The sequence below is a fragment of the Diceros bicornis genome, chromosome 14, assembly GCF_020826845.1.
Source record: "Diceros bicornis minor isolate mBicDic1 chromosome 14, mDicBic1.mat.cur, whole genome shotgun sequence".
NCBI classification, from domain to species: domain Eukaryota; kingdom Metazoa; phylum Chordata; class Mammalia; order Perissodactyla; family Rhinocerotidae; genus Diceros; species Diceros bicornis.
The window spans coordinates 58032255-58104343 of record NC_080753.1 but is presented as its reverse complement, the minus strand read 5'-3'; the positions used below and the strand labels follow the sequence as shown (position 1 = coordinate 58104343).

General features: G+C 37.6%; 1 protein-coding gene across 8 annotated transcripts; it reads right to left on the bottom strand.

Moving 5' to 3' along the window:
• Nucleotides 1-31208: 31208 nt before the first annotated feature.
• On the bottom strand, nt 31209-58678 carry SLC35B3 (solute carrier family 35 member B3). Of its 8 annotated transcripts, none has more exons than XM_058555290.1 (10): nt 58589-58678; nt 51962-52255; nt 49403-49524; nt 45818-45972; nt 43891-43998; nt 40015-40112; nt 37742-37834; nt 37228-37339; nt 34041-34110; nt 31210-32945 (listed from the first exon to the last, which is right to left on the bottom strand). In XM_058555290.1, exons 1-10 carry the CDS (start codon nt 58661-58663, stop codon nt 32795-32797), a joined length of 1278 nt encoding a protein of 425 aa, XP_058411273.1. In that variant the 5' UTR covers nt 58664-58678; the 3' UTR covers nt 31210-32794. The 8 variants fall into 8 exon arrangements, with proteins under 8 accessions (XP_058411274.1, XP_058411273.1, XP_058411275.1 ...); XM_058555292.1 differs by having other exon boundaries at nt 58380-58659; XM_058555294.1 differs by having other exon boundaries at nt 58392-58659.
• Between the last annotated feature and the right edge of the window lie 13411 nt (nt 58679-72089).

Sequence of the window (72089 nt, the reverse complement as noted above, 5' to 3'; positions counted from 1 at the left end):
ACTTACAGAATGTACCACACCACTAAAACTTGGTTATTGTCCTCTTATTTTGTTCTCAAGTTCTCAAAATATTCTGTATTTGGTCTCCTCAATGGATTGTTATATCATTTTTTTTCCTGGGAGTTACAGGCACAATAAAAAGGTATAGTTTTATGTCTGCAAGTTTCAGTCGTAGTTCTACATGACTTCACAGACAGCCCTGTTGTCTGTCTACAAGTTTAGTCTCATCCCTGCCACTCCTCCAAGTGCATCACCGTAGTCATTTTGAATTACTTGCAGTTTACTGGAAGCAATTTATTTTCTCATGTCTCCCCCCGGCTCCTCGCCTCTCTCCCTCCCTCTCTTTGGAGCATCAATAGTATATATTAAGAATCTGCTTAGTGCCAAGCACTGTGCTAAGCACTGGGAATTCAACAATGAAGAAAATTCACACAGTGGGGAATTGAGAAAGCAAAGAGTCTACTGCAAAACTGTGTGCGGAGTGTTATGATAGAAATATGGGTACCAAGGAAGCCCCAGGAGGGCCCCTAACTAAAACTGGGGAATCATGGGTAACTTCATGATGGAAGTGAGGTCTATGCTGAGACCAGAAGGGTAAATAAGAGCTACGCAGGTTGGAGTGGGGATGGGCTAGAGAGAATGTAAATGTTCCGGGCCCAGAGAAGAGTTTCCACATGGCTTGTAAGCAAGAGAGCCCCTGGAGTCAAGGAACTGAACAGAATTCAGTAGGGCTGGCTCACAGGGCCGCAGCTGGAGGGGGAAACATGAGCCTGGTCACCCAAACCTTGTGGACCATGTGAAAGTGTTAAGAGTCTATGTAATGCCGCAGAAAGCTTTTTTCCCCCTCCCCATTATGGAAAATGACTTGGAGGCAGGAACAGTCAAGAACAGATTCAGGGAGATTCACTATGAGCAGTTTCAATAATCTAGGTGAAATTTAGTGATGGCCTTTAGGATTAGGAAAATGGATGAATTTGAAAATGTCTAGCAAGTAGAATTTATAGAAATTGATGACGGATTTGGTGTTGGAGGAGAGACAGAGTTAAGAATGACTTCCAGTTTCTGGCTTGGGCAGCTGGGTGGATACTGGTTTCATTCAGTGAGGAAGGTACACAGGAGGAGGGGAGACTGGTTGGGGGAAAGAACTCTGTGTGTTCAATTTTGCTGAAGTTAATCTTGAGGTGCCTATGGCACATACAGATGGACATGTCCAATGGGCAGTTGAGTATGCAGGTGAGGCTCAAGAGACAGACTTGGGCTGGACTTAGACAGTATAACACAGCATGTGTGTGTGTGCGAGTGTGATTTCTTTCCCCCTATTTGCCCTCCCTTTCCCAGCCAATCATTTGAACTCCAGTTGTTCTTTGAGACTTAGGTTAGGTGTTACTTCCTTGACTGAGGCATTACCTCTCTATTCTCTTCTTTACTCCAATGACATCGTGTAAAACCTACAGCATAGCACTTAGGAGGTTGCTTTGTGACTATTCACTTGTCCCTCACTTTGGACTCTAATCTACATGAAGGAAAGAATTTTCTTTTTTTCGTCTTCATACCACGCATAATGCCTGGCAGATGTTGTTTAATGAATGGTTTTGAATGTGTTACAGATAAAAGGCTAGCTATGGTCAAAATGAGGAAACGACAGTGTTGACTTGAGCTCCTCTCATTTTCCTCCGTGTTACCCAGGACCTCTTACTTACAAACCCAACTAGATTTTCTCAAGAAAGTACCTGCTCCAAACTGTTTACCTCACTCCCTTGTCAAACATTCCAGTCCTGACACCAAACAATGCCAAGACACAGTGCTTAGGTGCTGTGAAGAAAACAGAAATGAATAAACACATTCTCTGTCTTGAAGGAGAAACACATTAGCGGAATGCAGAATGAAATAAAGCTAACTGCAGGTGCGGTCACATCTGTAGGCAAGAAGAAAGACGGCCCACGTGGCAGAGATGATCCTTTCCAGGTACAGATGTTGGTTTTAATAGCGGCCTCTGATGCTGGCACTGTCACTCACACGGTGGAGATGCCCAGTCCTGTGGAGGAAAGGTGGGGGGCATCCTGCCCTGCCCCTTGCGTACATCTCATAGATGCAGCCACCCGGGACTAGATTTGGGGTCTGTCCTCAACCTGTGAGGATTACTCTCCAGACCTCTGCTGTTCAGATGGTCCCTGTCCCCAGGCTACTATAGATTTCCAGTTTCCCCTTGCTAACACATGAAAAAGAGAACATTAGAAGTCCATTCCAGAAACCTACTGGAACTTCAAATTTTACAAATGGCATTTCAGGGAACTTTCCTGAGTGTCTTAAATGATCAATATCGAGTAGCCTCTACATAAGTTTTACCTGCTATAAAATGGATCAGTTGTCAAAATTGTGGCAAAGATAGGCAATAAAGTGAAATGCATTGGACTATCTACTTACGGTGCAACAAGGTAGACAACCTTAACAACGGCTCTCATTAAAGGGTCTTGCTGTTTTAAAGATCTTAAAGCACTTTTCTTAGTTTCCAGCTAAGACATGGATATTTCAGACACACTTTGTGAATGTGTGTATGAGTGTGAGTGAACAGGTGACAGTCATGGGTTAACATAACAGACTGTGTCTCTTTAGAACCTTTGTTCCTTAGTCTTACAGGAAGGGTGTCTCATGTTTCCCCATGTCAGCAGGAGCAGAAACCCGGGTACTGCCTCCCGACCCTTCCAGGGCGAGTTAGCAGGAGCCTGTCACAGCACGCCAAAGGGCTTCTCAGAGGCAGTTTTGAAAAGGTAGGAGGGTGGCTTAACAGACTGACATCCGTGAAAAATAGACCTCAGGTCTTCAGTCTCAGGCTGCGGAGAGGTTGTAAAAAGCCTCAAACAAGAATGCTTTTACTTTTGAAATTCATAAAGGTAAATTTCCCAAGGACTGTAAAATGACTCTTGTCTCCTATATTGATACTTTTCTCTGAAAAATAAATGTCTTTTTGCATTATTTAAATAGCACATAATTAAGTACTATGGGTTCTCTGTTACTTGTACCCAAAGCACAGCCAGTGAGGTATGGAGGCCTGGAGGGTGTGGAGAAGCATCGTCTCTCCGAGCAAGAGAGGAAAAACAATAGAAGGAGAGACAGACAGAGACCGGGGCGGAGGAAGAGAAGGAAAGTGTTTAACATTCAGAATTTGTCCACAGCCGATAATTTATTGGAACTCATCTGTAACAAGGCCTGGCACTGATTTATAAGTTGATTTGAAAAATAAATAAAAGTGATAGAAACCTGCATTTGGTTTTAATGATAGACTGTTGCAGCGTGAAAAGTAAGGATATGAAACATTGCAAGGAAATTAGATAGTATGCCCCGAAGACAACTGCAGCTACCAGCCCATTAATTGTTAGATATTTATTATTAAAAATTTCTTTTCATGAGTGACTGCAGCATATTTGTGCTACTCAAGCTGTTGAGTTCTGACATGAATGAAGTGTGGGGAGCTCATTTGTTTCTTTGTGTGTGTGTCCCTGTGTGTGTGTGGTTGTATATGGGTAACTGACAAGGCAACTGACCAAACTCGATGATAAATCTTTGCTGCAAAAACACAAGCATAGAGGGGCTGCCTCTTAAACAACTCAGAACAGAGCAATGAATGCTAGAGCAGTCGTCGTTTCTGAAGCCATCATCCTCACCATCCTCAACATCACCATCATTATTACTATTACTGTTTTTAACCCAGGTGTAAACCCAGGTGTAAACACAAGTTAGGTCTTTCTACCTCAGAAAATACAATTCTAAAGTCACTATCAATAGCACCCCAGAGGGATTAACCTATGAATATGAAAAGCAATTTGTTATCTCACCAGCATTTAATTTATAATGTTTGTTTTTGGTCTGGGACGATCCAGAAGGATTGCCACTCGAACATATACAGTTTAGATTATTATACACACTGGGTATACCAGAAACAGGGGCACTCTGCCTCCAAGTTATAGTGTGTCTAAAACTGCTTCCTAAAAACTAGGTAATATATTTGTTTTCTCATTGAGAAAAAAAAAGAGAATGGGTCTTTGATTAACTGGAAATTACTCATCATTACAGACTAACATTGTAAATATATTTCATTCATATTTAAAACTTTATATTTGTGGTTCTCTTATTTGCCAGATATTTTTAGGAAAAGGACGTATTTGGACAGATTTCTATTTATTTTAAATATGTGATTAACTTGTTCAGATACATTTTATTTTGATATCAGAAGGCACTTTACGGCCAGTCTTAATTCATGATTCATTCTTAGGGCTACTTTCAGTTTAACTTTTCTACTGTGCAATGAGGAAGCACACAGAGAAATAATTTTCAGTGGAAAGGGTTGGCATAGCAAAGATAGGATTGTTTATGCAAATAGTCTGTTTTAAAAATAGCTGTGATGTGTTGCAACACATATTAATAAATTTAACTGGCCATTATTTAATATCTAATAAAATTGCAGTCTAAAAAATACAGTCTAAGTGGTCCATGTGCCACGATGTCCAGTTTTGCCATCCGTGATTTACAAATGCAATTCCTTCCTTCTCTGTTTTGCTGACGGCTTTTATCTCTAGTGCACTGAATTCTATGGTGAGCCATCGATGACCTGAGCAAACGCTTGGGCTCAGATTTTAACTAGATTGTAAGCTTCCTGAGAGTGGAGACTGTGCATGTTTCTATCTTTGTAGCTTTAGAGTCCAGCCTGGTGCCTAACACTTTGTGAATGATGGATTGATTTGTTTACTCTACCTGAAGGCTTCATTTTCATGAATTTGTGAAAATCAATCAACAAGCCTTTGTTGCTTCTCACTCCTCCTCTTTCCCCTGTGAGGAAGGTCTTTCAGATATTGATATACAAATGTTGCCCAGTTGGTTGAGAACCAGGCTTGCGTCTTGGAATGGATAACCTATAATATACAAGGTGGTGCATAAGTTCCCTGCCAGCTCTGGGGCTGTTCCTCTTCATTCACTTTGAGTTCCAAGGAGAACTGTCATCCTTTCCCCTCTCTACAAATCACCTTACCTGTCATTTCTTTGAGATTGTGTGGATAGTCTTAACTCCAAACCTCTCCATCTCTAGTTTTGCTTATATTTCCTGTCCTTTTTTCTCTTCCTCCTGTCTCACAGGATGGAGTATCTGCTTTCTAAAATTAACCCCACCACCATTCCTGTTGATCTTGTTCCCACTTTCCCTGAGCCTTCGTTCCATCATTTGTCTCATCTCTCTTGCTTCTTCAAGTTCCTTCTTTCCATAAACAATTTCCCTTTAGACTTCAGGCAAACTCAGGTCTCCCCACAACTGAATATTTGTTTTTTTCTTTCAACTCAGTTTCTCCTTCAAGCTATCATCATTATTTGTCCACTTCTTGAAAAAATAGTCCATTGTTGCTGACTCTCCATCATTCTTCAGTTCTCTTGAAATGTGGTTTACATCACAAAAAACCTAATTGCCAAATCTGATGGATTTTCTCATCCTCCCTTCAAACACTTCTCACACACTAACCAGAGGCACCTGGTTTTCTTTGTATCCTTTTGTTTCTTCATTCTCAAACTCCCTATATATCTGTATGACTCAAAGCTTTGCCCTCAGATCTCACCGTCTCACATTTCTTCAACTATCACCTCTGTGTGGGTGGTTCCAGAATTTTGTTTCTAGCGCCAGCAGCAAAATCTTGTCATAACCCAGACCAAAGTTGTCACACTGTTCCTGAACCGAGGCATCTTGCTCACTTTTCTGCTAATGGGTTTATCATACTTCTCCAAACACCTGAGCTAGAAATCTTAGCGCTATCCCAGTAGTGGGCTGGTAACTACCCCATGCAAAAGCCCTGATTTGCTTTATTTTTCTATAAAGGCCAGATAGTAAATATTACAGGCTTCCAGGCCATATGGTCTCTGTTGCAACTACTTAACGGCTGCTGTAGGTGAAAGCAGTCACAGACAATACACAAATGAATGAGCACGTCTGTGTTCCTATAAAATTTTGCCTGTAGACACTGAAATTTGAATTTCATATAATTTTGTCATATAATGTCATTATCTTCTAATACTATTTTCTAATTTTTTTCCACTACCATCCTTACCTCACAGCCATACAAACCCAGGCAGGCAGTAGTTTGTAGTAGTCCCACCGTGGTTATTTCAAGATACTAATGATTATAGCTTGCAAAACTGGTGAAAATTTAATTATCAGTTCTTGCTAGCTGGTAAAATCTGGCTCCAACAGGATGCTCATAGGTGTTAATTTATTTTATGAAAATGGTTCCACTGTCAAACACATTTGTAAAGACAAATCAAGTAAAAAGAGTTTGCGTACAGTGGAACTTCTCAGAACCTGGACTCCTGTGTGTCGTAACTCTCCAAGAGGAGGTCTGGAGCACAGTGTTTCCCAACGGACTTGACTGACAGCTAGAATCCTCTTTCTGAGGAGCATTTCTCAGGAACACAATTTAGAGGCTGTTGTCTTGATGTCATTTTAGACTCCCTACTTTTCCTTGCTCCCATGCACAATCACATGCCAAGCCTGTCACATATACCCCTACATTTGCCATTGTCATTTTCACAATCTTAAGTCCGGTTTCAACCTCTCTTGTCTAAATGAGCCAATCCTCCCAACTGGTCTCATTCTTCACATGTCATTCTCACATGTTGCTGCTAAACCAATCTTCTTAGAGTAAATCTTTCATTTCTTATGTGGATAACTGCACTGCCTTCCTTCCTGGGTCTCTGCTTCCACTCTGGCCTGTCCACTTGCCACACATAGTCGCAGTGATCCTTTTAAACCATAAGTCAGGGCACATCACTCCTTTCAGTGACACACTGTCACACTCAGAAGGTGACAGCATGTAAGGCAGGGATTTTTTATTTGGACGTGAATGAAGTAAAGGCACTAGTATGTAGACATCTGAGGGACACAAGTGCAAGGACCCTGAGAAAAGCTTGTTTGGTGTGTGGTGCAGTGGTGAGGGGAGAGGCAGCAGGGGACCAGATCACCAGACAGGTGTCCTAGCCTGCTTGGACCATTCTCTACTCTCTGCCCTCTCCTGGGGTCTCTGCAAATGGAGAGTCTGACTCATTTCTTCCCCCTAACCTAGATTGACCAGCTTATGCCTATTTTCCTGGGGTAATCATCAGGAAAGGTACCCCCTTTCACTTTCAGACGTGTCTAGGTTTGGATGATGTTATATGATTACCTTACCCTCACCCTCTTCCAATATCCATTTGTCAAAACCTTCCCATTCAGATGTCACCTGCTTATGACGCCTTTTCTAATCCTCGTGACTGGCTATGACCTATCCCTTTCCAACACCACATCATCTTTCTTCTTTCCTCTGTCTCCTGGTTATATTTATTTACAGTCTTCTCTTGTTCCTTCTAGAGTTGTTGAACACAAAGGCTGTGCTTTAGTGGATGCCACCAAAGTGCCGAGGACAGTGCTTGCAGGGAAGTGAATACTCAATACATATGTGTTGAATGATTGACGACTGACTGACCCACTGGAAGATCATCAGAAGATCCATTACCAGCACGAGAGTTGGAGACCCATGAGTTAGGATCTCACTCTTAATAAAAATGTTACAAAATGGTGAATTTTGCTCCCAAGTCATTAAGTGGAGGAATTATATGAGAGTTTACAAACTACAAAGAACAAAAGTATTTGTTTAGCTAGTTAATTTAGAACAGTGTTTTCTGAGATATGTTCCTTAAAACACTAGTTGAGCCTGATGTTAGCGGAGTGTTTATCAAAAAAAGAATTATGTGGTCAATTAAGGAAATGTTGTGTTAGAGTTCAACAGGGCTTTCTGTGTATTTGTTTGTTAACAGTGGGATTAGAACTTTTCATAAATGAATGTGCATTGCAAATCTCTAATGAGGGGCTACAGTATCTAACATTCTCCAAATTTAATTGATCATGGATGCCTCTTCTGAATCCTTCTGGCTCATTTTTCTATGGAGCCTATCTCAGAAAAATAGTGATTTAGAAAGCCGTTTCACAATTACTTGTAAAGATATTTTCACTATATTCATTTCCCAGGTTAATTCTAACCATGAATTGTTAATATACCTTAAAATCTTACGAAGCAATTTTCCCTGGCGTCAGTTTCTTAATTGAGGTCTCTTGATAAGCATGACCATTCCATTCATGCCTTGGAAACACAAGGCCTGTAATACTGTCAGACTGAGCTCAGGCCCCCAGTCTGGACAATTCAGCCTCCATCTTTTGCTTTTCATTACCACTGTTGCTCTGAGCTTCATAACTTCATGCAGAATTCATTTGCTTTCAACCTCTTTTCCTCCTCTCACCCATTCTGCATAAGCTCCCGTATTCAGCCTCCCCAAACACTGCTTCCGTCAAACACGCCCTGGTCAATAACCCTCAGTGGTCCTCTTTTTCCTACAGAGTCATTTCCAGCTTATACACTTGGGCGTCCAGGTGCTGTCTGAAGAGCACCACAGAGTAATGATTTATTTAATTTCATTAAACAGACTAAGAATAATATTTGTAGGAGAAAGATTTCCTATTGCATATAACATAAAAATAACAGACATGAGCACATCTCTCTTAAAAATATGCTGCCAAATAAGCATGACTAGCTATTTCCAATTTTTTTCCCTGGAAATTTCTTGCTGCTTTTATTTTCATTTCAGTTAGCTGTTAAATATTTAAAGAAAATTTTACGGGAGAAAATTTTAATTGAGAAAACCTCACCTAATTTATTTGTCTAAATTGAAAAACTATCTCTACTGTTTGACTTTTCCAACTCATGATCAGCAGTTTCAATACCACAGAGTCAAGTCTGAGCTTGTAGCCTGTTCCCATCATATTCTTTTAAAATATAACTTTCTACTATGCTCTATCTCCTGCACCCTTGCTGCTCAGAGTGTGGTCACAGATGAGTAGCCTCAACATCACTAAGAGCTTGTTAGAAATGCTGATTCTCAGGCTCTAAACCTAGTGAATAAGAATCTGCTCTTTGACAAGATCTGCAAGCACACTAAGTTTCAGAAGTGAAGTGAGAAACGAGCCACTTAAATCTCAGTTCTCTAATTTGTAAAGAATAATCTTCTCTCTCTTAGGACTGTTGTGAAGATGAAATAGAACAATGCATTCTGGTGATGTAAAGCATATTATTAATTTGAATTACATGATGCTCATTTACTTACTGTCCCTGCACACCCGGGCACCTCTCTGCATCTGAACATTCCTTCTGCCTCGAATGCCCTCCCTCCTTTCCCTCTAAGTATCTGAACTATACTTGCTATGGGCTGAATTGTGTTCCCCCAAAATTAATATGTTGAAGTCCTAACCCCCAGAACCTCAGAAAGTGGATGTATTTGGAGACAGGGCCTTTAAAGAGGTGATTAAGGTAAAAAGAGGTCATGAGAGTGAGTCCTAATCCTATATGACTGGTGTCCTTATAAAAAGAGGAGATTAGGACACAGATAAACAGAAAGAAGACCACATGAGGACACAGGGAGAAGATGACTTCTACAAGCCAAGGAGAGAGGCCTCAGAAGAGACCAACCCTGCTGAGACTTTGATCTTGGACTTCTGGGCTCCAGAATTGTGAGAAAATACTTTTCTGTTGTTTATGCCACCCAGTCTGTGGTCCTTGTTAGGGCAGCCCTAGCTGACTAACACACTGTCTTTCCTGGTGTCTTCTCAAGTGCTTTTTCCTCCAGCCTCCTGATCCCCGCTGCCCCCCACCTCCTACCCCCCACAACTATGTTGGGTGAATTTTTAATTAACTTGACACACATAATGCCCTATGTCTTCAAATATGTGTTATAATTCTGGATGCTGAGAGAACTCCATAGAGCGCCTACCCTACTTGCCTGTGAATACCAGTTACTCAATATATATTTGTTGATTCATTGGTTGAAAGAAGAGTACAGTTCAGGACTTCATATTCCCAGTCAAGTGCGCCAGTGAATCCAAGAACTCTTCTGCTTCTAGAAAAGCCGAGCAGATTTTACTTTAAGCCCGCATTAAGATATATTAGTGCTAGGTTCCTGACGTAACATAGGTGTTTGTAAATTCAGTTTGGGGGCAGCCCAAACTGTGAGAACAAGGGAATCTTAATGCCTTGACCTTGAATTTGCTTTGAAAATTTCTAACTCTTTACTTTATTTGACCTCCAGCCCCACTCAACCCTACGACAGTGTGGGGCGAGCAAAGAAGATGCTATTGAAAGACAGGAAAGCTGAGGTTCAGGAAAGTCAAGAAGCTTAGCCAAGGCCCCTAAGTGGCTAGCAGCCTAGACGGGCAAGTGGGAGGCTCCTGGTGCTTTGACAACATACAGGTCCTGGGATGAAGTTGCCAATGAGTGGTCTTCACAGCAGAAAAAGAAAGGGCTCTCTTACCCCCCTCCCCATCACTAAAACAACCCCAAAACAAAACAGAACAAAAAAACAGAACTTGCATGTGAACAAACCAGAAACCTTATTTTCCAACTCTCCATGCTACAACTTCTTAGATTTAAAACCAAAATTGAAAGCAATCTCCGGAGAAGTTCTCTGGGGAGAAACGACCTACTTCAGCTTATATTCCTCCCAGTAGTTGCTCTGAGCCTTGGGAATTACCTTGTCCATGTATTTTCATTTAGAACGAATGCTTTAACATATTTCTTTAAGCATCTGTTGCATCAGAGAATTCTGTTTCATGCATATTAAAGACTTGAGCATATAACAGACCACTATTCTGATTAATAAAAGCACTCAAAGCATGTCACTAGTCTTATTGCTTTTCTTGGCTTCAGGATAGATGTGTTTTATTTAGCAAATAATAGTAATAGTAATAATAATAATAATAATAATAGTGCTTACAATAAACAAAGGGAATTATTTTATTTTAAAAGGAGGCCACGGCCGTGTACAGACCACTATTCTTTTTAACGAATTGAACCTCTACCCTACCCTAGAGTGTTTTATTCCCCATTCAGGCAAATCAATGAGTATTAGGAACCTTCATTGTGCCCAGTATCAGGCTGTGCAGAAGTAATAAAGATGCAACCTTTACCTAGAAGTTCTTCTAGTCTGATCTGGGTCTATGAGACTTTCACAAAATACATAGTTAAATATGCAAACCACATGCTCTAGGAAAACAGAGAAGGGAAGGGGCTTCATAGAGAGATGGGGCTTAAGTGGGATTTGGGGAGAAGAGAAAGACTGAGATGGGTGGACCAAAGGAAGGAGGGGATTTGGGGTAAGGGGGAAGAATGTGAACAAAAGCACAATGTTGAGTATTCATTCAATAAACATCTACTGTTCCAGTCCTTGTTCTAGGTGAGGGGGCCACAAAGAAAAAAAGATATGGTTCCTGTTCTGAGTTAAAAGTAGAACAGGCTCTAACAGATTGTTGTACAGAGTGATAAGTGCCATGCTAGAGCTAAGCATGGTCTGCTCATTGACCTCAGAGGAGGGCTACATGACACAGCTGGGGGAGAAACAAGAGGACAAAGAAAAGTTTCCCAGAGTTGTTCATGTCTAAGAGGAATCTTGAGACAAGAAGGAATTAGCCAGAGGAAGAAGGAGAGGAAGAACATTCTAGGCAGATGGAGTCATTTGGTGAGGGCAAGAAGGAAAGAGAGAAGAGAGAACTCGTCACATGTCTGGGTTTTGCTGGAGTGAGATGCACGTGCCCAAGATAGTAAGTTGAGGCTGGAGACACAGGCAGGGCCAGGCTAAGGAGAACTGGGCAGATCATACTAAAGAATTCTGACTTTACCCTGAAAGCAGCAGGAAACAAAGACCACGCTCACAGAAGAGCAAGAAGGAAGAAGGCATGGTTAGAGCAAAGCCCTCTGTGGAGGTTAAAAAAATGAGGGAGGAGAGTTTGGAAAGGAAAGGTAAGGTAAGTGGTAATGACTTGTCTTTCAAGAAGTTTGGATTCAAGCTGGAAGGAAATATGGTCACCGCAGGTTCATGTTCTTATCCTGGCATGTATTTTTGTGAGACTTCATTTGATGTGAGTTTCACGCACACAACAATATGCAGTCAAAATAATCAAACCAGATCTTGTGAGCAGGGGCAACCAAAGTCGCACTCTCTGATTTAGCTAACATCACTTAATGATGACAAGTAGAAAATTAATGTTATGCCCTTAATGATCTCAACTAGTGCCTGTCCTTCTCAAATGATGCTTTGTCCCAATTTCTGATGCATTTAAATTCTTTGTATAAAATAACATGTGCTAAGTGAATCTGAACAACATAACTGGTCCTTTTATTTTGTATTTTTAATCCCTATTTATAGATTCAAAAGTCTTTAGGAGCGGGTTTACCTAGCACTCTATTAGAACTATGAAAAGTCAGTGGACACTCTTCCTTCCTTGATCTCAGTAGATCAAGAATATTTGGATGGTCTTTAACAATAAGGTAATGGAAAGTGGAAATGTTCAAGAGAGACTAAGACTGGAATATTTCACTGTGATCCTTCAGCATGATTCTGGAAATAAACTCACAGGATCTTGCCATTCAGTTTACCAGCCTGTAAAATGTCCTTAAAGCTTTCCCACACAAATGCCCGAGGGATGGATAATGCAACTAATGGCAACTTTCTATATGACTTCAGGATTTATTGGTGAAAATGGAATGTCCTGTTATTAGAGATTTTATATCTTCCAGGAGTAAGTAAATACATATTGTCAGTATGGATCCTCCTACAACTTAAGAGTGGGGTCTGGATGTGATGAAAGATGAGATAAGTAGTATCTCTTTAATCTAACAGGCATATGCAACAGACGAAAGAGCTTATTTTCAGGGACTCTTAAAGGATAAAGATAAAATGAAAATTAATCTAAACTGCCTAAAAACTTTATATAATATAAAATTTATATAATTGAAAAAAATAAAATTTTTTAAAACCTAGTACTTAAGAGTTCAGGAAAAGTAGATTAAAGGTCATAATATTTGATGAAATCCCCAAAGAAACTGTTGGAAAAAATAATATGAAAGGCAATCCAATGGAAAAATGTTACTAAACAAAACAGTACATCTGAAATAAACATAAAATAAAAAATATAAAACATGTTCAAAATGTTTTAGGTCACATAAAAAAATTCAGCAAAACGTCTCATGGTAGAAATAAGCACACACAAATATATTACATTCTAATAATGTTTAAAAGTTCTGACATTGGAAAATGAAAATAAACTTTGAAAAATATATACTATAAGAAGTTCTGGATATACGTTCTCTCTTTCATTAGAGGTGCCTTGCACAGAGTTCAGAAAACATTTTACCATTCACAACACAGTCTACAGCCTTGCTCATTGTGTCAGTCAGCTCAGGCTGCCATAACAAAATACTTCAGACTCATGGCTTAATTAACAGACATTTACTTTCTCACAGTTCTGAAGGCTGGAAGCAATGATCAAGTGCCAGCGTTGGTTTCTGGTGAGTCCTCTCTTCCTGGCTTGCAGGTGGCCACCTTCTCACTTGTCCTCGCGTGGCCGTTCCTCTGTGCATGTGCAGGGAGAGAGAGAGATCACTGGTGTCTCTTCCTCTTCTTATAAGGACACTGTCTTATTGGATTAGGGCCCCACCTTTATGGCCTTATTTAACCTTAATTACCTCCTTAAAGGCCCTATCTCCAAATATAGTCACATGGGGGTTAAGGCTTCAATATATGAATTTTGTTGGGGGGCACAATTCAGTCCATAACACTCATCAATATCAACTCTGAGAAGAGCTAAACCACAACTGAAATGCTTAAAACTCTTAACCCAAGACGCTTTCTTCTTCTACTGTCTTATATATTTATATACAAATATTTTTAGTCACATAAGTCTTTATACCATCTATCTTTTGTAAACTCTAGAATCATTTATAAGAATATCAGCAACATTTAAATATTTCTTTGGAGATTAAAGTAGCATTCTAATAAAAGCAGTGGATAAGAAGTCTAGGCTGGGATGCCCAAATAGCGGAGGAGAGGTTTAACAGAGGTGAGAGTATGACTAGATAGATGTGGGAATCAGCGACAGAGTGAGAGCTGAAGAAACCCTGTTCAGGCTTGTTTTTCAGGGAGAATAAGAAGGTTGGCTTTTAAAAGCTTACTTTTGTTATTTTTCTCTTGCCCAGAGCTTTTAAATGGAAAAACACGGTTTCACAGACGGTAGCTCTGCTGGAGTCAGAAACCTATATTCTACTCAACCAGTCCTGCCAATAACTCAGAATAAGACATTAGACAATTTTCATAATCCCTGGAGCCCTTGATTTCCTCTTCTATAAAGTGAGGTGTAGATCGCTACAAGGCCCTGTTCCACTCTTAATGGTCTGGTTTCTATGACTCTAAGGCTTACATCTGGAGAATGTATATGCTGGGTCCAAGCTTCTAGAACACTTGCTATGTAACATACAAAAACCTTCCTTCTCCTCTTAGATGTAAGTAGCCCTGCAATGCCAAGCCTTATGCCCAACTTGATTGAACTCTGAGGTATAATCTGGAAACTATTGTAAGCTGAGAAGTAGTGAAAAAAAAGAAGAAGAAAAAAATAGTATAAAATCCAAGTAAATGGCCTTATTTCCACTGCCCTCTTATGTAGTTAGCTTGCTTATTTAAACGTAATTTAGTTTTAATTATCCCAATACAGTTTCTGTAATGCTCATGTTAGAAAGGATAGACTAAATTCATGCTTGTGCATTGAGAATAGAATGATTTCTTTACAAGTATCAGAGTTTTATTTAGCAAATGCTGTTCTTCGTTTATTAGAAAATTTAAAATATGTACACTTACATGGAACATGTGTCATCATCACAGAGTGACATGCTAAAACACTTCATATCTCTAAATGACCATCACTCATACTTTTTAGGAGTTTCCATATATGGCATCTATGTATGGCAGATGTTAATCAAATGGCATGCCTTGCTCAAGCTCTTTCTCAGAGGATCATTTCCCATAGCCTCCATCAGTCAAGGATGTGTGGTCTCATAGTCTAATTTAGGCCAATCTCATAATCTGAACTGAGAACTTCTTAGTTGGACATTGATGTGACTTCTAGGGTCATGTAGATGTGGGGAGTGGGAACTCCTTGAGGGATATTCTTGATTGAAATGGAGCTGAGAAAGCTGACCTGCAGGAAGAAAATGAGAGAAACAGCAATGCGGACAGAAGGAACATGAGGAACTGCCTGGGATCCCGAGGTTTTCTTTGTCCTTCTTCCAGTCTCATGGGAGTCCAGTCTGCAATTCCTGCTCTTGAGTTTTCCAAGAGATACCCCAGTGCTCTGGTAATAGATCCACTCCCATCCTCTTGACAAAACTGCTTAATTTTGTAGAACTTGCGCTCAACAATCCCTTTATCACCATACTTTATCTTGGCAAACCGCTCTGGAATTGAACCACATTTTCACTGCTTTTTCAGCCAGTGTCCGCTTATTTGCATCCCCTTCAAAAGCAATCATATATAGTTCAGTCAAATAGTTAACAATATTCTGCTAATCTGGCCAAGCGTGGCCATAGCCTGAATTTTAATAAGCTTCTAACCCCAGTTAGTAATCTGACACAATTTCCAAGAAATGCACACCATTGGTTAAAAAGAAGCAGTTAGGTTTCAGAACCGACATATCACTGCAAATTTGTCACTGACAATTCAACTGACAACGCCCAATGAGTGTAGGGTAATAGTGTCAGTACGGAAAATGAATCATGTTCTTGTCATATCTCATCTATGAAATAATTCACATCCACAAATGCTTTACAGTGATTCCTAAACCTCCTAAACAGACCATGGGATAAAACCCTGTGGGAGATGAGGTGTGGGAATCCAGGTATTTAAGTTCCACAGGTGATTTTGAGGCTCAGCCAGGTTTGAGGACCACTGTTCTAGAATACATCTAATGTCCAGAGGGAAACTTGTAATTGAAAAGAAAATGTCAATCAATATAGAAAAATCAATTATATTTCTACATATCAGCAATGAACAATTGGAAATTGAAATTTAAAAAGTACAATTTATAATAGCACCAAAAACATGAAATACTAGGTATAAATCTAATAACATGTGTGAGATATATATGCTGAAAGCTACAAAATACTGATGAGAGAAATCAAAGACCTAAATAAATAGAGATAAATACAATATTCATGGATTGGAAAATTTAATATTGTTCAGATGTCAATTCCCTTAAATTTATCTATAGTTTCAGCTCAATCCCAATCAAAATCCTAGCAGCAGTTTTTTAAAAAGAAATTGACAAGTTAATTCTAAAATGTACATAAAAAGGGCCGGCCCCATGGCTTAGCAGTTAAGTGTGCGTGCTCCGCTGCTGGCGGCCCGGGTTCGGATCCCGGGTGTGCACCGACGCACCGCTTCTCTGGCCATGCTGAGGCCGCGTCCCACATACAGCAACTAGAAAGATGTGCAACTATGACATACAACTATCCACTGGGGCTTTGGGGGGAAAGTAAATAAATAAATAATAAAAAATTATAAAATGTACATAAAAAGACAAAGGAAATTGATTAGCCTAAACAATTTTGAAAAAGCAGAACAAAGTTGTAGAACTCACACTACATGATTTTAAGACTTATTTGAAAGTTACAGCAATCAAAACAGTGTAGTATTGGCAAAAAGATAGACACACAGATTGATGGAATAGAATAGGAAGCACAGAGTTAGACCCATGCATATATGTATGGTCAATTGATTTTTGAGAAAAAGTGCAAAGATAGTTTAGTGGAGAAGGGAACTTCTTTCCAATAAATGGTGCTGAACAACTGAATATCCATATGCAAACAATGAACTTTGACCCATATCTTTCATTATATGCAAACATTAACTCAAAAAAGATAACTAGACCTAAATGTAAAACCTAAAACGATAAAACTTCAAGAAGAAAACATAGAAGAAAATTTTTGTGATCTTGGGTAAGGCAAAGATTTATTGGAAATGATCAAAAGCATGATCTACAAAAGAAAAAAAAATGGTAAATTGGACTTCATCCAAATTAAAACCTTCTGCTCTTTGAAGAAAATTTTGAGACAACAAAGACAAGCCATGCACTGGGAGAAAATATTTGCAAAATTTCTATCTGATAAAGAATGTGTATCCAGAATATATAAAGAACTCCTAAAACTCAACAATAAGGAAACAACCGAATAAAAAATGGACAAGATTTGAACATACACTTTAACAAAGTAGGTATACAGATGGCAATAAATGCCCATGAAAAGATACTCAAAATTATAATCATTAGGGAAATGCATACTAAAATCACAATGAGATACATTTATACATCTATTAGAATGGCTAAAATGTAAAAACCTTACAATACCAGTGTCAGTGACGATGCAGAGCAGCCGTAACTCAATACACTGCTGATGGGAATGCCACTTTGGAAACTAGTTTGGGAGCTTCTTATAAACATGCACTTACCACATGGCACAAAGTTCCCACTCCTGGGTATTTATATACTCAAGAGAAATGAAACTCATGTTTACATAAAACCCCATACATAAATGTTTATAGTGGCTTTATTCATAATCAGCAAAATCAGAAACAAGCCAAATGTCCATCAACAAGTGAAATGATAAACTGTGGTACATCCATGTAACGAAATACTACTCAGCAATGAAAAGGGACAGAATGTTGATACACACCACAATAGGGATGAATTTAAATTGCATTAGGCTAAGTGAAAAAACCCAAACTCAAAAGACTGTACAGGCTCTTTGATTCCCTTTTAAATGACATTCTGGAAAAGATAAAACTACAGAGACAGAAAACGTATTGTTGGTTGCCAAAAGCTGGTGGGGAAGAGAGGTTGACTACAAAGAGCGTGAGGGAATTTTTGGGATGGGAGATTTTTTGGGTAGTGTAACTATATGTTACACTACTCTATGTGTTTGTCAACAATCATAGAACTATATATGAAAAAGGGTGAATTTTACCCTGTGCAAATGATGCATCAATAAGCCTGTTTAAAAAGGAAAAATAGAGACAAGCAAAATTCCAGTTTAGTGAGCTAAGGCATACATATTTTGCTTTGTTTCATCATTTCTAGGAACCAAATTATCTTTTCTTTTTCCTCAAAACAGCTAATGCAATAAATGGGCTGCCAGTCTTTCCTGCCGTGGTAATTCTGAGAGGACAGTGTGTTATGTACCACTCTGTTGTTGTGAGGGCTTTCAGCATCTACCATTATTTATTACACAGGCTTTGATATAATGGAGAGGCCCCATCCAGTTGCAGTGAGGTATTAACAGACTGGGATAGATGGGGGAGGGGAAGACCTTTGTTATGTTTCTATTATATATCAGATAACCTGTGGGATGAAAACAAAATTCAATAGACCTAAAGATAATGTTTTTGGAGAAATCTCCTTAAAAAAAATCTGCAGATCTAATTAAGATGTTAAATTGCACACCAGTTTTTGCACTTAAAATGGGCATGGTTAAGTTGCTCTCAGCCAGCTGGCCTCTGTATGTGATTGCACCAGGATCTTCACAGAGGAGGGAGGAACTTCTATGATCTCAGGAATACCTGTGTGCCCCTAAGCAGGTACTATGCTAAAGAAAAATACTAGCTAATCTCCAGAATGTCATTAAATTTTTTAGTATTTGGAAGTATGCAGCAAATACAAAAGATTTGAGGAATATGAATTGAATTGTAAAAAAAAATACTCAATGTATTTAATTTCCAGAATTTGCCGTCTCTCTATTGCATCTCGGAGAGAGGTTACATGATTTGCCCACAGCTGGTAAGTGGCAGGAATCGTATTTAAAGTCAGGTCTTCTGACTCCAAGGCCAGTGCACATCGTATTGCTTTACTTTTTCTCTTGGAAGTCTACAAACGTACAAGCCATGATGCTGTGGCAAAGCACACCGAGAGAGACGCCAGCAGTATTTCCTTTCCTGGACTCGAGTGCTGTTAAGTTCAATACAATAATTTTTAAGTTGATTCTTACTTGGCACTCCATTATCCTTAGATTGTTTCAACTCAGCTACATTTTTAATATTTCAAAGTTAGAAGACATATGGCACACACTGTTATTTTCTTTCATGACTTTTTAAAATACTGTAGAAAGGAGGAAGGAAAATACTTGGTAACATTCTTCACCAGAGCATTACGTTTCTTTTCTCTTGCCTTCCATGGCACCGGCATCCTGGGTTTCTCTTTCTTTCCAGTTCTTTGTAGACCCTTCGGTGGGATCATCTCCGTCTGTCTTCCCAGTAGATGCTGGTATTTCTCAGGGTTCTGTCCTTGGGCCCCTTTCCTTCCCAGTGTATTTGACGTCTCCTAGGTGATGTCCTGCACTCAGTTTCCACCACCATGAAGACGGATGACTTCATCTTTGGTACAGACCATTCTGACTTGCAGAACCGTAGATCCCATTTCTTCTTACTGGGCAGTGCTGCCTGGATGAGCCACAGAGAACAATCTCAACATGCCTCAGACGGGATTCATTGCCTTCCCTACACTCTGCTCTGCCCCTTCCCCGGCTCCTCCTATATTCCCGAGATCACAAATGGCACCTGGGAGTCATTCCCAAGCCCTTTCCTTCCTTCCTCACATGCACTTTTTCACCCAGTCTCATTGTTCTGCCTGCTTTATATCTCTCAAAGTCTTCCTCTCCTCTGTATTCCCTCATCACAGCCCTCATCGAGTCTAATCTGCATTATTCTAATACCTCTCCTCACTGGTCCTCCACCGCTCAGCTTTGCCCCTCTCATTCCTGAGGCACACTGCTGAATCTTGTTACTTCCAGCTGAAAGCCCCACAACGGCTTCCCACTCCCAAAGGACAAAACCCCAATCCAAGGCTTCCCCCACCTTCCTCTGCAGCCTGACTCGAATTGAAATCCGAGTTCCGGCTGCAGTGAACTACCCGCCCGCTATCCAGGTGCCATTGCTGTTGATCATCTTCAGTTATTCACTTTCACTTCTCCGCCCAGCCTCTTACTGCTGGGTGTTAGGTCTTTGTCTTTAATGCCCTTGTCATTATGGATTTGTTCAGCAAACGTTATATACATTTTTTAACATAAAAAATTATTTCTTACTTCCATGTTCTCCCACACAATTTTTCACAATGAACACCTCTTATTAAATTAAAACATCTAAGCTTTATTAAAATACCTTAATGAATAAGTAATGGCTTTTTCTTCTTTCTCTTTCTTTATTTTTCTGGTTCAGATATGGTTCAGATGAATAAAGGAATTGTAAAACTTTAAAAAAGTTATTATTCTTTTAATTCTATTCATATTTACAAGGCTTTCGATTTTATGTGTAACTCACACCATCCTGAGGCAAGCTTGGGGGCTGTGGATCTACTCCCCTATCTCCAAGAAGAGATTAGGGCGTTCCTTACCTACCATGGTAAGCTTCTTCCTTCCCTTCTTCTTTCTTTAAAAAAAAAATAATTAATAAACTTTATTTTTTACAACAGTTTTATATTTACTGGATAATTGAGCAGATAGTACGCAAGTTCCATATACGACCCCACTCCCACCTGCATGCCCCATACATAGTTCCCTATTATTAACATCTTTCACTAGTGTGGTACATTTGTTACAATTGATGTCCCAATACTGATACATTATTATTAACTATAGTCCATAGTCTACATTAAGGTTCAGTCTTTGTGATGTGCAGTTCTATGGGTTTTGACAAATGCATGTGTACCCATCATTACGGTTCACCAAGAAGAGTTTCAACTGCTTTTCATTTATTCATTCTTCCCTTCCCTCCCTTCCTCCTCAACCCCTGGCAACCACTAATCTTTTTACTGTCACCGTAGTTTCGCCCCAACATTATATTTTAAGCCAAAGATTTCATCACTTTCTTAGGCAGACCTCTTTCTGTTTTCTTAAAAAGGAGAAAAAATATATTCATGAAATTTAAGTTATCTTGCGTAGTTAGGAAATGTTTACAGATTGAATTTTTTTAGTTAGCGGTAGAGTTTTTTCAAGGACCAGGTTGCATTTCCTACTCCCATTAACCTATAGTGAATACATTGTTGGTCAACTAAAGCTATAGGAGGAAGAAAGACCCTGAGGATGAATGAGGGTCCAGATAGACCCAGAAATGCCCAGGAGGGAAACTGATTTCTCTTATCAATCACCAAATTGCAACCAGCAGTACTGTTGACACTTTAGTAAGAGGTTATCAGTTTCTTACATACCACAATGATAAGATAATCTGATACACAAACTAGCCTATTGCAATGGTCAGTATTATCATTTTCTGTTTTTCCATTAGAAAAAACCCAGTTGTGAGAATTCAAACTGCAGACCTCAGCACTTCTTTTCAAATAGACACCCTAACAACCCATTTATAGATGCCACTCGCATCTAAATATGATAGTGCTGATAGCAAACAATGGAGTGCATACTTACCACTCTTTGTTTTGGAGTAAGGGGTCACAGTACCAGCGTAATAAAGCAGCTAAAAGCCCAGTGAATGACTCTGAGTGTTACTGTGCACAATTCACAGGCAAGAAGCCGCGATCATCGCTTGACCACATTACACAGCCATCTGAAGGAAAATAATTTTCCATCACAGAAAAGTCAGAAGTCCACATGGGATAAGATCAAAGTTAAAACAGAAATTCTTGTTTAACCGATGAAAGTAAGATATTTCGGCCAAGCCTCACTTTTATGGGAAGCACAAAGGGCTACCTCCGTTAGGAGCAGAGTGAATGGCATGACCAGTGGTGTGGAAGAGCCTCACAAAATTAACACTGCGATAGTGCTTTATAGTTTCCTAAGTGCCTTTTCTCATATCTATTTTGATATGTTACCCTTATCAGATGTGTTATTAATATAGCAGTGTTTTAACATATTGAAAATCTGCTGCTGAAAGCAACAGATTAAAGTGATCAGAAATGATCCCATCGTGACGATATAGTGGCTTTCCTCTTCCTCTTTACTTTAGCGAAATGCTTGAAAGCCCACTCTTTGAGCTGAAAGTGTGATTTGCTATTCCCAAACTATTTTAGTCTCAGAGAGATGGAGTTTGCACATGCATTTTGTATAACTAGGGCGGACTCACATTAGGGGGAAATAAAGTCCATGATTCATAATAAGAAATTGCTGCCTTTGAAATCACTTCCTACCATAATACTGGCCACTTCATTACAGTGGTAATTAGAAGAGAAAAAAACCCAGAAATGGCCATTTGAGGGGGAAATTAGTGCTTAATTTCCAAGACTGTTTTATTTTAATGGATGCAACACTGGCAGGATTTTATACTTAAATTGCAAAACGAGGAATGATAAGCCTAGTGTTTTAGATGCGTCTTCCAAATGGAAAACACTTAATGCAGCCTGTGATGAAAAAGTGTCTAATGACTGAATACATCCCTTCAAGTCAAATATACTGTCTTTGAAGAAGCATTTAAAAAAGAAATATGTATATATAGATAGGCATGTGTGTGTCACTTACATGCATTTAATCAGTTGCTACTGTCATTAAGCAAAGAACAACTCTTTCAGCATGCACCTTTAGCTTGCTAAAGATACTTCAACAAAGAGAAGGCACTGTTAAAAGAAAATCTCATATTTTATTAAAAATGTCTGATGCAGTCCAAAATGAAGGAATGACTATTTCACTGGAAGAGGAAAACAAGACTTAAGACAAAGCAATAAGCATAGGTTGGTCTGAGATACCTCATTTTTTAGAGAGCTGTTGAGTCACCTTCTAAAGAACATGTTTTTTGTTTTCCCCCATTTCCCTTTTTAGAATACTGTTTCACTCTGGAATGTAATATTCATACAGAAAACTGTATCAAATAAAAATATACAGCCTAATGATTTATCTCAACGGGCACACCAGGGTAATCACCACACAGGGCAATAGAACATTGCCAACACCATACAAGTCCCCTCTTGCCACCCCTCCCCCCGCCCCGCCCCTCAAATGCAATTGTCTTTTATGTTATCACTTCTTTGCTTTTCTTGATAGTTTTACATCAAAACATGCATCCCTAAACATTACACTTTTGCTTTGCCCTTTTTTTTTTGAACTTTGTATAAACGGAATCACACAGTTTCTATTCTCTTGTGTCTGCGTTCTCTCATGCCACATTACAAACGGGAAATTTACTCTTGTTGCTGTGAGTAGTGGTTAAGTCTTTCATATTCATTCCATTATATGCATATACTACAATTTTTTTTACCCATTCTACTGTAGGTGGCTACTGTATCTAGGTGGCGTTCAGTTTTTGCTTTATGAATGATGCTACTCTGAATATTCTTGTGTCTTTTTATATGTGTGTGCACATTTTTCTGTTGTATGTGCCTATGAGTGGAATTCCTGGGTCATGGGGTATGCATATTTTCAAATTTGGTAGGTAACGCCAAATAGGTTTCTGAAGTAGCTGTCTCAACGTACGTTTCTACCAGTGGTGTATGGGAATTCCTCCTTTTCTGCATGGTTATGGGTATTTAGTAGTTATAATCCTTTTAATTTTAGCCTTTCTGGTAAGTTTGTAGTAGATTTTTACCTCGGGTTAGATTTATATTTCCCTGATGCTTAATGAGGTCGAGCACCTTTCATCTGTATGGCCATTTGGTTATCTTCTTTTGTCAAATGCCTCAAGTCTCTTCCCAAATTTTGTATTGGGCTGTCCTTTTTCGTATTGATTGTAGGAGGTCTTTTCATATTCTAGATACAAGCTCTTTTTTGGTTATATGTGTGGTAAATTTCTACTTCCACTTTGTGGCTTGCATTTTTACTTTCTTAGTGATGTATTTTGATGAATAGAACTTTTTATTTTTAAAAATTTTATTTTGAATTAATTTTAGATTTACAGAAGAGTGGAAAAGAGTTCAGCGAGTTCCCACATACATTTTATCCAGCTTCCCCTGGTATTAACATATTTATCAAACCTATCAAACATTTAGCAAACTCACAAATTAACATTGGTATGATACTATTAAATAAACTACAGAGTTTATTCAGGTTTCACCAGTTTATCCACTGTTGTCTTTTTTCTCTTCTAGGATCAATCCAGGATACCGTGATGTATTTAGCTGTCCTATTTCCTTAGTTTCCTCCAATCTGTGGCAATTTCTCAGTCTTGTATTGTTTTTTACGACCTTGATACTTTTGAAAAGGACCGGTCAGGTATTTTGTAGAACCAACTCCAAAAGTTATACTAGAATTCTTCCTTTCTCTTATATTCCCCATATTAATCACCTCCTAAATATTGCTAATATTGGTTCCAGCCTCTGCGGCCCCAATTTCTGAGTGCTTATTTAGGTCCTCATAATTGCTTGCTTGGATTTGCTTATTTCCATTTCTTGGAAAAAGTCTTTCTGAATAGTCCTATTACACTTCACACATATTCACATTGTTAGAAATTACTGTACCGTCACCTATGCCTGCCTCTCTCCTCACTATGAGATAATCGAGTGACAGAGCTGTGGCATTTACATGCACCCTAATGTAAGTTCTAAGAGCCTTGCAAATTGCTCAATACATATTTGTTGAATGGATGAAGTAATATGACATTTGGGTCAGTGGATGTCGTCAGGAAAAAGCAAACAAAAAAGAAAAGCTCACTATTTTCCCATTACTTATTACAATTGCTGGTAATTCATACTTTTCTGCAGAGGGGTCATGTGGATCCATGGTTTGTTGTTTATTAACCTTTCTGAAAGGCCAGTTAGTTCAGATAGGACTATTAATTTGAGTGGACTTGTGTCAGTGTCACTTTAAAATAGAGCTGAACCATTTATGATCATCTCTGCTCTCCAGGAAAATTCTGTGTTCATGCAGTTATAATGAAGCCTTCTGACATAGAGCCACCTTATTTGAATATTCATGTCTGTTTGGAAGATAATAATCAAATCATAATACTATTGAACTTGTATGCTTAGAAAAGCTTAGCATTATGTAATTTCAGTTTTGAATATTATAATTTCAAATTATATACCACTTATTAACAGAACTAGCATAAGATAGAAAACTCAATTTTGTGAGGTGAGAGTGCTTTCAATTATCTCTTTTTCAATGTGGTGAAGTTTAATAAAATCAAACAATTTATGCTAAATCTCATCACATTACTGACAATAATACAGGAGTATTGTTTACTAATTCTAGATTTTCACTTTTCTTATGGTGGTAACAATGTCTCCAGTTAACATACAAGAGTCATATAAAATCATTAAGTATAACTTCTGATGTGGCTCTTATATGTAATATTTTTGAAATTCCCATTGTTAATTACCTTTAACTCTCTACACCAGCTTTAGGTTTAGTCCCACGTGGATCTCTTGCTGGGGAGGCAAATGGACCTTGGAGTTCACAGCTTAGCAAGTCAGATTCCATTTGATTCTCCTCTGACCTCGAAGCCCACATTCTCTGTTTTCTCCCCTGTGATTAAGCTTCCGCCCTGTGTTCTGTCTCCAGTGATGTCTTGGCCTTGACCACACTCGCCTTGGCTCCTTGCTCAGCACTTCTATTGAAACTCACATCTTGAGCAGTCCTTTGATTCTATCCCTCACTCCAGTTGCTCCTAAACACCTCTCCCTATGGTTGACTCCCATTCCCTGCTGGTGAACTACTCTAAATGCCTACCTGTGAAATGGGCTGTCTCATTGATGCACAGGTGGCTTTAGCTGAGCAGGGACACCAGGCAGAAAGCCGTTTCCTCTTTCACCACTGTATGTGCATCCTTTCTAAAGCCTGGTCGCAGAGCCCCATCTCCTGAGATGGGTGAATAAGTACACCAGAAGGATTGTCCACAAAAGCCCTTCCTTGGAAAAAGCCTCGCTCAGTTTAAGTGGGCCAGAGAAGGAAGGAGGTGTTAAGTCTTGCGGGAGGACACAGAAACAGTGGCAAGGATGCCAGTCCTAAGCTGGTGGTGTGCTGGCTGGAAAGGGTGGAGGTTCAGGAATTGTGGGTTATCAGACAGGCATTAGGATCCAGAGTCAGAGGAACTGAATTCAGGGCCATTCTGCCACTAGCTTCATGTGAACCTTAGGCATGTCCTTTATCTCCCCGAGGCCTGTTTCCATATGTGCACAACAGAAATGATTTTTGCCTCGCCTATTTCACAGGGTTTTGTATAAGTGATGCTTTCTTCACTGTGCACTAGATGACAGCAGACTTGGGGAATCTTATAGGGTATATGAATTGATATCATCTCAAATAATCAAAACTTTAAGGTGAAGTTTTCCAATCTCAAACAGTTCTACGTATGTGTTAAAATCTTACCTAATTAACTATAATACAAAATTTAAGTTTACTGTAATAAATGAATTCTATTTTATATTTCCATTACTTAATTTTCCTTCCATGCTTAAATTTGAATTTTTACCAATTTAAATTGGTAAATGAAACCAATATTTTTAAAATAAATTGAAAAATCAAGATAGCAGTCAGCAAGCTATTATATGGATTGGATTGTAAATCAGAGAATCACTAGTGTAAATCACTAAGACAAAAAGTGAGAGAAATTCCCTTTTAATTAGTCTTGGCTCCTGTCAAGATGGTGAACTAACTTAGGCTGCTGGCTTCTCTCTAAAACAACGCTGGAGAAACTATAGAAGAGAGAGAGACAGAGAAAGAGAGAAGAGAGTTGGGGGGGGGGGCCAGAAAGACAGACAGACATGTGGCTCTAGGAAAAAAACCCCAATACCAAAAAAGTGAGATGTCCTGGGGAGACTGAGGCTGTGTTAACTTTGGAGTATGGACAGAAGCGGAGGAGGGAGCACGGTGGAGGAGGGAGCACAGTGTAGAGGGCAGTGAGAAGGCTGGAGGGAAACCACTAATGCCTGTGCAAAGGTGTCTAGTTACCGGCAAAGAAAGACAACTAACCAAAAAACACGTACCATCAGAAACAGAACAATTAGAATAGAGAGCCCAGGAATTTAAAATAACCATGATAAATATAAGGAAATGAGGGAAAATACTGGTAACATAAAACCAAGAAATCATTCAAAAAATGAAATGGAAACATTATGAAAATATAATAGTTGGAATATAAAAAAACAGAAACACAATGAATGGGATAATGGCAGGTTGACTAGTTGAAGAATGAATAAGTGTTGAAAGATCAGACTGAGAAACTCTCCCAGAAGCAGCAAGAAGGAGTAAAGAGTTGGAAACCATGAAAGAACGGCTCAGGGATAGATGAGACAAAAGTAGAATTGCCAACATCTATAGGAGTCCCAGAAGGGGAGGAAAAAAGGAATAATCAAACTATTAGGTCTTCTCAGAAACTTTGCACACGGATAAGCCCTCAGAATTAAGGAAAACAACAGTACTCATTGGTACTAGTCCTGTAACTGCAGACTAGGTCCATCAACCGCCCCGTGTCAACGTGCTGCGACACTCCTCCGGTTCTATGCTCTTCCTGAATCCCACAATAATTCCTAGCTGTTTCAAGACAGACATCTGTATGACTTGAACTGGCTGTGGATATGTTTGTAGGCATCTTATAGTAAACTCCTCACAGCCCCATCCCATCCTATTAGATCAAAACTTCTTAAGAGCAGACATTTCAATTGACTTCTTTGATGTATCGACAGGCATCCAAACATCAAAACAGTCCTGAGATTTTATGATTTTGTGTTTCTTAGCACAGATATTGCAGATTAACATTATATCGATTAAAATGTAGTTAAAAACTGGAGAAAAGATGATTAATTGCCTTTATGAATCTTCTATGGATATATATACAAAAGATATCCTACACAGTTAAAATTCAGATAAACAGTAATGAACTTTTTCAGAACATATAAAAAAAATCAGTTCTCAAATGCTCATATTCTGTTGAGTCAGAAACGAAACACAATATACACTTGAATTGATCTGCATTTTATTCCTTTCACTGTAACTGGCATTAGGATAAAAAACTAGGAGATGAGTCTTGCAAGGAAATCTATGATAATCAGACTCCAAGGTCTCATTTCTGTCATTATTTATCATAAATAATTATCCACATTTTACTTATTTCATCTATTTAAATCTTATCAATTGTGTTAAACTGATTAAAATGGTCTAATTAACTGTTTTAGAAATTTTGGGGGGTATCATAGGATTAAGATATTTAATAAAACACATTTTGTGGTTAAAGTCTCAGAAGAATCCCTTCAGTGTGAAGTTCTACTTCCCGAACCCCCAGTAACACGCAGTTCATTCTGCAGCCCCAGCAAATCACTGAGGTGAACATTTCTTCCTGATGCCACCAGGACACAGCATAAAACGTATTCTAACTCCATGCCATGAAATTAAAACAACAGACCATGACTGGTAGGAAATTATGGGTCTATCTCACTTTCGTGAAGATTTTTAAAAAGTAACATTTATGGAGAAAGTGATGAATGTTAAATCTTTCACACACCTACAATGATGAAAGAACTCTTTTCACTTACGCCAGCAACTCTGCCACATGGGAAGATTTCTGTTCAATTTGAACAAAGAGACTCTGAGAGAAGTTAAATCTGGTCAGATCACACAGAATGGGAAGTTTGAAAAGCAAATGGAAGGGAATTAGGTAACAATTATTCAGATAATTTAAGATGTCCTGATCCTGAAAGCATTTGGCATTGGTACTTGAAGACCTCGGTACTCAAGAGCAGCCCGTGTATGAGCAGCATCAGCATCTTGTTGGAGCCAAACTCTCAGGACCCAAGCCAATCCCACTGAACTAAAATCTTCTTTTTTGAGAAGATCCTCAGGTGATTCAAATGCACATTACAGTTTTAGAAGTGCTACCACTGTCGGGAATTAATTTGAAAACTTAGGGCTAAAAAGATACCCCATGATTGGAAGGAAACCAACATAGTTCATGTATTTTTATAGAGAGATCATAGCAAATCTTCTCTAGAATGGGTGTCCTTAAGGGCAAGGATTGTATTTGATTCTTTTTTGCATTCTCAGCATCTATTATAATGCCTGGCACAATTTGGCCCAGTGAGAAGGGAGGAATAAATGATTGTAAAACAAAAATAGTCAAGTCAGTGATGCTACAGTACCTGCTAAACGGTTAAGAGGGTTGGCTCAATGGGCGAGTACAGGACATGCAATAAAGACACATGAAAAGCAGAATGAGGGAAAATATGAAACACACAGGAAAAAGCTGTCATGGAAGGAAGCACACAACAATATGCATAACCTGATAATTTGATAACTGTGTAAAGAGCAAATGTGATATTGCAATGCATAAATATTTTCATTATGCTAAGACATGTGATTGGTCTATTATCCTGGTCAAATTTTACTAGAATTCTGTGCTCTTTGACAAAGATCTAGAATGTAAAGTAGGTTTAAGATAATAATCACTTGAGAGAATTAAGAGAATTAGATGACAGTCCAGAGAATGCTAAGTTATTTAAAAATATTTGCTGAGCGTAAAGCCTGAAGTGCAATGCTAAGTATCCAGAGTTAGGTCAAGTTTCACAGGTTATGGGCACAATCTCCATGAAGACTGCCCTCACCTCAGACACCAGCTGCAAGCTCTGAGGTTCCCAGGCCGCTCGCACTTGTTACCAACTGGCTACAAATTTGGGGGGTTCCCACTATCCCCTCAGGTTCAATAGTTTGCTAGAACAACTCATAGAACTCAGGAAAGCCCTGTATTTTCCATTACAGTTTTATTATAAAGAATACAAATCAGGACCAGACCAAAGAAGAACTGTGGGGCAAGGTCTGCGAGGATTACAACACTAAGCTGCCACATGCTCAGAAAGCATCACCCTCTCGGCACGTCAATGTGTATCTCCAACCAGGAAAGCTCTCCCAAGACTTGCTGTCCAGAGTTTTCATTGGGGTTTCACTATGTAGCCATAATGGACTGATTCATCGGCTATGCAATTGAACTTGATCTCCATACCCTTTCCCCAGAGGTTGAGCTGATGTGTCACTCAAAACCCCAACCCATAGTCACACTGTTAGTCTTTCCAGCATGGCCAGCCCCCACTCTGGAACCATCTAGGGGCCCATCATGAAAAACAAAGACACTCCTATCACTTGGGAAATCTCAAGGATTATAAGCTCCTCCACAAGAACCAGGAACAAAAGCTGGCCAAATTCTTTATTATGCAACATGGCCTTACTGAGGATTCTGGCCAGGCTGGCTTACCTCTAGATCAAATCTTAATATAGTGATCCACAAGAGTTGGCCAGATTCTTCTGCTGTTATGTTATTTTGCTGTGTTGAATATTATGCCAAAAAAGGGGACATAATATGACAGAATTCAGAACATCAATTATCCAATATCTTTTTGGTCTAATGATCTTCTTTGATTAGTCTTGTACGGCACAGATACGTACCGGGTGCCTACTGTGTGACAGGCACCTAATGAGAACACAGCTGAAGAAATAATTTATCTTTATAACACTGCCTAAAACAAATACATCTGTGTGCATTTAACTAATGTTCCAATCAAATGATCCTTGCCTATTCATTTAAGCATGTCCCACAAACTTAGAAACACTTCATCACTCATTATGTTACTCTGGATTACTTAAATGGGTCTGAAACTTAAGTTACTTAAACTGGGTCTGAAACCCAGTCCTGTCCCACACCAGTTATGTGATTGTACTTACCCTGGTCCTCGACCTCCATATTTGCAAAAATGTGAACATGAATAATCACGTCTACTTACTTAGAGAGGCAACTTAGCGGTTAAGAGCATGACTCTGGAACCAGACTGCTTGACAGATGGCTCTGGCTCTTTCTAGCTATGGAAGGTGGAATGTCCCTTAATCCCTCTGGCCACAGCTCCCTCATCTGTAAAATGAGGATAGTAATACCCTCATAGAGATGTTGGGAGGAAGAAATAAATTAATTACATATAAAGCACTTATAATAGTGCCTGCACCTAACAAGCACTTACATTACCGATTGCAATTATTTATAATTCCCTTATTATTTTTTACTTGTTTTGGTTGTTGGGATGATGAGATAATATTCACGAAAGAAGATCATATTATAAAATCTGGCACAAACTATACATTCAAATGTTGATTTCCTTTACAATAGAAATTATCCTATATTCAGACTATTATTAAGACTACTCCATGGATATGAATAAGTGAGATGAAGTTTACCTTCATCTGATGGCAGGTAAAAAAAGGCAACTGAGTACAAAGGGTTATTTAGGCTGACAAAATGATTTTTAAACAGTGCCAGAAAGTTTAAAATTGGGGGGTAGGATAAGGAGTTTGTAACAGGCTGACAAGAGGTAAAAAATTAGAAAAGCATGAGGGTAAAACGATGCCTTGATATGTTAAATTATAATATTTTATTAAGGATTTGGGAAAATTGACTTTTTTTTTAAAAGCACAAATCCTTATTGTCTTAAGAGTTTAAGGCAGCACAATAAAGTACAAATTAGGATTTATTTTCATTTTAAAATATGAAAACTTAAGAATGATCACCATTTGGGGAAAAAACTCCCACGGTATCTTAACATATGAGAAATAAAAACCAGTCAGAATTCCCTATGCTGGATCCTTAAATTCTAAGGGGCTCTGTTGTACCCACATATGCACATAACAGGTTACAGTCATCAGAATACAACGGAAGTGTAAGAATGAGATTAAATATTCCCAGTATATTATACTCACAAAATTAAGTGCTATCACTGATCGCATAGATATTAAGCTGTTTTAACCAAGGTTACGTACACTGAAAATGAAGATTAATAGGATTTTTTAACACAGTGGATGCAATGTCAAAACTTACTGCTAAAAAATAAGGGCCAAAATCTTTATGAATTTAGACTCAAAACCGTGCAAGCAACATACTGTACCAATTTGCTAAATCTACTTGTGTTTCTAAATTTTTTTTTTTTAACTTTATTTATTTTTTCCCCCAAAGCCCCAGTAGATAGTTGTATGTCATAGCTGCACATCCTTCTAGTTGCTGTATGTGGGACGCGGCCTCAGCATGGCCGGAGAAGCAGCGTGTCGGTGCGCGCCCGGGATCCGAACCCGGGCCGCCAGCAGTGGAGCACGTGCGCTTAAGCGCTAACCCACAGGCGCCTGCCCTACTTGTGTTTCTTAAATTTATCCTATTTCATCTTCAAGCTGCCAAACGAAATTTCACTTTTATGAGAAAAACTGTGACAATTTTCTTATTATTTTATAGCAAAAGACATTAATTATTTTCCCTTTAATTAAAAAATCCAAATCATTAAAACTTTTAGCACTTCTCTGATGAATATTAGCAAATTTTTCTTGTGATATATACTTACAGGGTGCAGGATGATAACTCCTTTCACTATATTGCCTATACTCCACAGAAAATTTAAAGCAGGTTTTCTCTGAGGAATACTTTTAAATTATCAGAGAAAAGCTTAAGTTTTAAAGTTTATGTAAAGCCTTACTCCAACCTTCACTTCCCTCTTTATAACAAAATTCTATCAACACATTCTTTAAAAAAAAATCACAGAATAATTTTTATTTATAATGAAGTTATTCTCTCTAGACTTTAAATCATCCACTCTTATAACAGAGAATCAATTTAAATAACACCACCAAAACAGAATGAAGACAAAACAATTTGCTGTTACATATCAATTTCTTTGATATGTCATAATGATCCAATTAGTCTTGCAACACGGTCCATTTCCAGTGAAACTCTCAACAAACTGCTAAGCATTATAGTCCTTCATATTGACATTTTATTCTAAGGTGTGCCAGATGCGGCTCTCCGGAACACTTCAAGTCAAACAGTCAGTGTTCTGAAGAAAAGGGCCGACGTCCTATGTAACCCAGCCACAAATGGATAGTGTGCCTTCAGATCCTTTGGTTTGTATAATAATCCCTTTGGAAAGTTAATTAGTTGATGTTTGTTTCCTTAAAATTCTGTTTTAAAGAGGACGAATCACCGACTACACAGTTTGTGCCAACGTCCTTGACTTTCTCGTTTCTGCTGTTTTATTTATCAGATCATATAGTGATGGCAGTCTTATTTTATCCCTATTTTTGCTGTAAACATTGAGAAATATACCAAGGACCACTAAAAAACCAGACCATACATACCTAAGAGAAAGAAATAAGAAAAAAAGATTAATATCAAGGTAACAATTTATTGTTAACTACAGAATTTGGTGATGAGTTCATAATTATTCTGCAATAAAGTAAAATTTTGCTATTGGAGACCTATAATAATAGCATTAAAATAAAAATAGTATTTTTAGATCAGATTAGAAAGAATTACACATCTTTTATGTTAGGTATATACAGACAGAAGGTATTTTACAAAATAGTAAATGTAGTTCATTTGAATTTTGAGGATAAGAGCAAATTCGAAGTCCAACTCATACCAAAAGTCTTAAGAGTATTTTTAAAGCCCTGGATACGTCAAACTGCCAATGGCCACCTTGAGAACACAACTTAGCAGTTGAACTAGTGATTCCAGTGAGTAGAGTATAAAGAGATAAAAAGGGGCCCACCCTGGGAAAGAGGAAGAATTGGTATAGATTACTATAACGTATACCTAGCATATGCAGAAAGTGAAACTAATTTATAGAAAACAAAGAATACATTGAAGCAAATCTATTTTGTGGTTACCTTTAAGCTTACACATTGATAATTTCTAGGTCTGAATTGTCTCAGTTACTAAACAACATAAGTTTAAATGATGCTAATTTCAAACACATACTACACAGTAAAGAAAAACAGTAAATGCTTTTACAAAAAGCCACAAACTAAATAAATCATTAGGGCACAACTTACAGAATACTTCTCCACCTCAAATCCTTTGTGGGAAAAGGCAGCAAATAAACCAAGAACTTTAAAAACTATATATATATATAATTTATATATAATTATATATATATAATTTATATATTTGCACTAGGGCAAGGAGGAATCCCTTCATTTCAACACATCACTCACATTTAGTTACATTGGAAACAAGGTCACACCTGCACTGGGACTCTGGTTAGCAATTTAAGTGTACAGAATGATTTCTTCAAAATAATTACATACGTTTTTGAAACAGCAAAAGACACATCAATAAATTAGGGGTCAAGACGAAAAAGATTCTTTACAAAGAAATTAAAGTTGTTTAAGAGGAAATGTGAAACAAAGTATCTAAAAGTAGAGAAACTTGTGGAATTAAAAAGTACTTACTGAAATGTGAATGGTTTAGCAAAGAATATAAATGAAAGTACGATGGTCATTGCTTTTCTCCCTGTTGTCACTGTAGGGAGAGATAGGTTGGTTTAGAATGAGCCTACTATCCTGGTAATATTTTGGAAACAAAATATTTACAAAGCCTACTATGTAGAGGATATATATGAGGGGCCAAGGAAACAATGGAAAGCAAAAAACAAACAAACAGAGTCACTGTTCTTGCTTCCATGGAGTTTACAGTCTAGTAGAGGTGCAGGCATTAAATAATGTAGTTAATGGTTCAAGTACAACTGTTAACAGGTACTTGATGGAGGCTGTGACACTGCGGAGGCATGCCATCCTTTAGACACACTGACTTTGGCAGAAAAGAAAGGCTTTCCCAAGGAAGACATGATTACGTAGAGCAGAAGTTATTCTTTAAAAGTAGTAATCTTGGGGCCAGCCTGGTGGCACAGTGGTTGGGTTCATGTGCTCTGCTTCGGCGGCCTGGGGTTCGCAGGTTCAGATCCCAGGCGTGGACCTACACACCACTCATTAAGCCATGCTGTGGGGCATGCCACATGCAAAATAGAGGAAGACTAGCATAGATGTTAGCTCAGCAACAATCTTCCTCAGGCAAAAAGAGGAAGATTGGCACAGACGTTAGCTCAGCGCCAATCTTCCTCGCCAAAAAAAAAGTAGTAATCTTAAGGACATACTAGTATCTCAATAGCATTCATCTCTCGATAAGACTATGAGTAATCTTAATAATCCTCTTTACATCTGTATTAACTTGTACTTGTCCTTTAAGTATTACCTAGAAGACTGCAGTAAGGCCTGAAACCTTCCTCCCTTGTGGCACCCAGGCAGAGATAGGAACTCTGCATTTACCTCCATTATAGCCTTTCCCCCCACTCTGTGTTATCAGTTGTTATCTTCCCACTAAACTGTGTGCTTTACTTGGTTCCTTATCTTATTCATCCTTATATGTCTTTTACGTACATATATATATGTGGACATAGTTCCTGGCACTTAATAGTCAATGCATGAATTAATAATTACCAAATGAAAAAACTGTTTTGGAAACATGCGTCAGAGCCCAATTCCCAAAATCTATTTTTCCTTCTACTTAGTAAGAGGATGCATTTTTTTTTTTTTTTTTGCTGAAGAAGATTCCCCTTGAGCTAACATCCACCACCAATCTCCCTCTATTTTGTTTTATGTATGTGAGCCGCCACCACAGCACGGCCAGTGACAGATAAGTGGTGTAGGTCCACGCCCAGGACCTGAACCCAGGTCACCGAAGCGGAGTGTGCCATACTTAACCACTAGGCCACTGGGGCTGGCCTGAAAGGATGCTTATTTTTAACTGAGCATACCTTCCAGCCTCTCCTACAGTGAGGTGTGGTTATGTGACTAGGTTTTGGCCAATGAAATGTGAACAGAAGTGCTGTTTCTAGGAGTGTGATTTCTAGGAAGTTTCCACAAAGAGAAAGGTGTGTCTTTCATCTTCTCTCCATCCCACTGCCTGGAAGGGAGATGAAGATGGTGGAGCAGACAGAAGGAGCCTGGGTTCCTAATGAGCATGGAGCCACCACACCCTCTCAGGTGGCAGTATAGCACATAGGTTAAGAGCACAGGTCTGGAGCCAGACTGCCTCAGTTGGAATCCTGACTCTGCAACTTACTAGTTGGTTGACTACTGGGCAAGTCACTTAACCTCCCTGTACCTCAGTTTATCCATTTGTAAAATGGAACAATAGTGCCTACTTTATAGGATTATTGCAAGATTAAAATGAATATGTGTAAAATACCTAAAATGACACCTGGTACATAAAAAGGGCTATGTACACGTCAGCTATTATTATTACCACCTCTGGATTTCTTTTACGTGAGAGAGAAATAAACCTGCCCGCACCTCAAGACAAGGACTGCATCTCACATTTCTTTATACCAACCACAGGGCTTAATCAATACATACCAATTGATATCGGATCCCTGTTTTTGAACAGTTATTATCTTACAAGCAAAACTGGAACCCAAGCTAAGTATATGAATTTGCGATCTTTCTTGATAGCATGAGATGACTTGAAAGATTAGTGATATGGCCTGATCTACAACTAAATTCCCTCTATTTACCATTAGGGATGTAAACTTTAAAAAGGAGAGTCACATGTTAGCAAATAAAGAGAAAAGTTAGGAAGCAAATATACTTTTACAAGGAGAGAGGTATTTATCATTTGTTTAATTTACTCTGTGGAATTAAAATAAGTATTCACCTAAAACCATGAAAAATTAAAATCAGGTAAATGACTAATGTATATACACATTATGGATGAAATTCTACAGATTTGATAGAGATGATCAGGTCAAACTCAATCCCCTCACAAGATGGAGAAATGAAGCCCAGAGGAGAGACTTACTCTCCAGGACATACATCATTAAACGTCAGAGCTGGGACAGGGCTCTGCCTTCTCTGACATCCCAATCCAGTGCTCTTCATGACATGCCATACTGCTTCCAACCCTGGGCTTCAGGGCTCTCTCCATGTGGGAGACACAGAGAGCATTTGTTATTTGTACTGTTCATTTGGCAAATGATACAAGGTAGCACACTGAGCCACCTGTTCCCCTCACTAGGTCTCCCCTGTAGCCTCTCATCTGTCTCCCTCACTCCTCCAAAGCAAAACAAATACAACACCCATTCTTCTAAAGTGCCAAGCCAAGTCTCTGCACAGAGCAAGTGCATAACTATCAGTGAAAAGAGAAGCTAATGTGGTTGATGTCCTAGAAAGTAAACAAATGAAAGGTCCAGAAAGCTTTGTTTAAAATACACCTGCCATACTTTAAGTGCAACAAAACTGGAATTTTTAGTTATAAATTAAAAGTATACAAAGGCAGTATTTTTCTCTGAAGATATTCATCCCATCATACCTTTTTAAATAAAGATCTTTTAATGTATTTAAAAGTTACTATTTAGATAAATGTATATATTTGATTCTAAAAGTAAACTTTTAAGTAAGAAATGAAGATCAAACATTATTTTCTTTAGAATTTTAAAGAAATACCATAAGCCAAGGAATAAATTGGCAAAATATGACAATTTTCTTTTTAATGAAGAGTACATGCTGCCCTTATCTTTTGAAAAGAGCATCAGAGAAAATTTAAGTGCTTATTTCATAACCTAAGCAAGTATACCATTCCTACCTGTTACAGCAAGAAGTGCACCAAAAATTTTAATCAAAGCCAGAACAAAGGAGATTCCAAAATACCCAGTGAGGGAAAAAAGGAAAGCATAACCGTAGGTCCGAATTGCATTCTGCAACATATGAAAAAGCCTGTTAGAAAAATGGAAAACAAACCCTGAGGTATTATAAATGAAATAAAACTACAGATTTTAATCAACTTTTTGAGCAATAATAAGCCATTCAACAATGCAGTCAAGCAAAGATTCTTATTTAGTTCTGATTTAATGGAAAAATATTGAGGAAATTAAAAATCTCCCACTTCTACATTATGAATAGCTTAAAAATGAACCTATAGGGTAGTGCAAGGATAAAATAAATTTAAATATAAATCATTTCATTTCTGATCTGCATATATTAAATTAAAGGAGTTATCAGATTACATAAAAAAGCCTTTTTGAACACAGGGAATTAAAAATATAGAGGAAACTATTTAACAGAAGATGTTTATTTTAAAAAATGTGCTTAGTGTTTACCTTTGAACAAAATGCTACTGCAGGGCCTAATCCACTAGTGCATGTCAATCCCAATAAAATGTACACAAAACCGATTGAATACGAATACAAAACCTAGAATAGATAAAAACGAAGTGGAAAAAAGTGCTATCAAACCAAAGGCGGAAAATGAAGGATTTTCAATATGTGGCTCAATTAATCTACTCAATTAAATTTGCAGAAGAAACCATTTTAAAAGTAACATCATTGTTTCAATATGGCCTAACTTTCTGGAAATGATGGTTGATCCCAACTGTTTATAAGTCTATGCCTTATTTTATGTACAACATAACACAGTGGTACTGATCCTTTCATACACGAATACATAATTATTCATTTCTTGCCTGGCTTAATTACTGAATTCAAACCAGATTTTAATGTTGCGGTTCTAAAAACATACATACACAAAACAAAAAAACTTTAAAGCTACTTATTAAACATGAAAAAACCCAAATATTAAGTTTGCAAAGACATCAAAATATAATGAAATTAAGCAGTATATGGCATATCTACTGCTTAACTTTCCAATTTTCCTACCAATCTTTCTATCCCAGTTTATTATACTCCTTATCAGCAGAATCAGAATCAGCATCAAACTTAAATACCTGCTATGTGTCAGGTACTGTGCTAATAATGCTCTATATGGATTATTCCATTTATTTCTCACAACCAACCTATGAGATAGGTACTCTTCATCATCACTCCCCAATATGCAGATGAAGAAACTAAAACTTAGAGATATTAAGTCATTTTCCCCAAATAAGAGAGCTAGCAAAGCTGGGATGTGAACTAAGGCTACTGAAGTCCAGAGCCTATGGTCTTAACTACTGTATTACATTAACTTTCTAACTACCTACACTTCCTTAATTCTCTGATCTTTACCTTATCTAGGAGGAGTGGTGATGATGATCAAGAAAACTCCTGACCAAGATTAAAGTTCCTATGTTCCTAGGGACTCCTTAAAGTTGCCTCACTCTGCTGACAAAGCAACAGAAAGGACCAGTCCTATACATCCTTAATGCAGCATGCTCTGTCTGTCCAGCAAGGTGGTGGGCTATAGAATTAATGTAAACACATACACAGTAACTTCACTCTATAAAAATACCAACCAGTTAGAAGATATACTGGAAGAAAAGGCATTATTTGCCGTAACAACAGCAAAAAGATGGAACACCTAATAATAACTTCAATGAGGAATATGCTGGATTTAAATAAGAAAACTAAAATCTAAAGGACATTAAAGAAAAAACACTTGAATAAAAGGAAAGTCATACCTTATTCTTGGACTGAAAGAATCAAGTGTACAGATGCCATTCTCCCTAAATTAATTTATAAGTCAATGCCATACCAATCACAATATCAATGGGATTTCTAGTTTATTTGGGAATATGAACACACAAGAATAACTATTGGTAGTAATATTCTGAAAAACAAAAGGAACAATGGTGGCTAGTCCTAATAGATGGTAAATGTATGATAAAGCTGCTGTCATCATATGGTTCTGGTGCAGAAATAAATTCAAAAGAATACAATTCTGAATCCTGCATTAGAATACAATATGATAAGAAGGCACCTAATATAAGCTGGAAAAGTGGATTATTCAATAATGATACTGGGGACAAGTGGATAGGCATTAGGAAGAAAATTTTTAGGGGCCGGCGCCGTGGCTTAGCGGTTAAGTGCGCGCGCTCCGCTGCTGGCGGCCGGGGTTCGGATCCCGGGTGCGCACCGACGCACCGCTTCTCCGGCCATGCTGAGGCCGCGTCCCACATGCAGCAACTAGAAGGATGTGCAGCTATGACATAAACTATCTACTGGGGCTTTGGGGGGCAAAAATAAATAAATAAATCTTTAAAAAGTTTTGGTTGAATAAAAGATTTAATAAAAAAGGAAGTCATAAAGGAGTAGGCAACAAGGGTAAAATTCTTAAATCTCAGAGCTGGGAAAGCCCTTTTCAATCACAGTACATAGCCAGAAATCATGAGGTAAAAGATAAACCAGACCACATGAAACTTACAAACTTCTAAATGGAAAATAATTATACAATGAGCTATTAGCAGCGGCAGTGCTAATAGCCGCTGTTTTTACTCTTTACCTTCCTTTAATGTTTGAAAGTATTACTTTAATGAAAATAATGATGATAAACTAGTTTAATAATACAATGCAATCTTTAACACCACACCTACTTCATAAAATTTAGCATATCACCATTTTTGAGTCTGTCTGATGTGAAGAAAAAGCACTAGAGTATTTACCATTTCTGAATTAGAAGCATTATGCAGTTTCATAGCTTTCTCTTGAACGTTTCCAATGACAGCATCTGCACACAGTGCCAGGGAAATAAGGATCACACCTTCAAGAAGCATAAAAAAAAAACTCTCCTTATTTAAACATATGAGCGATAACCGAGATTTATGAGATTTCACTGGGCTAAAAACCAAAAGCAGATCTTAAATCACATTTGCTCAGTAAAGCTGAGTATTTTTATCAACAACCAGTTGTAACAGGCACATAGGTGATGATATTAACAAAAAAGTAACTAACACTAATAAACTGCATTAATGCTGTCACTATTATTGTGTTTCACTATCACGTCAAATAATAGTTCTACTTTTAAACTATATTACATGTTTGAAAGGAATACTGCAATAAACAAATATAGAAGAAATTTTTAGAAGATCTATTGGGATTGGTGTTTAGTCAGTTAATTGAAAATGATCAGATGAAGAGGGAAACCAAAATAGCCTATATTATTAAAAGGTTTAATTTAAAACACATAAACATGCATGCAGTTGCTAAGGTATTTTCTTTGAGCATGGGGCCTAACTAAAATTCTGCACTTTCTCTTTTGGATAAACCACACTCATAAAACATTCTCTATGATTTCCAAAACATTCTCTATGATTTCCAAGTTTTTGTTAAAATGTGCACCAGAAACTTATGAAACAATTGGGGTGCAGAATCCTTTCATATTTTTACGATATCCCTCAGTTTTTATTGTTTCATCCACACCTAACTCAATAGTGATGTTACTGACTTTAATTTGTTTTAATTAACTTCATTTTCACAGAAACAATTCTTTCTCTCTTCAAACTCATTTTTGAATAGTTTAAGTAATATTTAATTATTGCATAATTACAGTAACAGGTATGACTGGTACAAACGAATCTGGAAATCAATGCACTCACACAAGTGTGCATGCCTCCCTGAGAAGTAGGCTATTAACTGCAAGTGTTTAGGACACTGGTCACCAGGCATGGTACTTTACAAAAAGAATAAACAGCAGCCTTGGTTATATCTGGGAGTCTGATGGGATTAAAGAGAGTTTTCTCTTTCTAGTTTCTTTAAAAGTACAGTCATGCGTCACTTAACGACGGGGATAGGTTCTGAGAAATGGGTTGTTAGACGATTTCATCATTGTGTGAACATCATAGAGTGTGCTTACACAAACCTATATGGTACAGCCTACTACACACCCAGGTTCTATAGGACTAATCTTATGGGACCACCATTGTATGTGCAGCCTGTCATTGACCAAAACATTGTTATGTGGTGCATGACTGTATAAGCAATCACAGGTAGCAGAAAAATACATGGACACACGTATGCACTTGAGAATTTTCAAGTTTTCATACTTATTCTTCAATTTGACTTTTTCTCAGCTAGCTTTGGTATTAATTACCTAATCAAACATTTTTTTTTCACTAAGGAAGATTCACCCTGAGCTAACATCTGTTGCCAATCTTCCTCTTTTTTTCTGCTTGAGGAAGATTAGTCCTGAGCTAACATCTGTGCCAATTTTCCTCTATTTTGTACGTGGGTTGCCACCACAGCATGGCTGATGAGTGGTGTAGGTCCGCACCCAGGATCCAAAACTGCAAGCCCAGGCTGCAAAAGCAGAGCATGCCGAACTCAACCAGTGCACCACCAGGCCGGCCCCCCAATTGTACATTTTTATTCACCAAACTTGATTCTGAATGCTCTTTTACCTGTTTCAAATATCAAATCTGTCCTTGAGAGAAAAAGACATGTTATTATTGAAGACCCTGAAAACAATCTAGCTCCTAAAAGGCTATTCAAAGACATTCCAAAAATGTTCTGAACAATGGCAACAGCATGAAAATACCTGAATTGCACCCTGAGGGGAATATTTTAAAGGCAGACATTTATTTGAATAAGTAAATTCAGATATATTCACTTTATACATTCAAAGTTTTGTTTATGTCTCTATTAAATAACCATCTTAATAGTTAATCTCCTGTACATAATATACTCTTATAGATCAGGGATTGTGATAAATGCTTATGAATTATTCTTAATGATGAAGTATGGTTAGGTTCTAATTCTCTTAAAAACTATTTCCATGGAACCCAGAAAGGGCTAGCACTTAACTTATAATGAGAGGTTACCGAACCACCTCTTTCCATCACCACCACCATCATCCCCACCTCCACCACGTGTACGTGCTTTCACATGTATTATGCCATCATCTCACTCTATGCTCCCACTATCTTTGTGTGAGGCAAGCTATCATCATTATCTCTGTTTTATAGGTGAAGCACAAAGGAGTCTGGCAATTTACCCATGGTTATATTTTTAAGTGATTCAAACAGAATCTGAAGCCATGTCTCTGTCTGAAGCCATGTCTCTGACTGCAAGTTCTGTGCCCTCTCTAAAACTGTTTTTTCATAAGTAGAAGAGTCAGTTCCCTCAGTTTTCAAATATAATCTTCCTCATAGAGTTGCTGACATGAAAATGAAGTGTTCCTGAAAAATCTAAACAATGTTAGAAACATCTGCAACTATAAGCTTTCTCAGAGTAAAACTCACTGAAGTAATGATCACTTGTATTCCGAACGACCAAAGGTGAAAGAAGAGATCTAACAGCTTCTACCAGAATCTTCTAGTTGTCAAAGGGCTGCTCCAAGAGGCTGAACTGGTTACATTTAAATCCATTAATGTAGCCTTGCTAACCAGGTTAGTTAGGAAGGCTGACTAACAACTGGTAAGAACAGCAAGCTGCTGTAAATGATTTTCTTCATTATGTAATCTTTTTTTCTCACAGATAATTATACTTTGTACTTGCTGATATATATATATATATCACTATATATATATATATATATATATATATAACATATATATAGTATATATATAGTATATATATATGTTATATAGTATATATATATATATAGTGTATATATATATATATATATATGACTCTTCTACTTATAGTGTATATATATATATATACTATATATATGTTATATATATATATACTATATATATATATATATACTATATATATGTTATATATATATATACTATATATATATATATATACTATATATATAGTATATATATATATATAGTTTCCCGTTCTCTCAGAGTTCCTTTGATGACGTAGATATTTTAAATATTATTTTTGTCAGGCTAGGAGATGGGATGATACTAAAATAAACTTATGAGTAAAGAATGACAACATTGTATATATAAACAATTTTTCTCTAAGGTCTTTAGAATAAAAACAAGATTCTAACACACATTTATTATTCCTATTTATTTCTAAACATACTATAATATCTATTCTGCTTGTGAAAAATCTAAATTTAATTTACAAAATTCCTCATGGCACACTATGAGGAAACTGTTTATAGTGAAAATTTTAAGCACTTTAAGGTTATGACCATATTTTTATTACACAGTTTAATATTTAAAAGTATAGCATAACTTTCCCTCTTTAGCTATAACAATGACAGGTAAATGTGCAAGTTTCAATTTTTCTAAGAAAAACGAGAATAAAAACAATTACTACTGTGATTGTCCTATAACCAATGTGTATATTTGCAATTCAGCCCATAAGAAATTGATCTATTATGTACTTGATAACAGAAGATTTTGACAGGGCAAACAGCTTCTTGTCATGTCAAAATACAAGAGTACTAAAAACAATTGTTATATTTCCAGAGTTGTAATATTTTTACTACATCTTATATGGAAAGTCTGAAAGCTTTATGTTAGGTATGAGAATCAGAGATGTGACACCATCATTTAAAATCCCTAAGAAATTGTAAAAATTCTTACTCTAAACCAAAATGCCTACAAAATCTAGGATACAATAAAATTCCTTACCTGTCAGGTTGAAATTTGGTGCAGTTGTGCTGTCAGCTAGAGTAAACCATATGAGACCAAGGCTCATACATACTGCAGCAGACACATCTACAATATTATAACGCTTTCCTGTGTAAAATCAATGGAAGTCAACCTCATTATGCAAATATCCACTCAGCATTGCTTTAGATCTATGTGTTTAACCAAGTAGAGCAGGAATCTGTTTTTTATGTCCAATGACAAAAATATATGAAGAACACTTAGGTCAAGGCATGGGATGGTCACAGAAGGAGTGCTTTTTAAAATTAAATTACCAATGAGCACCAATACATCCTTATAAGTTAGATATGAAATTCTACTTTATCTGTTATGGTAGTGAGTAAATGAACATTGAAAAACCTGTAGAAATTAGTGCCTCTTTTACTTTATGTATAATATAAGGCTATGAATTTTCTTATAGTTTATTAGTTTACAAAGTAATCAGAGTAATTATCAGGCTATATAACTGTTTAAGTTTGGAAATATCATAATCAGCTAACTTCTAGGTTGGTGAGGATTAACTTATTTTAGCATATCTACATTTAAATAATGAAATCATGCAGTCTCACTTTTTGTAAGGATTGTAAGGAAATATTATATGTGCCCAGTCAGTTATGATGTTAAACGTGAATTTTTTTTTTTTTTGGTGAAGAAGATTAGCCCTGAGCTAACATCTGTTGCCAATCCTCCTTTTTGCTGAGGAAGATTGGCTCTAGACTAACATCCATGCCCATCTTCCTCTACTTTATATGTGGGATGCCCACCACAGCATGGCTTGATAAGTGGTGCCTAAGTCTGTGCCTGGGATCCGAACCTGTGAACCCTGAACTGCTGTAGCAGAGCACACGAACTTAACCAGTATGCCAGTGGGCAAGCCCTTGAATGCGATTTTTTTTTTTTTGTGAGGAAGATCGGCCCTGAGCCAACATCTGCCAATCCTCCTCTTTTTGCTGAAGACTGGCCCTGGGCCAACATCCATGCCCATCTTCCTCCACTTTACATGGGAAGCCGCCACAGCATGGCTTGACAAGCAGCGCATGGGTGCGCGCCCAGGGTCTGAACTGTCAAACCCCGGGCCGCCGCTGCAGAGCGCGCCTACTTAACCGCTTGCACCACCGGGCCGGCCCCCTTGAATGTGATTTTTAATAGGGATAGAGGTCAATATTTTTTCCTGCGTGAACAGTTATCCTGAAATTATATTTAAGTAGTTGACATACATACTTTCATTTTAAAAGGCTTTTTTTTGGGGGAAGGCATTCAATGCCTAAAATGAAGTCAAGCTGTATAGGAACTTTAGTGACACACAAACACTTGATTATCAAAACATGAACATTCCTTATGACTGTTATATGGACAATAAACTTGTACCACTGCTGGTTGCTATCATTGCCTCCTCTTTCACTCTTATTTCCACATAGCTTGTAACTTAGTTGGGGCTCTAAGAAGTCAACAAGCCAGCAGAGTTGGTAAAAAAAAACAGTTGTGCTCAGGTTAAGCTTTACTTTAATATGAGAACTGTCCGTTTGTATAATGGAGGTAGAGAGTGGAGCCCTGAAGAGTCAAGGAATGAAAAAACTGGAAAAAGGAGCTTTGTAGGCACTTCTAAGCTAAGTCTTCAATATGTGAATACACTATTTCTAGACATGTAGCAGATTCCAGATTAAAAGAATAAAATAAAAACTATTGTTATTTTTCCGAGTCCAAATTATTGATTTCAGACACTAAAGTATATCACAGAAGTATCAGTGTTTTTATAATACCTTATTTTTATAAGATATCACTCAGAATTGTTACAATATCTAGAGTGTTCATTAAAAATATTAATCAAAGTTTAATGTTTTTCCTAATGCTAGATGCCATAACATATCCTATTAGTTTCAAACAGTATGAAAATATATCATTACTATACCTTGAATAAAAACTCCTCCTAGCATAACAGGAATCAATTTGCAGCACTTGAAGATGACTTGGGTAGGATAATTCAGGTAGCCCAGGGAAGTGTTTGATAACCCCATAGTACCCACTGTTAGAAAAGCTATTATCATGTAGGTTTTTCCTGGTATTCTGTAAAAGACAATTTTTAAAATCTTCATTTTGGGACTCAATTCATACTAATGTAAGATAATGTGTTTACAGTGTGTAAATGTCTAGTTATTCTTCTAATTTAATATTTCTAGAAATATTGGTAAAATATCACTATTTTTATAGTTATTACAGTGTTCACTTGTATAAAAGAATGTTGGTAAAAATAATTTACCCTAATTTAATCAATTATAAGACCTCTCAACTGTTTGAAAAAGTATATGAGAGAGTTACTTAGATTCTTACTGAAAATATGTTGATAAAAGACTTTTTAACAGCAATTCTAGCTACATATAAAATCTTGATTAAATTTAGAAAAAAAGAGTTACTTTTTAAAACATATTAGCCTCTATAACAGTAAATGGTACCTTAACTAATTTTTAACTTCTAAATTTGTTGTTTTGTTTCCTAATGTTTCCATCTAGCATTAGGAAAAATACATCCATCTATTCTGCTAGAATAACCTGAGCAGAATTTCTCTAGAAAAAATCTACGGTGGTTTAAACTCTAAATGTGATTTTTATTACTACAATATCTTATGATTCATCTCTAACTCCGTATTCTATAAAATGTTAAAACAATCAACTTTCAGATGAGGAATCTCTCTCCTCATGATCCCAAATCTATTTTGGGTTCTATCTGGATTTCCTAAAGGAGATTCTTAATTTGGCATCTTTAGAATGTGGAGCTATTACTGGGAGCATAAGCTCACTTTGACTACGTATTTAATGGTCTAAAATAACAGTTTTGTACACTGGTGTGACTAACACATGAAGTACTATTCATATAATCAGATTATGCTGCATACTCAGATCTAGTTTCCATTTTGGGATTTGTGTTCATGTTTAAATCAAGGCAACAAAATTCCTCCATATTTTTTATATAGCTAGATATAAGGCAAAATAATTTACCGGAAAAATTCAATTAAAATGCATCATTTCCACTTACATTTCAATTTTGAGGCCTTTCCTACTTAACTACTAACACAGTGGTCAACATTCAAAATCCACGTGAAAATAATTTGGCATGCCTGTACATATCAGTGTGCACAAACACTGATTTTTATGTCGTTTGTAGGGTTTAACCCTTAGTGGGAGCTCATCAGTGAAGGACAGCACCACTTCTCCAGATAATGATGTAAGTCACAGTAGTCAAGCTTCCTCATAAATAAATCGCAAACAGTGGCCAGAAATAAAAATTCAAGTCAGAAAAATCACAAGGAACGATTAGAAAAGCAGCATAGTACAGGTAGAAAGACAACCAGCCTGAAACTCAGGAAATTCAAAAGGCTCCAACTCTGAGAGCAACTTGCTATATGATCTCTTGAAAATCCCTGTGCTCCCCTAGGTCTCCGTCTTCTTGTGGGTAAAATGAGGAGGTTAGATTTCATCTTCTTGCCTCTAGGATTCTCACTGTTACTATTTTAATACCCCCACTGCTTACTTCTTTAGATATGGTGGGAAAACTATAACTTTAAAAAGCCCCTTCAAATCCAACTTGACAAATCTCCTTTATTAAAAACTCACATAAAGTAATTAACGATAAAGTTACAAAGTAATCTTCGGTGAAAAATAAGTAGAATATTTAGGGCACTACAGTTTACAGTGTGCTTCACCACACATTACATTTGATCCTCAAAATAAAACTGAGGGAGAATTTAAGAAACTTCCGTGCAGTCTTGACAGAGCTAATAGGAGGCAGTGACAAGACTCCAATCCATGTTTCCTGACTCCCAATCCTGTACTCTTTCAACTGTACTGGCATTCATATAAAGACAGGAAGAAAGAAAAGGACGAGGCAAAGAGTTTGGCTAATTAAAGATCTAAATGGCAGCGCCACTTAAATTCCGAGATGGGTATACACTCAGAAATAAATTCAGAAATACGTGGTTGGGCATATTTTCATTGTAACGTACCTTTAAAGACTTTTTCTAGCAAGTTTTTAATGTGTCATGGAATGAAAAGGTTTCAGTTCATACTTATATTTATTACACACCTATAAACTCTTCTAACAAATTCCTTCACTTATGTTTAAATCAAACACAAATGATTTTGTTTAAATATGTTATGGTCATGTGGTTTAATGGTGGGATAAATATGGCTTGAGGCCCACTCCCTATCTCATCTGGATAGCTGAGAGGGAGGTGTATCTTTCTGAAATTTAACAAATAGGAGATGTATCATCTTGTGTCACTTTTCATTTAATAAAGATAGCATTATATTATTTTATTTTAGAGGCAATCAGAGGCCTAGCAGTTTGAAATGGGTAATGAATCATCAGACTTCCTTAGTCTTGACAGATATATTTAATTACTTTCTATTCCATCATCTACGGCTAAGTCTTGTAGTGTTTCAGAGCATGAAAGTAATGAAGAAGATAGCCTCAGATTCAAACATTTTTAGTATCATGCTTTAATAATTAATTGGCAATAAAAAGAGGTTGAGAGGTAAAATTAGACCCATGAAGAAACACTGTTGTACAGATTTAAATATTTAAGATTTTATAGTTACCTTCATACAACATCAAAATATTTACCAAAGGAAAAAAATAGTAAGTGTGAAAATGTTTTATTTTTACTAAAAGATTAAACATTTATATCAATGAAGACAGAATGTTGGTATTTTAGCTTATTACATTTAAATTGCCCAAGATAGACATGAAATATTCACATATTAGTGTCTGATATAACAGGATAACCACACTTACAAGAAATGTTATATTGAAATTCCTAACCACCTTCTGTTATGAGAGACTAGGTTTTATTGCATATTGTTCCATATGCCATTAAAAATATTTCAAGATACTTCTCAAACCTAGATGATGGTTAATTTAAAAGATACTGTCAAAAAAGCTCTTTTAGTCTTGATGAAAACGAAGGTTATGAAATTTCTCTAATGTCTAAGAATGCAATCTCAGCCACTGGCCATTACAAACATGATGGTGTTAAGTGGAATATATCCCATAAAACAAAACATTAACTAGACATTCTAAAAACCATTATAACAACAGGTGTTGATATTTCATTTCACCACTTTAATATTAGTAGCATTGTAAATCTTCCAGTAATTACACCTATTTCAGTGAAATTTATAAAAATAGATGTACATCTGAATACTTTGTCCTGTTTCAAGAAGATATTAAGTGGAGTCTAAACTACATTTTTTTATTTGATAACATTACACTAAAAGGGAAACTGCTTTTTTCAGTGTATAATGGAAGCATCGTTTTTTATATTTTTTAATAGTTTGTTACACTGATAAAAATTCTTGGGTATTAGATATGCTTTATTAATGGGAAATGTATATTTCATGTATAATATACTCCACATGCCTAAAATACAAAATAAAACAAAAAATTTTAACTACTACTAGTGAACTTAACTGTCAAAAATATAAAAAGACAAACTACATACCTTCTCCTTTTGTCCTGAATAAGCTGAAGTTCTATTAGGCCAAATATGGAGTAAAATGCAAACTGCACTAAAGTAAGGTACCAGCCATAGGACTTAAAGCCCTCCATTGAAAATATTAATTCCTGTCAAAAGATACATAAATACTGTTAAGTTCAAGGGGCAGACCAACTTCCTCACAATAAACTCCTATAAACACAACATTTTAAGAGAAATCAGGCCTCACCCCCAACAACCACCTTGACAACAACAAATAAAAAACAAAAAAACACCCAAATCACAAGGCTTCTCAGAGGTATAATTAGAGAAGCAGGAGGCCTTTCCAAAGAACGGACACTAGATGTCCAGGTGTGACAATCCGCAGAAAAACAAAGGAGGGAAGGGAGAGCTGTGAAGCGACATTATCCTCTGCTTTTCTCCTTCTCTAAAAGACCAAAATTAAAAGAGTTGCCCAAAGCAATGAGAAAGATAGCTGATTGAAGAACTCATTTACTATATAAAATGCACATTTCATTAGAAGTCTAATATTTAAGGCCCATTTACCCATAGAAATATCATCAGTTCAAATCAATAATGTTATTTTTTGGAATACTTGTGCCATAGGTTACAGAAAACTTCTCCTTGTGCAGGCAATGGTTATTACTTGGCCTCAACATGATGTTATATCACGAAGTAACATTTACATTAATTGTTAATAAATCATTCTCAACAGGTCATTAAGAGAGAATTCTAATAAAGTTATCGGGCTTAATTGAATAAATCAAACTTTCCCCCACATATATATACTTCAACTGTATTTTAAATAAATTTTGAAAAGACTAAATTTATGGATAAATTTCTTTTCAAAGAAAAACTAAACATAGCCTCTAAACAGACTCTGCACTAGATTTTGTACATTTAGGATACTGTGTAATTCCCCAAATTTAGATTTCACGTTCAAGTAAGTCTGCAAAGCATTTAGGACTCTTCTGGTTTATGAACTATAAAACATGAAAATAGCTTTATAAAGTATTCTGGCATTCAGATGAATATTTCTCTCTATATATATTTATAGCTAACTTCACTACAAAACCCCAACCATTTTCTTTAAACTATTTTAATAGGAAATTACATGTAAGAGTTAGTAGCAGTGTCACAAAATGAAAGTGATGTTACAAACATAATGATCAGCAGTTTATCTAATTTTAAAAGAAACTCTGCACATATTAGCTATAAATTAAAATCTCTGATCATTAATCAAATAGAAAAAAATTAACGAAATTTGTAAATTTCGAATTCATTTTCCTTTGCAATGGCTAGCTTTGCTCCCATGTTATTTGGTAATAATGATATTTTAAAGGAGAAAAAAATGTTTCTCAGTGAGCAATTTCAACCTTTACTAGGTAAAATTTACTATTTTTCATTGTTCTTCATTGTGATATCTGAATTTTTATATCATCTTCTAGTGGAGAAATCAGTTATTATGAATATTAACATTTTTAATTCATGTTTTTGTTTTATACCAATACTCTTCATAGCATTCTTAGAAGCTAAAGAATAGTCACAATTTTACCATCTTCTTTATTTACAATTACTTTTATATTTCATCTCTATAAGACAATGGCAAAGAGTATAATAATTTTTAAGATCACTCTAACTGATTAATACTAAAGAACACCAGAAATATTATCTGTGTTTTAAGACAACATATCACTTTCCTTTTCCTGAATTATAAAAGGCTCTCTCATGTTACAGAGTTGCACAAACAGAGCAAAGTTGGTAATGGCTGAAAACAATCACTAATGAACTGATCATCAGTAGTATTAGTCCCCATTCAAACATTCTGTTGACACTAGCCTGGATCCTCACCCACCCAGCCCATGTCTTTGAAGGTAAAGAATTTGCTGCTGGTCAAATGTATACAACTATCCCATAATACAATGTAAATATAAGATAAATTGTGGCAATGTTAGAAATGTTTTGCACAGGCAAAAATCACAGAAAAATAAAGTTCAGGCAAAGTTAGATCAGAAGAGGAAACAAACAAGAATGAGAAGACAATACCGGCTCTAAAACAAGAATGATTCAAATATTACAGGAGTAAAGAGATACCCTTGGAAAAGCATAAAACATCCTGATATATTTTTGCAAAAATCATCTTTTATTATTGAGCTCTAAGAATCAAGAATGAACTGGAATATGGCTTTTATGCTATCATTGAGTTTTATTGGAGAATTATGTTCCAGAATACAAATCAATATTTTGAATACTCTTTTAAAAACTAATACACAGTTGCAATTATTACCTACATTTTGTTAAATATATTTTAAATTTTTTCATAATTTTTATTTTTTAAGATGGTCTCTGTTCCCCTCCTCCCACTTAAAATATTTAACTCTGAAATTTTGACCCCTGTTTTCAGCTGACGTACTTTTAAAAAGCCCTTTTCTACCACTAAAACACTCGAATTTGTGAATAAACTTATAAAGGGAAATATCTTGGACAAAACTATTAGTAAGTCCCCATTTTAACCTCAATTGTTATAAATAATTAATATATTATAAACAAATAACCATGTTTTACCTGTAAATATCCATAAATTAGGTAAAATACAAAAACTCCAGCAACACATATGAAAAATTGAGTAAGTTTGTTAAATCTGCTGAGATTTATGCCAAGTACTACAATGTCATCTACTGACTTGATGTGTGGTGACATTGTTTGGGTTTTGGATGGGACAGTGATGGAAATATATTTCCTGGAGTTGTTGAACTTGAGATCCATTGTTCTTGTTTTGCCACATTCAGTGCTTCCAAAGTTATCTTTGTTGGTCTCCTCTCCTCTGTTCAGTCCTTCTTTTGTTTGCTGGGCCAAGTCCTAAAAAAGGAAATAAGCAATTAAAGCAAAGTATTTAAATCATAAAGTAAAGTACTAAGCCTTGAATAATATTTCAAATCATACTTTGAAAATTACACAGGTAAGTCTCCTTCTCTCTGGATATTAATATATTAATTCCCCTACTAAAGCTTCCAATCAAGGAAAAACAGGAGTCTACTCTCCAGACAATGGATCTTCACCTAAGGCCAATATACATCATTAAATTAAATATACACCATTCTTATTTCCACAGCAACAAACCAAAAGCTGGCCTTGTATATATTTCACCAAAGAAGTAAATATACCTTCATTATGTTTTTATATGTAGTAAGGATATAATTTTTTTTTTTTGCTGAAGAAGAATCATCCTGAGCTAACATCTCTTGCCAATCTTTCTCTTTTTGCTTGAGGAAGATTCACCCTGAGCTAACATCAGCGCCAGTCTTCCTCTATTTTTGTATGTGGGTCGCTTCCACAGCATGGCCACTGACAAGTGGTGTAGGTCTGCGCCTGGGAATCGAACCCAGGCCACCAAAGTGGAGCGTGCCAAACTTAACCACTAGGTCATGGGTCCAGCCCCAGGTTATAATTTTAAAAGCCCACAATAGTTTATGCATAACATTTTCAACATTCAAGTCAATCTTTAATTGCAGAAGAGTAAAGAACTAATGTTCCTTTAATTACTAAGAAAATTGTAAAATATATTTGTTAATGACAATTTAAAATAAAGTCAAAAAACTGTAAGTTACTTAAAGAGCTAGATTTATCAGAGACTACAGAAAGGATGATATGCTTTAGCAATAGTATCTCTTAGGTTAAAATAAAATGTTTTCTTCCTTGGGAGAAAATCACTTTAATTTAAAAAGTCTTTGGGGAGTTCTTGTTCAATGGGTATAAAGTTTCAGTTATGCAAGATGAATAAGTTCTAGAGATGTGCTATACAACGTAGTGCCTACAGTTAACAACATGGTGTTGTGCATTTAGAAATTTGTTACGAGGGTAGATCTCATGTTAAGTGTTCTTAACCACACACCACATACACACAAAAGGGGCACAAGGAAACTTTTGGAGGTGAAGAATATGTTTACTACCTTGATTATGGTCATAGTATCACAGGTGTATGCATAAGTCCAAACTCATCAAATTGTATATAGTAAACATGTGCGGTTTTTTTGTATATACCTCAGTAAAGCTGCTTAAAAAAATAAATAAATAATTCTTTGGGATTATAAAAAGCTGTAAAACACATCATTTTTTGTTAGTCTGTGAAAAAAAATCATGAAGTCTCCAGAGACTGTCAGTTTCTCTTCGGATTTATTCAAACCGAAAAATGAATTCCATGTAAAGGCTGAGGAACCTTTGACAAAGAACAGAACAAACTTATAAAGAAAAAATTCTCCTCCTAGAAAAGACTCACTGTCAGTTACTATCCCAGTGGGAACTAAAATTTAGACTCTAGCTGAAAGAAGAGGATAGGGAAGGATAACTTTGATAGTGAACTCTTCTCTGGAAATCTTTTTAAAAGAAACTGTCATATGATGGTTTAAAATGGCAAGAATTAGGGGCCGGCCCGGTGGCATAGTGGTTAAGTTCGCGCACTCAGCTTCGGTGGCCCGGGGCTCTCAGGTTCGGATCCCAGGTGCGGACCTGTGCACCGCTTGTCAGGCCATGCTGTGGTGGCATCCCACATGTAAAGTGGAGGAAGACTGGCACAGATGTTGGCTCGGCGACAATCTTCCTTAAGCAAAAAGAGGAGGATTGGCAATAGATGTTAGCTTAGGGCGAATCTTCCTCACCAAATAAATAAATAAATAAATAAGATGGCAAGAATTAGAGTCACTTCTTCATGATCACTTTCAGTTTGCTGATTTACAGAAACCCTCTTCAGTACTTTAAACTTGGAGTCAAGGCTCTAATACAACTTATAACTAACAATACTCAGGTACCAAAGAACATATATTTTACACGGTATCTGCCATATTTCTATATAGAAAATGTGTAATTTTAAGAAGTTTTACTGTATTTCTTTTCCTTTGCCTGTTTCTTCTTCTTTATATATTGTTCTTGCTCCCCATACTACATTTCAATCATTGTCATCTCTGAGCAAGACTTGTTTCTTTTTTTTTTTTTTTAAATTTTTTCTTTTTTTCTTTCTTTTGGGAGGAAGATCAGCCCTGAGCTAACATCCATGCCAATCCTCCTCTTTTTGCTGAGGAAGATTGGCCCTGGGCTAACATCTGTGCCCATCTTCCTCTACTTTACATGGGATCCGAACCCGGACTGCCAGCAGGGGAGCGCGCACACTTAACCGCTACGCCATGGAGCCGGCCCCTGAGCAAGACTTTTTCAGTCATCTCGTAGGACACCCTTGAGATTTGACTTTCTTTATAAACCATGCTTTAAATGATCTTCCCTAAACGTTGTATTCAAGCATACAAGAAACAAAAACCTTAGCACCTATTTTCCACAAGTATAGGCATGGATACATAGTACTATTCAAACAAGTCTGAAGCTTCCTCTCCGTCCACTTCTTTCAATGCAGCCTTAGACCACCCACAACGTACTACCATGGCATTCCTGAAACACACCATGGACTTTCAAACACCTGTGCCTTTTGCCTATGTTCTTTCAGCCCGATTTCTTCCTTCTTTGGGTCAGGACTTGAAGACATGCTTTAAAGTCCTCTCCTTTGTGACACTCTTCTTAATTCCCCCAGTTGGGATAGAAGAGAACTGGAAAGGCAAGACTCAAATCTTATTCGTCTCTGCATCCAATATGCCAGCGAACCAAATAAATTGGTCCTTCTTCTGGAGGCCCTCAAACCTCAGCTTGCAATTACTCATCCCCTGCTTGGATATGATCTTTCAAATGTACTGTGGTGTTGGCAAACCTTGTGGGTAAAACTAAAATCTTATAGAAAACAGAGGTTGGGAGAAAAGTACAAATAATGATTATATATTTATACACATACAGAGAATAAAATTTCTAAAAGACCTTTCTTTCATTTTTTTAAATTTTATTTATTTATGTTTTTGTGAGGAAGATTAGCCCTGAGCTAACATCTGTTGCCAATCCTCCTCTTTTTGCTGAGGAAGATTGGGCCTGGGCTAACATCCGTGCCCATCTTCCTCTACTTTATATGGGATGCCGCCACAGCATGGCTTGATAAGTGGGGCGTCTGTTTGCGCCTGGGATCTGAAACTGCTAACCCAGGCTGCTGAAGCAGAGTGCGAACCCAAGCACTATGCCACCGGGCCGGCCCCCTTTCCTGCTTTTATTGGTATTAAAATTTCTCCCACAATCATCTTCCTCTGCGATGTCTGTAATTTAGCAAAAAGCCTGGCATATTGTAATGACTCAATAAAATTACAGCTAATATTATCAGAAAGTAGTATAGCATGATGTTTTCTCCATGCTTTGGAATTTTGACAGATCTGAGTTCAAGACCTGGCTTTGCAACTTACTAGCTTGAGGAGCCTTGGGCAAATTATTTCTGAACTTTAAGTTCTGTATCTTTAATAGGGGGGTAAAAAATGTGCCTATCACAGAATTTTTGTTAGGACTTTATGAAATAAATGTAAAAGTGCCTGGCAATCCATACATGTTAGCAATCATTATTCAACTTTTTGAAAACACTGTGAGGGTGACATGGTCTGCTGAAGGAGATTCACTGATGTGCAGCTGGAAATATGAATCTGGATTTCCAACCCAGACTTCTCTCCTGTAGAAATCCAGATCTGTATTTCCAAATGCTTCTTTGATACTTCTACTCATGATGTCCACTAGTCCCTCATTTTAAGTGTCCAAAGCTGAACTCATTATTTTCCCTTAAAACAAACCTGCTCTTCTTCCTATATTCCCAATCTCACTTAATGGTATCTACTATGAAACACAAGCTAAAAATCTGGAAATTATTTTAGATTCTTTCCTTTTCCTCACAGTCTATATTTAGCCAAGATTCCTCTTGACTCTACATCCATAAATATATGCAAAATCTGTTTCCAACTGTACCATCAAGCAGCCATTTTCTCTTGCCTAGATTAGACTGTTCATAATCACTTCTTCCTTTCTGATCCATCTTTCACACTGTTCAACATGAATTCTGATCATGCTGATCATCTTAAGGTCCTACAAATTACAAACTAGGTGATCTTCTGGATTCTCATAGCACTTTATACATATTTTTATAAATACCTAAATCATAATGGTATATATTGTTTTTACATTTGTTTCTCCTACAAGCTTATGAAATCCCTAAGGGAAGAGATGTCTTCATATGATTTTCTAGGACATAACAAAAGTGTGAGATAATAGTGTAAATGAAGGACTCTATTGCATTTTAGGAAATACCATTTAATCAAAAGTATTCTGGTCCTTTCCAACACTCTGTCATTTCTAACCCACTTATGAGGCAATCTTATAAGCCACAGCTCTGTGAAAGACATGCAGAGTTAAATCCCTCCAGCACTGCCACTTCCTGGATATCTGTGCCAAAATACTGACATCTCAACTGAAATTTGCCACAAAGCATCTGAAATGAATATGGAAATAAATTCATTTCCTTTGCTTACTTGAGGCACCATTACCAGAAACCCTGCTCTTTAAAGCCTTGCATTTAGAATGCAGTTTTAGGAATCAGAACATCACTGGGCAGATCCTGTGACTGACGAAGGAAGACACTGTGACCTCTGATACCCAATAACTGTGATCCTGACTGTTTGCCATATCCCTTCCATTTGAGACATTAATGACTGATATTAACCATCATCTAAAGAAACTGGGCTAATGTCTTTGCACGGCAGGAAAGAAAAAATAAGACACAGAACTAAAATTAACTTTCAAATTAAATAATCAACATTTTGCTTTGCTTTAGAAGTTCACAGTAACCCTTGAAACTAATGTAGAAGAAAACCACAGGTGTGAATCACTGCCTGCAGCCTCATCCTAAAGTCAACAGAGATATTTAACTTTAACTACTTGAAGGTATAAATAACTGCTAAGATGGAATAAAAAGGCAGCATTTCTAGCACAGAGTGAAATTTGAAAATTATAAATAACTGGTGATAACACTGATTTACAATCACCCAATGAAGTCAAAATTATTTCACTTAATTTCTTAATTTAGTCTTTCCCACCCTTTAGAAAAAAGTCTCCTGCTACAAAAAGGTAGAATATGAGAAAAATATGTCATTACAGTGTGAGTAACCTGAAAAAACTTGATTCCCTGTTTTATCACCCTCAATGTTACAAATAAGATTTCCATTATATCTAGATTAACTGGACTCTGAATATTAATCATGACCTATGGCATATGATTATAAAACAGAAAAACAAGATTCTGGCCCATTTCTTTGTACATACTTCATTACACAAAGTTCAAGAAACCATGTGCTAATTTTTGAAGTTTACTCTTTTTTCCCAAGGGAGAAAACTAAATTAGGATTTAATATATATATTAAGAAATTAAGTACACATAACACTTATCTAAATTATTTTCCAATGCTGCTGTATCTCTCTCTTCCAAGTGCCAAACTATCCTAATTTACTTAGAAAAACGTTTATCCAAAAAAAAATTCTAGACGTCTGTTATTCTGCTATAGAAGAAATGCATAAGCCCAACAGTAAAAAAATATATACAAAAAAACCACAAAAAATCTCTGTTAGCACAGCAAATCATTCTGCCTTCTTTCGTTTTTTCTTTAAAAGGAAAATAAAAAGGTAGGGGAGAGAATTAAGCTGCAAAGACTGGAGGAATTTGCAAAACTTCTAGTGGAAGTCTATGAGATAAATTTAATAACCTGGCAAGAACTATCACCGTGCACCGCAAATCAAACGGACAGCTGAGAACCACCGAGTACCCTACCTAACGCAGAACCGGAAGTATTGTTAACTAAAATGCAGTCTTGGGGAACCTGACAATACTCCAGAGGCCCGGACAGTAGCCTAAAAGACGCCCCTGGAAGCGGCCTCACGCCTGCGGGTCCACAGACGGGGGCCTGAGGGAGTTCTAGCCCGCCGGAGGGCGGAAAAGGGGCGAGGAGGAGCAGATGCTCCTCTCCAGAAACCGTGCCAGCAGGTTTCCGTTCTTTAAAAAAGAAAAGTCACCCGCGCCCTCCATCCCGACCTCATCCTCTACCCGCAAGCTCCTTATGGACGAGGGAGATATGCAGCATCAAGGTTCTCTGGGGAGGGAGAGGCTGGGTCCCAAACACGGCGAAAGGCCCAGGGGCACGTCCCCTTCAGAGCCGGTGTGTCACCTGGAAGGGTGACCCCAGCCTGGGTGGCGCCTCAGGCAGACCGAGCGTCTCCCCTCCCCAGGTCCACCGCCGTCACCTCCTGCTTCTCCTCCTCTTCGCCAACTCCTGCACTTTCCACGGCGGTGGCCGCCTCCTCGCAAGGTGCCAGCATCCCCGGCGCCCGCGCGCCACTTCCGCCTATGTGTCCCCGTGCGCGTGCGCAGTTGCACAGCCCCGCCCCCTCGCCCGCCTCGGGCCGCCGGCGGCGGCGTGGGCCCGGTGCCTGTCGCGCATGCTCTGTTCCCTCCGGGACGCGGGAAGAGCGCTGCCAAGGTGGGACCAGCGGTGCGAGGACCGCGCTTGTCTACCCACTAAAACTGGCGTGGGATCGGGGTTAACGTTCTCACCCTCCGATCGGTGCCCCGCTTGTTCCTGGTCTCCGAGCCTACGAGCCTCTGCAGCCCGCCGGGTTACAGCGGCCGGGTACTTCTCCGTACCCCCTGCCCCGTGGGCGTCCACGGCTGAGGAGACTTCCACGTCAACGGCCCTGCGCCGAAATTTGAGGAGGCCAAGTGGAGAATGTTGAACCAGGATTTAGAAACCCTTGGGGTTCCCTCTTCCCTCTACTTGATCCAAATGAGAGGGGGCAGTCACCGTACCTTACGCTGCTTCCGTATTCTTGCCTGACTCGCACCTGCTTTCGGGTGGAGGTGGACTGAAGTAACACTTGGGTTGTCCCTGCCGTTATAATTCAGCTTGTAGCTACAGCAACCCTGGTCCTTGCAACGTGACTAAAGTGTCTCCAGTGTTTTTGACAGTACCACTTACTGCTCGGAATGTAAATCCCATAGCTTGACCAGCCATCAAAACTCCTAAACGTTTACCCTGCGTCTTGGGCAACATCTACAGTTACTAAGATGGAATGATGTAAAAACTAAGATGTGATAGGTGATGAGGTGTTTTTAGGTAACACTAAAATTGATATGGAAGGCAGAGATTACTGTAGCGAAGCTGGAACATTTTTGAGTACACGCTTTGGATATCCAGAAAGGGATGAATTGGATTCACATACGTTAGAATCCAGTCGGTTATGTACAGCTCTTAGAATTTCACAGGCATTAGACGGCAAGGGCGGCGTTTGTGTTTTGTTTTGGGTATGAGGGTTTATATTGAAGCGCAGCAGATAGCTCCTACTGTAAGTGGTGGGTCTGGCTAGGCATTTTCATTTAATCTTTACCAACCTTCTTAGGTCAATGTTATCAGCATTTCACAAATGTTGAAACTAAGGCTTAGAGAATTTAAATTTCCTAAAGAAATAGTAAACGACAAAACTTTTCAACAATGCCATACTGTTACCTGAATAATGTGCATTTAATACTACTGTTAGGCATTTAAAGAACTGTTATTTATCTAGCACCTATTAAATGGGCCTATGCACAGGTCACATACGTAATCCATAAATCACAAGTATGAGCTCCCTGCCCTCAAGGAGTTTTGGATACACATGAAAAGGTAAATGTTAGTATAAAACAACTCATAATACAAGAGGTGTCGTAAGGTACCCTTCACTCATGTCTGGATAATTGCAGTAGCCTTCTAACAGGCTACTTTCTACTTCCCCTTTATTTCTTTATATCCAAATTCCATTCAGCAGCAGGAAGGACCCTTTTAGAATCTGTGACAGAATATACCATTCCTCTCTCAGAACCTTTTAATGGCTTTCCATTTTACTCAGATTGAAGTTCAAAACCCTTACTGTGTCTTCTAAGAAGGAACTTGACCTGGATGGACCACATCCACAGCTACTCTTTGAAGCCCATCTAATCCTCTCAAAGCATACCAAGCATCAGCACTCTGGACTTACTGTTCCTTCTGCATGGAATGCTGTCCTCCCAGATATACACAGCACATGCCTTCTCACTCTCTTCGGGTCACTGCTCAAATGTAACTTGATCAGAACATTTCTTCCCTGACTACCCAGTCTAGGAAAGCTACCCCCCCAGCCCCCACACACATAGACACACTGTCCTCACTCTGCTTTACTTGTCTTCATAGCAGTTATGATCACTTCCCATATATTTACTGTTTACGTCTCCCCCACCTCTTTTGCCCTACTGGAGTGTTTGTTCCTTGAGAGCAGGGTTTTGTCTCATTTATTCACAGCTGTATCGCCATTGTCTAGAACAGAGTGCTTGGCACATAGTCTGCACTCAGTAAATACTTGGTGAATGAATAACTAAGATTTAAATGCCAAATGAGTGTCAAGATAGAGGTATGGAAATTCAGAAGAAGTAAAATATTGGCTGGAGTGGTTTATGAAAGCTTCCTTTGGAAGACAGAACCTAAATGATGAGGAGGATTCAAATTGGCGGGGGGGTGGTTTGGAATGGGAGAAAGGGGAAGGAAGGGTGGTCCAAGCAGAGTCAACCAAAATAAACAGAGGCATTAGACAAGTCGGTAATCAGGTCTACAGTAGTGCTAACATGCTGACCTCTAAAAGCATAACTGAAATAAGAAAACTGCTAATAGCTGATCTGTGAAAATTGACCTTGCCTCACCAAGGTCTAGTTTATCATTACCCTTTTTACCAGCAAATCCCATCCTTCCTAGATTGTATCTATCAAACTACTGTCAATTCCAGACTGACTGGCAAATATATTTAGAGAATAGTTGAAATTTGTTTTAAACGACAAAAGAAAACAATACTAAAAGTAACATAGAATTAAATATTTAAATAAAGTATAAGTTACACGCACATTTTAAGATTTCTCATGTACACGAAAGACAAAATAATAGGGCATAAAAAACTAGCTGGATAAAATGTCCCTGTAATTCTCTCTGGAAGTCCAAAGGTATTTCTCACATACCAAGAAAGAAAAAAATCAAAGTTTTACTTTCTAACACTATACCAATTTCAACTATGACAGTGCTTCATTATAAAGTTACATTTATTTAAATCTCTGTCATAAGCTTTTAAACCACTTTTTTGTGTACAAACTTATTTTATTTTTGGTTACGATAATTAGATAAGTGGGGACTAGTCATCGCTAATTTTCGTAAATCTAATCATAAAGATCAGCAAGACTTTTGAGCCTTTTTGATAATCAAAGGGTATTATGGGAAATGGTCTTTAGGAATCCAAGGAATTTTTGTATTAATTCAACTAAGCTAGTTGAATTAATTGCTTGATTCCCTCTAATAAGTATTTTTTAATGTAAGGTCAATGTTATGGGCTGAATTGTGTCCCCTCTCAAAATTTGTATGTTGAACTCCTAGCCCCTAAGACCTCAGGATGTGACTGTACTTAGAAATAGGGTCTTTAAAGAGGTGAGTAAGTTAAAATGAGGTAATGAGGGTGGGCCTAATCCAATATGACTGGTGTCCTCATAAAAAGAGGAAATGTGGATACAGACACATACGGAAGGAAGACCATGTGAAGACACAGCCAAGGAGAGAGACCTCAGAAGAAACCAACCCTACCAACACCTTGATCTCCAAGCAGCACTGTGAGGAAATAAACTTCTGTTGTTTAAGCCACTCAATCTGTGATATTTTTTTATGGCAGTACTGGCAAAGTAATACAGTCAGGGAAATATTTTTATGTGTCAAATGTGAGATGTACGAGAGACTATCTGGAGTAGTACTTATTATAGAGTAGGTCTTTAATAAATACTGATTCCGTTACATTACGGCCCATTTACCCCGTGACAATCACTGTGGTAAAACAAAATTAAAGATGTGCAGCTATGAATTATCAGCTTCTAAGAAATTAATAGTCCTGTTGTGTCAAAAGCCTTTGGTGTCCTGACTCATATTCTGAGCATCACCTCTGTTTTCTGACTTGGTTGGAAGGACAGTTTCATACAAGCTTCCACTCACTTTTCCCTGACAGCTTCTCTTCTCTAGCATTTACCAGGCCACTTTCCTTTCTGCCCTGAGGCTCTTCTGACTTTGCTGATGCCACCAACAGTAGCTCTATCAATTCACACCATGCACAGCTTTAAGTGTTGGTGAGTTCACACTCCTGGGTCCGCCCTCAACCAACGGGTGATAGTAGTGGGTGGATAAAGGCTCCTGCCTCTTACCCTTTAGCAAGACAGTTCTGTAAGGCCATTCTGGGTGCTCTCAAGAGGTCCTAGTGAAAGTGAGTTCTGGTCAACTACAGCAGCAACTTCAGTAACATACTCTGGTATCATGCTCTATATCTTTCTCCCCATTTCCTCACTGTTTCTCACTAGGATCACCTCCAAATGACCTAGCTACCCACAAGTAATTGTCTTAGGTTATACTTTTGGGGGAAACCAAGCTAAGAAAATTGGTATAAAAACAAAGTCTCAAATGCAGCCCCTGAGGTCTTTGGAACTGGGTCATTCACTAGTCAGATGGTAACAGGAATACCTCCTATTGTGCTGTGGTATCACAATTACTAAGGCTCTTCTTACCTGTGGTGGAGAGAAGATAAAGATGAAACCGTCTGCATGGTAGCTTGGGCTCTCGATGGGAAAGGGGCAATGGTACTTATAAAGATGATAGAATTCACTAGCTTTATTTTTTTTTCTTAACTTTCATGGTTAGCCAGCTATCAACTCAGGGCTCACCATGAGAGCTGGAAAGCCTCCATATCAGCATTTACAGAGACCCTCATGTCTTGAAGCCACAGGATAGACTGCTAAACGTCTGGTTCAGGATTTCATTATTAGAGTGGCAGAGCTGCAAAGGTGATTGAATATATATCCTTGGCAGGTCTCTATGTTAAAGTCAGGGCGCTGATTGGGGGTGAAAAGGACCCTGAGACCTAGGAAGGGGACAATTGTGTGGATGATCCTAGGAACCTTGAACCCCTAAATTACCTTGATCTTTTGTGCTGGTAGATGCAACCCAGCCCCTTTGTTCAAGGAGAACAACCTCCCGTCACCTGAAGACTATGAAAAGATTCCTCAGAGACAGGTGCCTGACAAGATCATGCTTGTCCTCAAGATCCACTCCGGCCTCCCTTCATTGCCTCCAGACTAAAAATGAGGGTCCGCTCTCAGTATAGCCTGAGTGGGGAAGTACAGTCCCTTCTCTGGGAGGAAACAGTTTTGTCACCCAAAGAGTCACTAGATCCAGCTGATAAGAACTGGCAGCAACTTACAGAACACGTGCCAGAATCCAGGAGTGGATATTGCAGGTATTGGACTAGGGGTGGAGGGAGAAAGAGGACAAGATATCATGCTGGATAAGGGAGGACTTAATCACATAGGAGGGAGCTCCATGACTCAGAATTTAATAGTCAGGCGAGGACACCTAAAACCCTGCTGAGACAGTTCCTTGAAGCTTAAATGCAATGAAAGCCTACAGTAAATAAAGTAGAGACGGCAAAATGACCTTCATAGAATATCAAGAAAGGAATCAAAAGCCTCGGGGAGATATTTTTGGAATGAATTTGTTATTTGAGAACAAAGACCCAACACCTGACCATGTTTCCTGGGAAGGCTGGGTGGACACTGCCTTCAATAAGGCAATGAGGAATACACTGGTGAGAAGGGAATTGGTATCTTTGAGAAGCTTGGTGTCCTCTGTAAGCCAAGGCTGTAGTAGGAGGTGCTTCCAAGGAACTAGGATCCCTAATAATCAATAGGGACGGCAAGGGCGATGGGATTCCAGAATAGCAGAAGCACAGTGGAAGTATTTAGCCAACAGTAGCAAGGTGGATGTAATTACCATAACTAGCAGCAAAGCCAGAGTGGCAACCAGATTGCCTTGGCCTGGAGGCTCATAATCAAAGTGTTCCTAAGGGTGACACAGATGTGTATTCTAAGCATATTGTTCACCTTGAGTAACCATAAAAAAACAAAAACAAAAACAAAAAAAAACACAGAAGAACTGATGAGCAAAAGGCTGACATTAACTGCCTTACTAAAAGTAACCTCACACCCAGACCCATCAATGGAGGGGGAAAACAGTCCCTTGAGGAAGAACTCTGCAATGCTACCAGAAATTATCTACAGTAAGTGTTGCCCAATACATCCCCCAAGGGCCTAAAAGCTGTTTACCCAAGGATAAGCACACTGTGGAATGTGAATTACCAGATTTTCAAGGGCTGATTCACACAGGGATCAAACTGACACTGATACCAAGCACTCAAAATGGAGGTGAGGTTATAAAAGGCCAAGTCTATCTCACAGTGTGTCCAGTGTGTCTATGGAGTCCCCAAGGTATAGTTGTTGACATGCTTAGCAATTGACAGAGCTCTCTCTGATCCATGGTAGAAGATCTTATGGTAGGAAGGGCCAAGTGGAAGCTCCTGAAATCATCTCTCCTCCCTGGTCCAAGATAGTAAATCAGAAGCTTATTGCACCCGGGAGGAACTGTAGAGATCACACCACCAGCAAAACTTAAAAATGTGGAGGTGATGACCCCCATCACATACCCACTCAATTCATCTTTTTGGCCCTTGAAAAAATTAGATGGATCATGGTGTATGTTGGTAGACTATGTGAACTTAACCAAGTGGTAGATCCAATTGCCAGTGCCATTGTGCCAGATGTGGTATTTTTACTAAAATAGATAAAAACAGCCTCTTATACTTATCATGTGGTTATTGAGCTGGCAGATGCCCCGTTAGTAAAGCAGAACAAAAGCACTTTGCTCCGTTGTGAAAATGACTTCAGTCCACATTCACTGTCTTTCTTTAGGGCTAGGATAACCTTCCTGGTCTCTGTCACCATTGAGTCTTGCAGGAATCTTGATTGTCATGAAGTCCTCTATATTTTTGATATCATGCTAACTGGGCCTAGAGAACAGGAGGGAAGTGCTGGATACTCTGGAAAGATAACATGTGTCACAGGGTGCGAGACAAAACCCATAAGGATTCAGAATCTGCCAAATTTAGGAGCATCTAATGATTTGGGAGAGTCTGTGGCATCCTCTCTTAGTTTGGTTTCACCTGAAATGAGAAGCTGAAACAAGAACTTATGTGCAAGTAATTTGTTTGGAAAGTCATTCTAGGAAGCAGAAGGTAGAGAAAGAAGGAGAGGGAGAGAGAGAAAGAGGAAAGGCCATACTAGGGGCCACATGGAGGTTGTTGCTCTGAGCAGAGGGGCTCAATTCCCTCAGGACTGAAAGCCTGAAGGACTGGAGTTGGGAACATTTATCCATAGCTCCTCTTCCTTGAAATTCCGGAACGTACATGAGCACTGTCTAAAGGACACCTGTAGTATCAAAGAAGATCCTGTGGCAGGAAGTGGGGAGAACTCACAGTGCCTGCTTGAGCTGAAACACTATAAGTACAAAGTGGATCTCAGCTCCCACAAAAATGTTCACCAGAGCTGTGGCTTAAATCAGACATTTGCTGAAGGGATGTCACGTGGGGCACAGAAGCCTCTGCTACATCCTCTAAAGTGAAGGACAAGCTATTGCACTTTGCAGTTGAAATCAAAGTATTGGCTAGGACTGTTATCTTGAGGTTGGGGTCTTTCTTCAAGCTCATTCATGTTATTTGCAGAATCCAGTTGCTTGCTGTTTTGGAACTTATGTTCCATTTCCTTGCACGTCATCAGCTGAGGCCACCTGTGATTCTTGCTGTGCAGTCCCCTCCGTGTACAAAGCCAGCAATGGTATGTCAATTCCTTCTCATGCTTCAAAACCTGATTTGCTCTGTCTCTGACCTTTAGACCTAGATTATAAAGACTCATGTGATTAAGTCAGGCCCACAAGGATGTCTTTTTGATTAATTTAAAATCAACTGATTAGTAACCTTAGTGACATTTGCAAGATCCCTTTTGCCATGTAAGATAACATGTTCCTTGGGGTGAAAGCCCATTCTATTCATAGGCTCTGCCCACCTCAAAGCTGAGAGTCATTGGGGGTCATCTTACATTTCTACCTACCACATTAGGATTTAAAACCATAAACGGCTGTCCCTCATCTGTGAGGAAAAGTTTGATTTTCTTATCCTGGTTTTTAAGACTCTCGGGAATCTGAAGATTTATTTCCCATCTTCTGATTTTTTTGCGACCCAGTCTAATCAGCTTATAATCTCCCATCTATTCGCTTGTTGCCTTTAGCTCACGTTGTTTACTCTCTTGTTAGCAGAGCATAGAAGGCTTTCTAGGATCTTACCCTGATTTCCTCACAAGCCTCACATCCCTCAGCCCTGGCTACAAGGAATTTATAGGATCCTTAACATTCCAGGCTGTTTCTTTCTTGCTGTTCCCTAGGTCTAGGAGAAAGGCTCAAACACAAATGACCACATCCCACTTTGAGTGGACAAAAGAGCCCTTGGCTCACATACCATATCCTATCTTATTCAATCATTGAAGAAACTGGTGACAAAACTGTAGGATCACTGCACGAACACATTTCTGGAGATTTTGATTTACCTATGGATGTGCATGATTCATATTAGAATTGCAATGTGTGCATATACAGGCATACCTTGGAGATATTGCAGATTTGGTTCCAGACTACCACAATAAAGCGAATATTGCAATAAAACAAGTCATACGAATGTTTTGGTTTCTTAGTGCATATAAAAGTTGTGTTTACACTATACTGTAGTCTATTAAGTGTGCAATAGCATTTTGTCTAAAAAAATGTACATATATTAACTAAAAAATACTTTATTGCTAAAAAATGCTAACCATCGTCTGAACCTTCAGCGAATAATAATCTTTTTGCTGGTGGAGGGTCTTGTAAAACATGCACTATCTGTGAAGCACAATAAAACAAGGTATGCCTGTATTCATGTCATTATTTGAAAACATGTTTAGCCCAAACATACTGTTGATAAAAATATTCATTATTACATGCAGTAGGGTTAAATAGATCCACAGCAATGAAATCAATAACAAAGATAAATTCAAAATAATTTACAATTATAAAGCAAGAATAAGAGCTATTAAGAACCATAACCAATTTAATATTGTTGATACAGTTTTTAACAATTTTATTAAGGAATAATCTCATAAACTGCACATACTTAAAATGTACAATTTCTAAGTTTTGATATATGTATCTATCCATACAAAAATCTCCAAAATCAAGATAATGAACACATCTAGTACCTCCAAAGATTCCTCCTGTCCCTTTATATTCTGTCCCTCCCACTCATCCCTGCCTCTACCCCTTCTGTAAACAACCATTAATTTCCTTCATATCACTATAGATTAGTTAGAATTTTTTAGAATTTTAAATAAATGGAAACATATCTTATATACTCTTTTGTTTTGTCTGCCTTTTTCCACTCAGATAAATTATTTTGTGATTCATCCATGTTGTTTTGTTTATCAATAGTTCATTCCTTCTTATTGCTGAGTAATATTCAATCAAATGCATTGCACAATTTGTTTATCGTTCCACTATGAATGGCAATCGGGTTGTTTCTAGGTTTTGGCTGTTATGCATCAAGCTGTTATTGAGCATTTGTGTGCAAGTCTTTGTATAGACATAGGTTCTCATTTCTCTTGGATAAATGCCTAGAAGTGGAATGGCTGGGTCATATAGCAGGTGTATATTTAACTTTGTAAGAAACTGCTAAACTGTCTTCCAAAGTGGTTGTACCATTTTACATTCTCATCAGCATTGGATGAGAATTCCAGTTGCTCCCCATCCTTGCTAACACTTGGGATGGTCAGTCTTTTAAATTTTAGCCATTTCAGTAGGTGTGTAGTAGTATCTCACTGTGGTTTTAATGTGCAGTTCCCTAATGACTAGTGACATTGAGCATCTTTTCATATGCTTGTTTGCCTTTTGTGTATCTTCTGTATATCTTGGTGAAGTGTCTGCTCAAATATTTTGCCCATTTAAAAAAATTGGTTTATTTGTTTTCTTATTATTGGATTTTGAAAGTTCTTTCTATATTCTGGTTGCAAGTCCTCTCATCAGATATGGGATTTTAGTATATTTTCCTCCGTGTTGAGGCTTACTTTATCTTTGTCTTTACAGTGTCTTTTGAAGAGTAGAATTTCTTGATTTTGCTGTGGCTAAATTTATAATTTATTATTTTTCTTGGTGACATGTGCTTTTTGTGTCATATCTAATTAATCTTTGCCTAACCCAATGGCACAAAGACTTTTCTTCTGTTTTCTTTTAGAAGTTTTATAGTTTAGTTCTACATGTAGGTCTATGACCCATTTTGAGTTAATTTTTGCTTATATTGTGAGGTCTTTTGTTTAACTTTGTTTTTAAAAGTTATTTTCATTGGATTTTGAGTTCTAAGGTGACAGAGGTTTTTCATTCACTAGGTTAAAGACGTTGCTGCGCCGTCTTTCTGCCTTGTTTACAGTGAGGAATCTGCTGCTGAGTCTTTGTTACCTCTTGGGAATCGACGTTTGGTCTGCTTTAGTACTTCTTTCAAACATCACCTCAGAGGTTTTAATTATTTCACACACATTTGAAGAAGATAGGCTATTTGGACAATCTAAGTAGCCAACTCAGTTTTGTATTGAATTAGCTGCATTAAACCAGGTAATCCCTCTGAAACACATTCTGTTAAATAAGAGAGACGGCAATAATAAAAAGATTCACCCTTGCTTCCAGTCTAAGTATCCTGCTGGGATAAGAGTTTTGTAGCAACACAGTCTGACAGCTGGTTAGTTAATAAGCTTTCAGCACCAAAGTGATTGTAAATAAACTGAATTGGACTTGTGGTTTTGAAATAACACTTATCACTAGCTAGGCATATCTATTAATCTCTATGTGAAACTACATATACACACATGCGTGTATCATAGGATGCATGTGTATGAGTGTTACATTCTTTTGGTGCAAGGTTAGAGTTGTTTAAAAGGTCTTTTTTCATTGTGTGAAATAGGTGATTGTTAGTAAGACAGTGCTTTAAAACACTGCTTAAATTAAGTCTAACTCATGTGTTTGTGTGCTATAGCTACAGTTATTGATGATCTCTGATGAAGTTGTCAGGAAACATGGTAGCAAAATGAATACTGCTTGGAAATCTAGAGATCTGAATTCGAATGAAGCCTCCGCCACTGTCAACCTCTCTAACTGTGAGAAGTAGCGTCCTCACTGTTCTCCTCTTTGCCAAGTAGATTAACAGTTCCCTATCTTGGGCCACCACAGTTCTTACACTCACTTACATTAGCTTCTATTAGAGCAGTAATCAGTGTTTTGCAGTTTTTATGCTCCTCTCTCTCTCTCTCTCCTTTACTGGGGCTGTGAGCTCTTAGAAGACAGTGACCACATCTTATGTTTATCCTCACTGTCTAATACAGTGCCTGCTGCATAGGGGGCGCTCAATGAATGTGTCCTGAACAAACAGACTTGTATATGGGGGCTTGGAATAGAGTATCTTTAACGACTCAATGATTTCTACCCATAACTTGATATTTACTTGATACAGTTGTTTAATACAATTGGTCTGTAATAAATTTAGTTGAGCAAATGATTTTCAAACCTATCAGTGGATTATTCCAGATTACAAATTCCAGGACTGACTGGGCTTGCCATGGACATCTGAAATGTGTTATTCATTGATTTATGACTTAATAAGAATAATTGGAATATTTTGTAGTCATTCAGTCACATTTTGAACCTCAACAACGGAAGAAATTTTTTTATGGCTCTTCATGAAACAAACAGTACAATCTGAAGGTTATTTTACCACACCTTTAAAAATGTATTTCTGATTATTAATCTCATCAGATCATTGAACACATTAGTTACTGACATTGCTAAAATAGGCAGCAATGCCACAGTTTTAAATTTTCTTCAAACCTCCAACCAGGACTTGCATGCACAATGTAATTTTGGATGGTTGAAACACCAAAAGACATGAAAATTTAAAGGTAATATTTAATATATGTGATTTTGATTTAAGAATTTATTTGATTTAAGAAATATGATTTTGAGACTTGAACAAGAGGATTACTGTACTCCTCCATTTTCACGTGTATATCGGGATGGATATTCATCTGCATCTGAACCTTGGAAGAGAGTCAACAATTTGGAGATTGAACTCAACTTTGGAATTATTTCATTTTCCTTTATACTTAATTAATAGGCTACGCTTCAGACTATTGGTCAGAGAAAATGCCCCAGACGTGTTTTATTCTGGCATTCATGGATTCTTTTTTTTTTTTTCTTTTCAATTATTTTATTGAGGTCATAATGGTTTATAAAATTGTGTAATTTCAGATGTACAGCATTATTTATCAGTTTCTGTATAGACTACATCGTGCTCACCACCAGTAGTCTAATTTTCATCTGCCACCATATATATGTGCCCCTTTACTCCTACCCCTCAACACCCTTCCCCTCTGGTAACCACTAATTTGCTCTCTATATTTCATAGGATTCTTTATTTAAATATTTTTAAATTTTATTGTCCTCAAGTTTTGATGTTATTTATGATTATGAAATATATTCACAGAGTTAAAAATTCAAAAGTTGCAAAAGCATACATTAATGATAAGTTGATCACATACCCCGGCCTCATTCACTTAGTTCCCCTCTTCTAAAGTAACCAATGTTACCACTATCTTAATATATTTCCAGCCATATTATGTGTAGTAGAAGTATATACACTCTCATCTATTTTTTCCTTTTTAAAAACTTATGTTGGTAACATAATATATAATTTTCTGCATCTAGCTATTTTCATCTAATGATATATCTTAGAGATTTCTTAGATTGAAATGTTTGAAAAAACTAGATTCAGCCAAAACAAGAGCTCAGTTTCTTTTTGGTCTATTCATGTATTTTTGTATTTTATTTATACCTATTATTTCTTTTTGGTCTATTCATGTATATTTATATTTTATTTATACCTACTATTCTTACCTTTATATTTTATTCATGTATATTTATATTATGTACATCTTTGATCTATTCAGTTATCATGCATTTAATCATGACATGTCCAGTATGATCAAGTATTCATTTCAAATTGATTGTAGGGGACAGAAGCAAAGGGCAAGTGTTTGCAGGCATGGTATAAGTTTAAACTTTGGGCTTCAAACAAAAATTTTGATGCAGAACAGAGGGACTATGTTATTAAAGGGTGTAAAAATTATGACTCAATGAAGAAGCATTGAAGTAAATGAGCACTCAATTATCATACTCAAATAATTAAATGTCAATTTTATACAAAGGAATTTGACTTACCTGGCTCTGGAAGGCAGAACTAGAGCTAACCTGAGGTATATAATGCATTGTCTCTTGTTCCCCTGACTTCAAGCATAGTAACTTTCCAAAATGAAGTGGGCTGTCTCACGAAGCGCACAGCAGACGAGTGGCCTTTTTCTGGTAAGTTTTTATACGAGGGATCCCTGTTCTGTAGACATGAACTAGATAACTTCTTAGAGTTCCCAACTCGGACATGCTCTCTTCCAGACCAGTGTTCCTGATAAGACTTACCAAGCCTTGGGGCTTCTTAATGGCTAAAACTTCTCCTTCTCAGTCACGCAAATCCCTACAGAAGGAGCAATACCAGGAGGTCAGCAGTGCCAACAGCAGCTCACACTTGCAGACAGTGGTGAACGGCTACAGGTTTCTTACATACCAACAGATAAGTATAATAGAAATAAAAGGGATTTTCTTTGCATTAAAAATTATAGAAAAATGTAAGAAATATTTCAGACCTAAACAGCACTATTTTT

Coding starts and splice junctions, on each gene's coding strand:
- SLC35B3 (XM_058555290.1), bottom strand. CDS start 58,663: ATGCTGGCACCTTGCGAGGAGGCGGCCACCGCCGTGGAAAGTGCAGGA. Junction 40,113..43,890: donor ACCAAATTTCAACCTGACAG/GTAAGGAATTTT, acceptor TGCTTCTTGAAG/GTGTGATCCTTATTTCCCTG. Junction 37,835..40,014: donor ATGCTTCTAATTCAGAAATG/GTAAATACTCTA, acceptor TATCTATTCTAG/GTTTTGTATTCGTATTCAAT.